The sequence below is a fragment of the Diadema antillarum genome, unplaced genomic scaffold (genome assembly GCF_040938485.1).
Source record: "Diadema antillarum isolate AM-2024a unplaced genomic scaffold, OU_Dant_1.0 scf00000053, whole genome shotgun sequence".
Lineage (NCBI taxonomy): Eukaryota > Metazoa > Echinodermata > Echinoidea > Diadematoida > Diadematidae > Diadema > Diadema antillarum.
The window spans coordinates 3,087,447-3,159,535 of record NW_027270942.1 but is presented as its reverse complement, the minus strand read 5'-3'; the positions used below and the strand labels follow the sequence as shown (position 1 = coordinate 3,159,535).

The 72,089-nt window shown below is 38.0% G+C and overlaps 2 protein-coding genes and 1 pseudogene across 2 annotated transcripts; 2 read left to right on the top strand and 1 right to left on the bottom strand.

The window, feature by feature from the left end:
• The window catches only part of LOC139715697 (multidrug resistance-associated protein 1-like), a 32,576-nt pseudogene extending 16,021 nt beyond the window's left edge, over window positions 1–16,555 (bottom strand).
• A 16,631-nt stretch (window positions 16,556–33,186) lies between these two features.
• Window positions 33,187–54,254, top strand: LOC139715660 (nose resistant to fluoxetine protein 6-like). The gene is made up of 14 exons (XM_071627217.1): window positions 33,187–33,249; window positions 34,746–34,906; window positions 35,377–35,464; window positions 35,982–36,072; window positions 42,943–43,325; window positions 43,558–43,731; window positions 45,182–45,275; window positions 45,902–46,181; window positions 48,212–48,291; window positions 48,661–48,762; window positions 50,705–50,843; window positions 51,789–51,987; window positions 52,776–52,918; window positions 53,801–54,254. Coding segments are annotated over exons 1-14 (2,046 nt in total). The 5' UTR covers window positions 33,187–33,248; the 3' UTR covers window positions 53,912–54,254.
• Window positions 54,255–61,703: 7,449 nt separating this feature from the next.
• On the top strand, window positions 61,704–69,290 carry LOC139715659 (uncharacterized). Its single transcript, XM_071627216.1, has 4 exons — window positions 61,704–61,815; window positions 62,567–62,731; window positions 65,011–65,944; window positions 68,745–69,290. The coding sequence occupies exons 3-4, from the start codon at window positions 65,037–65,039 to the stop codon at window positions 68,980–68,982; spliced, it is 1,146 nt and encodes a 381-aa protein (XP_071483317.1). The 5' UTR covers window positions 61,704–61,815; window positions 62,567–62,731; window positions 65,011–65,036; the 3' UTR covers window positions 68,983–69,290.
• The last annotated feature ends 2,799 nt before the right edge of the window (window positions 69,291–72,089 follow it).

The window sequence follows — 72,089 nt, the reverse complement described above, 5'->3', positions numbered from 1 at the left end:
ACAAAGTGATACTGTGAGCTTCTTCTGAACGAGATCTGTTTACAAGACCCCTTGGCTGACTCACCCAAGAATCTGTGGATTGACAAACAGGAAGCAGTCGTGGATAAACTTGAGGAGCACGGCGACCAGGAACTTATCCCCAAAGTTCTTGGAGACGGCCCTGAGCAGGTTCGCCTCGGGGCTGATGCTTTCCCCTTCCAGGAAGTCTACCTCGGGGGAGGGGACCGCCGGCATGTACCCATTCTTCCCTGCAGGGCCCCGGGGGTCCGTGGGCGAGGTGTAGACCCTCGTCTGGGTGGCGCCAGGAGATCCCTGCTTGGTCAACTCCGTCATGGCGAACTTCTGACCGTGGCTGGACGACTGCTGGTTGAGACTGGCCTGTGAGTGGGCCCTTGAGGTCATTTGATTGGCTCTGTACAAAAAGGATCATGATGATGACCACAAACATAATATGAAGGAGATCAAATGAGAGAAGGATGAATGAAGGAGGAAGTGGGGAAAGGAGGAGGAATAAGGGGAAGAGCAAGCATTCTTGTCACTGTCATATCATCTCACCAACAAAAAGTATCTAAACACAGCTAACCAACTCTACTTGACTAATTCACTTTTTTCCTTACAGGAACTTCCTTAATACAGGAAGGTGAATTCAATTCAAATCAAATCAAATCATCTTTTTCAAAAAAGAATTTTAAGTTGTTGGTTTTTTTTTATATAGAGAGATGTATTTTTGGATCATTTTCATGAAAAATACAAAATGTTGCTAATGACCTAAGCCCATGTTTAGATCCGATATGCCATACCTCACACATGCTGTACTAGGCACAATGATAACTTATGCATACCTAACAGCAATCGCAACAGCGGGCGCCAAACAGAGTCATGGATTCCCAAACTTACCTGTGAATTTCTGCAAACCACCTCTTCAGGAAGTCCACGACAACCGTCGAGGCTTTGTCCCTGTCCAGGAGGGACCACAGATCCTGTGTTTCAAGGCTCTTTTTGTAACCGGTCACAACCATTCTGTGTGTGTGTCAGTGGGGACGGAAAGAAAAGGAACACTTAAAACCATCACTCTTTCATGCTCTTTTGAAGCACAAAGCATGTCTAACGATAAGTCGTAACTAGAAATGGAAATTGTGCACATATTATCGCTGCATGTATTAGACATTTGATTGATTGACCGAGAGCATAGGATTGTTTGAGATAAACAAGTTTGCATTTAGGCATTTAAACTTGTGTGGATGAGTTTAAGTCATTTCTGGTGATCTAAAAAAAGAATAGACAAGAAAAAGACCCCAAACCCCTTAAAACAGAACAAATCTAAAGAGAAATGTTTACATCCCCAGGGATACTGATGTTTTATGTACAAGTATTCACATACACACTTTATATCTCATTCTGGGTCTTATCCATTAGTTCATTATTTATTCACATATCATTATACACACACTTTTTTTTTTGGGGGGGGGGGGGTTGTGGTTATCTTTAATTGGTGCTTGTTCCCAAGAACACCACATCAAAATCATCCACTTAATGCTTCTGCATTGTACCAAAACAGTCCTTCCTCATACAAATAGGTAAAAGAATTAAAAGAAATGGTCCCGTCTCAAAGAATAAGGCTAATTACTGTAAAACCAGACATGCATCTTAATTTTGCAAAATCCAAGATTTGCAAAATCAAAATGCACATGAGAGTTCTTGTCTACACTGTGCGCATTGAATGTCACTGGCAATTTGCAATGCAACAAAGGCTGCTGGCTCCAATTTGTGAAAAATTTTAATATGGCGCCAAGGTTTCTTGCTTTACAGGAATCTTTTTCTACATACCTGGAGAACCACCAGAATGTGACTTTTGACAAGAAGGAGGCTGAAGCTTCAGGAGATACTTTCTACATAGAAAGACAAGAAAGGAAGAAAGAAAAGAAATGAGAAGAATATGTTTGACTACAAAGAAGTCAAATTGTTTGTTCTGATGCCAGGGAATCTGTGTAGAAAATCAAGATATAGGTATGACTACATTTAAATAGAAAGTGGCTGACACACTTGTAAGTGAGCACACCAAGCACATACTACAGTGCTTACATAGCACACATCACCACCGTAGTATCTCTATGTGCCTTAAGGGACAGGGTTGAAAATGGAAATAGGAAATGTACTGTATGCACTGCAGATGTTGCAGTTTGCAAAACCAAAACTCATTCATAATACTTGCGTATACACATTCACACATGTGTACGGTGGTCCATAATATGTGCTAAATTTGGTAAAGAACTACTCTCCTGTTTGTGTTCCCACTGCTAAATATTACAACTGTCCTCTCCAAAGAGTGGAAGATGAAAAGAATACAAACTTATCCAATCTGACTGTATCTGTTTCTCCTTCTTAGTTTATGACCACTGAAAATGTTTTTCAATATTTGTCATATTCGACAGCTGAAATTAATAACATACATGTATATTAAATACTGGACAAGAGGTGAATCGATGGCCTAACTGTATGTAAAAACACAAACACAAACATAAACACACACACGCACACACACACAAAAGATAGCAGACATCACACCTAAAGATCTCAGAAGCATCACATAGTCTAGCCTGACACTTATGTTTTCTCCAATTTGGATGCATATTCTGATGAAAGCAAAATTGTTTACCCTTTCCGTGCCACTACGGACTCTAAAGAGCGTGTTCAAGGCTACGGGGCTTACTTTTTCTGTGCATATTGGACGCTCAAAGCATACAACAGGTTAAAGCACAGGCATACACAGCACATTACTAGACCGGGAATTGAACCTTCATTGACAATGTGGTAGTGAAGCCTGTCTCGTCTATGGGGGCTATTTTATTTCATCGCCTTCAGAGCCATACAGCTTAAGTCAGAACTGTTTATGACCACTTATCTATTACAGCCGCTCTCGATTTTTCTTTTTTCCTCTCTCTCTCTCTTGAATAGTTTCCATATAAAAGACTTGATTGCATCCACTCACAATGTACCTTTTCATTCAATCACTTGCTTATTTATTTGTGTATGTTTGCAACTCTTAATATAATCATTCCAATCATTCAATTGTTGCTACACAGTGTGCTTTAGGTTATCAATCAGACTCTACTCTTGCATTATGTAAATGGAAACTGAACTCACAGCATCTGTGACAACAGGTGAATAGTAGGGCATCTGCTCCGCAAAGCTAACACACACAAGTTGGGCCACGAGGACGAAGAAATACAGGAAGAATGTCACGTAACGGAAGACATCCTCAGAACCCTGTCAATCATAATGAAACATTCCCCGATTCAGTGATCAAATTTTGATATTCGTCAAAACAGCTGGATCATTCAGTTTAATTTCATTTTATTTCACTTTAAACAACACAAAACATTTACACACACACATGGTGACAATGCTGATATCTTTCATGAGGAGATTACAAAGGCAAAGGCAATAATGTATACACATGTGAATACATTGTATAATATTATATTGTTTATGTGTGTGCCATATAAAGCAGGGTTCGACACTAACTTTTTTTTTCTCTGGTGGTCTGTTCAGGCCACTAAAATCATAAAGACAAAGAGATTTTTGTGATGGCCCCAAATAAAAGGGAAAAAAATACATTTTTGAATTTTCGCTGGCGGATCGGGCCACTAAGAGAAAGCCATTTGGAAATTTGATGACCTGACATTAATTTTAAGTGGTTCCAAGCCACTGCCAGGCCACCGCTGATGTTGAACGCTCAATTATCAACACTATTACTTTTTTTGTAAGTGGTGGGGGAAGCAAGATAGCATATGAACTTACTTCTTGCGTGACAATATTCAGGTACTACAGAAATAAAATCTTATAAATGGCTCCATCACTGCTTTAAAAAAATATATACATTATTATAAACTACATGTACTTGTAAAACACTCAAATTTCAAATGAAAATATCACACTCTGCACACTCACACTGACCCTGGCATTGATGACCTTTGAGTGGAACTCCCCTACGGAGCAAAAAATACTGATGAGGTAGAAGAGGAAGAGGACACCAGAGGACTGCTGGCCTTTCCTCCTCTCGATGTGGATGATGACAAAGGCTAAAATCTGGCAGGAGGAAGAGGAAGAGGTTGACAGACAAAATAACGAACTGTTACTTCCAAAAAGTATTTAAAAATCAAATCATCAAGGAGAGTAATGAATGTCCTTATACTGGAAACCTCTCTTGGTTATGTTGCAAGCATACATCAAAGAGATTCATTTTTCTGAACTGACTTTTTTTTTGTAATATGGATACACATATTGTCGCTGGGGTGACAAACCCCAGCGAATTTTGGTAAAAATCACTTTTTTTTTATTGATTGTCAGATAATCAGGTAAGTAATGTCCTGTCCAAATCCTCTATAACTGTCTTACCCCAATGAAGTCCCCATGGAATGTCAAAGGAAAGGCGAACCAATTTGTTTTATAGTGCTTTGGCTGCCATGTTTTTCGCTCTCCTGAACTTTTGTCAAATCAAACTTACAACAAAAAGAGAAAAGCAATTACAGAGTAAAGACTTTTAGTAGCAAATATACGTTTGACCATCAGAGATACCCAGATAAAATTATGACCAAAGTTCAAAATGTAAAATAGCTGGAGGTCATCCGTCAATAAACTTTGATAAATTGTCACACATATGAACACGTATAGACCTATTTGGCTTTTTAATATGTGTGCTCAGGAGAGTCATTTTTCTTTCGTTACATCAAAATTTCGTTATAACCGAGCAAATAAACAATAAAAAGACATAGAGCTGATAATGTTGGAGCCTAACTTTTTACTTTGTTGTAACCATGTTCGTTATATCGGAAGTGCACTGTAGTAACCTTTGTCGGCCATAACTGTAGGGCTTCCAATATAACAAGGGAAAAAAAAGGTTTCAATGGGTTATGCAATGAGTTGGGTGCATTGCTACATCAGTGCATAAATTAACTATTGTTAGACTTACTGAAGCCCCCCAGTTGTGGCTGCAAGAGATATTGAAACATAAAAGACAGTGCCCAAACCAAATAGATCTATGAGATCTCAAAGTCCATTACAGCCAGGTACTGTACATCTACATGTATGTAAACAGCAATCCTAAAATTCTGATGTAGTGTATGTTTTTGCTCTACGTAAATATGCATTTTAAATTCTATTGATCTCTGCATCAAGGATTTCACACCAGTTTTGAATACTACATACTAAATACTTCTTATTTTCAGTCAAAAACCTAGCTTAGACTAACTGAACTACATAATATAAGGATAGGATATGAATGTTTTGATTGTTTTCTTTCATGCTTCTATGAAGATCTAACCTGTTGAGGACGGGCTGATTTTGCTACAACATGCATTCCCCATACACAACTGCCATAGTAAACTCGGGACTCGTCTTCAATGGGTTAAGACTAATGAGGTAGAAGCAGACCAGTCATCATCTTCTCCTGTAAAGTTTAACATCTGGCTGGTCTTCTGGCACTAATTATGGCCATCAAACTGAACACTGTTCAACATACAAATAAAATTTTGAATTTCGATATATTGTTTCATATGGCATGCCTATTTTGCCTCATCTTGACAGAGTCAAAACTAAGACATGATTTCATGTTACACTCTACATATACATCTCCACTAAATCATAAGCCTGATGAGTGTATTACAACTGTGCATTGTGACTCCAGTCCTGAATGTGTTCTTAGAGTCCAATGCTCTCAAATATCATTCAGGTATACCTTTTGAAAGGCACAATGTAGTTTCTGTTTCACAATCATGTCCTCATGTCATACACGTATGAATTTCTCACTAGTCTTTCATCAAGCTTGCCACGGAAAAGTCATCTATTTGGACTGGCGACTCAAACTACGAGCAGTCGCAAATAAGAACAGTTGAGTGAATTTGAGTCATATCAGACACTTGATACATGTATGTGTGATGAAGGACATGGCCTTATGAATGTCAGGCTGTTAACTACAGTAAAGGAGGGTTTCCTCTGATTATCTCGTAACAGTTTTCCATTGGTCTCCTGTATATTGCAAAAAAATCCTCGGAAAAACTGCTGTCTGTTGCTTAGTCAAGTATCATTATTTTCCTCTGTTTTTTTTTTTTCTTTTTCTTGAAGGAATTGCACCAGTAGAAAGTATCTATTGAGCGATTCCAATCCAACTTGAATGCTATACATTTCTACATCTGGTCAGATGATATGTAATGTCCTTGAAGAGCATTCAAGAAAAACAAACCACAACAGAACAAATTGTTTTTCAGAGTCAGTTGTTGCTACAAAGTATTTGAGGACAGTGCAAAACAGATACTGTAAATGTATTCATAATCAAGAAAAAAGATGACTTCCTAGCAAATAACCCACAGGCAGCAACGTTAGATGCGAAACTGAAATCACCACATGCATGAAAAAGCTTTTATTTAATTTGCATAATGTCGCCTTTCTCATCACTAATCAGCTGCATTAAAACCAGGGGCGGATCCAGGAATTCTGAAAAGAAGGGGCGCTTTACAAAATTAATGGGGGGGGGGGGGGTGCACATGACCCCCATTTCTAAAATATTTCTTTTGTTTTAACAAAAAATAAAGGAGGGCGCAACGCCCGGTGTGCCCCCACCTTGATCCGCCACTGAAAATGACCACTTTCACTCCAAACAAGTTTTCGTATGGGAAAGAATTTCCTTGACTAGCACACAGAGCACCATCGCCTACTATAACACACATCTAGAGCTACGATGTACATGCATATGAATGTATAAATGTGTACTTCCCTATTAGCAGCAACGTCAAGGTGACATACAGAATGCAGAGATGTGTCTTGCACATACGTACTGGTATGTTGCTGCACAACACACACAGAAGAGATGGAAACATTTTCAGACTGATGATATGAGTATGTTCTGACACTGATGTCTCCCTCTTCACACAGCTTGGGATAGTGTATCAAGAAGGATGATTTACTGCTCATCTAATATAGCCCATGTTTAATAGTAAACTCACATGCAGAGCATCATATACAGTAAATCAATTTTTACACAGTATTGTTTTTAGTATGTTTCTTGGACAGCTACAGTGTATGTTCATATACACTTTATAGGCTTTGGAGATACTGTATTTTTTTTTTTAAAGACTGAGAAAGCTCCTCATTCATTTAACTCTACAAAAAATGAAAGATATACTATGTATTCAATTTTTTGTGCTACTGCAGGTTTGATCATAATATCTATTTTAGGCAAATTGTTTTACTACATAGCATTCTCTGACACAATAGTTTTTTTAAACCAACTTCACCCCTTATTAATACAAACAAGCAAAATATATAAAATGCTCTATCATATGATCCATACTCATATATGTTGAAGTTTTTGTAGCTCATGTGGATTGTAGCTACTGTGGGTGACGATAATGACGACGCGCAGAAATGTGAATGCCACAAAGAACACAGCGATTTATTATTTTTTTCTACTTACGTGTATCGTGACCGTAATAGGTACAGACATGACAAGGCCTTTAACACCATTCTTTAATTTGAGTGCATGCGTACAAATATTTATACACAGAGCTCACCGACATCTGGCAAGCTTTGAGATTTGTGTAGGCGCGGGACTCACCATTGTAATGGCAATCAACGCTGGGCGTGACAAGATAAACGGCGGGGATCTCTCCCTTCGTCCGCACCATGTCTGCGATCCCACGCACACATCCAGTAATGGCAAGAGAATCAGGAGGCTGGCTAGAAACTGTTGAGAAGAGACGGATAGAGTATTCGGATCACTGCACTTCCCTGATGCTTTATAAACACACTTCTGATATGATACTGTAAAACACGATATAGTCGCGGTTTTGAAAACTTTTTGCGAATGCCACTGGCATTCAATGCATTGTAGTGTAGATACTTTTGACGTGCATTTTAATTTTGTGAATCTTGGCTCTCGCGAAAATTCACGAAATGAAAATGCACGTGAACATACTCATTTTACAGCATACTGCCCTGTGGTACACTCAGTGTGATGTATGCCTTTTTTCACAAGCATTAGGTGATCTGCACTACTTTAATACAAAATTCTTTTTCCTTCAGAATAAAAGGAACAACTTGCCTTTGAAGTGTTCTTCACTACTACGCCATTCACACACAATTTTGTTCTTTAATGAAGGGTATAATTTGCGATACTGGAGACTTATGATGTATGAATCACAAATAAGACTAAGAGAGATTGACAGAGAAGTGAGGCATTGGGTATTTGTTCTAACATCATCTTGTCATTGTATGAATTGGCTTCAGTTCAGTGGTACTGGCCCTGCCAGGTAGGCAGTATTAAAGTGATGCAGGTTCAAATCCCAAGACTAGTTCCTTCTTTTTCACTTGTCTTCATGATACTAAAAATGGAATAATAATTTGTAATAACCAACAAACAAATAGCTGTGATTTTTACCTTGTTACTATAATGGCCTGATGGTTTGGAAAAACATCACTGAATACTATATCCTCTGTAAACCCTGGCTGTGATGCATTTTCTTTCAGAAACATTCCAAGCCGAAGTGTTCCACTACAAGTACTTTTCTTGCAATAATTTTCCTACAAGTGTAGTATAGAAATTCACACACCTGAAGTTTGTATAGTTGAAACACAAATAATAAATACATACAGCTTGGGATGAGTTGGTACATGTACATTATGTACCCTGGCCTTTCAAAATGACAGTAATTATCTTGTAATATGAAGAGGCTATTGCCATTCAGGGCCAGTGGTCCTCCCAGAGCATGCATTATGTCACAGAATGGTTTAACCTATAAAAACAACTAATTGCATCTACACAAGAAGGCATAAGAAGTATTAAAGAGAAAATCAACCCAAATAAATGCATGTATGAGCAATATTACAAATGTAGTGAAAAAATGAGTAAATTTCAAGAAAATCAGACAATCCCCTAAAAAGGAAAAAAAAAAATGGAGCTGTGGTATCACATTGCTATAATACATGCCATAAGAAGACTGCTGCAATTTGTGATGTCACTGGTTTACTGCCATAAAAAAATGTGAAAAACAAAATGACCTTTAACATACTAGGGTATTCAAACACGTGTATGCCCAAGGTCAGTTCTGTAGTGTAGTAGCAAGATGAAATATGCTCATCTTGCTGTTATGTAATTAACCAGTTTCCTCCCAGATTTTGCAATCTTCTACGTGGTTAATACAAGTAAATATGATGTAGCACAACCAGCCCCAGTGGGTTTAAGCATGACTGATCCGTTTGTCTGAGACATAATCCCCCAACCAGCCATAGAGAGTGTGACCAATAGAAGCTACAGGCATGTAGCGAGGAGCAAGCTTTTATGCACTGAATGAACCTACAATGTATCTCGCTATCAAGTTACGAGCAGTAAGAAGGCCAACATACAGTATACACCCATTGTGCCTCTGTGCACACCCTGGCGATCAAAATACTGTATTTATTGAGACTTATCTTGTCTGGTGGTGCACAGGAAAAAAAAAAAAAGAAAGAAAGGAAAAAAAAAACCCTGGGCAATTTTTTCTACTGTCGATTTGTACTATCAATGTAGTGTGGAAGTCTGTCATGCAGGTTTTATCATACCCCCCCCCCCCCAGGAAAAACAAAACAAAAACACCCACAACAGACACATCTAGCAGTTAGGAATTTGCACAATGATATATATAGTTTTGTAATAGTATTATATAAAGGAGTGAACAGGCAAGAAAATGAGACAGACTGCTCAGCACTGTAATGCATCCTAGGTAATTCTATTATGTGGACAGTGAATTCATGAGAACTCAAAATGCCTCCCACATGGGAAGGGTATTGATGGACATTTCAAAAGGCAATAATCTTGGGCTAAGTCTGAAAAGGCTGGTGGGTCAAATTTTAGCACTGGCCTGTGCATCTACAGTAATAATGCAGGTACTACATACGATATATTACATTCACATGTGGTCATCTAAAGTCCTTCCACTTCTTGACTTTAAACATTGAATGAAGAACAAAAGGACTGTGTATTCAATATCAAACATATATCATAAATATGATCGTAAAAAGAGTAATTTTGACACTTACACTTTGACATCAAAGGGTGGCTACACTTGAAGGAAAATAATTCCAAGAAGGTACAGTGTACATGTACCTTAAAATGCACTTTAAGAAGCTATGAAGAATTGAATAACAGTTTCTCACTGTAAAAGTCAGATACCCTGTTAATGCACTTCTCTGTCTGCAAATGCCACATCCACATGAATTTCAGTGCACATTGGAAGGGCCTTCAAAAAGGGATACTGTAAAAGTGGATATTTTCAGGCGAGTAATTTTTTGCGCTTGGCCGGGTAAGATGACTTTTTCGTGTTTTCATACAAAGATGACACGATGGCACGCCAAAGAACATACCTGCTTGATGCGATGCAGCCTGGACAGGCGTATGAAGCCCCTGTCGTGGTGAGACAGGTAGAAGAGATAGAAGGGCGCCACCAGACCGAGGAAGGCCAGCGGTATCCATGACAACACTGTCTCCTGGAAGCATGGTGTGATGTCAGGCACGGAGGAGTTCAGCAGGGTGGGATCCTATAGACAATAAACATTTCATAGACACACTATTATGACACCACAAGTCAAACACTGTCAAGCAAATTAGCAAATTCTCAGGGAGCATATAATGGGAAGTTCATTGTAAAAAGGTAACAGCACTTTTGCATGTGATGTACACTCAGCAAACAGATTCTGAGGGCAACCGACTATTGTCACTCTTTACTTCATATCATAAGGCAATATCATCAATCCTGGTTTAATGATTACTTGAGTATCTTGACCTATGACCATGGCATTCTCCATTATCACTAGCGTTGAGTCAGTATCACAAAGGCAAACATTCTACCTATCTATCAATGGTTCCTCACACAGGATCAACATGACCTGAAACTAAAAAAAAAAAGGAGAAACAAATCTTGTGTGCAATGAAAACAAGATGTAAAACTTCAATCACTACTTTTTACATTACAGTGATCCAACTGCTGGGCACAGTCGACTGGAATGCTTATTATTCTCACTTAATCTCTTTAAGTGTCGTAAATACATGGCATGTCACTCTGAAAAAAAGAAAGGCAGCAATTTTAACTAGAGTTCAGCGAACTTTGACCTTTGATTGTGAGGGATATTAGCCATGAGCTAATTAGTGAATCTTTACCAATATTTAGCTTACCTGGCCATTAACCAAAAACTATGTATATAGAAAGTGTGATAACAAGATGTGGGAGGGACAGTGACAGCCCAAAAACATTTAAAGGTCCAGTTTACCTTTAGGGAGCAGTTATTTTAAAAGCATTCAAGATATCACATTTGATGCATATAAGTAGGTCTGTTGTACCACAAAACATCCTATATAAAATTTTCTCAATAAAGCCTAAAATATAAAGAGATAAGAGTGTGTTTCTTAATAAACCGTAGCTGTAGACGGTTTAATCGGGACACATTTCTATTATAACTATTGTTCACATTTTGTATATTTAACAATACTTAAAATCGATTTTACTGATTCAAATTTTTACAGTGGTTATTTTCATCCCTAACTCAACATTATACAACTATTTTAAAGCACTAATGCTGGGTTTTTGTTTCATCTACAAATGGTAAATCATGCCTTTAATGCCTCTGGCACCATTTAGAGCAAAAATCAGATTGTCTGATTTCATTCTCTATAACTCTTCATTTGTTTGTTTGTTTGTTTTTAAGTTTGTCCTGTCAATCACAAAGTCCAACTGCAATGCAGTGTCAGTCCCCCCCCCCATTTTCTTTTTGAGGTGGAGGGGGGGGGGGGGGAGCAGTGCAGAGGTATATAGGTGTAAATAGACATTCTCTGAGCAAACCAAGGAGAATTTTGATAATGGACATTTATTTTTTTTTTACTTTCTTGAAACACCTAGCAGATAAAGACAAAATTAAACCTCTTAATTACTTTGCTAGTTTTTTCTAACATATCTTTAATGGATCACTGCATAAAAGCAAACAAAGAAACAAACAAACTGTAACTTTTATTTCCCAACAAGGGTTTGTCTACAGTGCCTCTCATACTGACAGTTTTATACAATTTGAATTTTCAAACTCCAAACAATTTTGCTGAGAATATTTCTTGATTAAAATGTCGACACAACATCATAAAACTCCAAAATGGTCTCATAATTTTGCAAAATCCCGAAAGTTGTTCAAGATGTGACTCCAGAGTTTTGTCCCTGTATAAATGCTTCACTCAAGATAGCAGACAGGTTAAAAACAGGCACAGTAAGCCTGGGATCAACACAACGGGTCACTTCAGCAAGTACACTGTACGATACGTGCATGATATGCCTGGAGATTTTGAGGCATTATGGTATTTTGATTATCATCAAAGAGTGTGGACACTGCTTTAAAAAAAAAAAGTTTCATCAAAATCAGGCATAGTATGAGAAAATTATTGAATAATTTCCCCTTTTCAATGTTTTCCACAGTATTCTTTTCTTTAGCTGAAAATCCTACATGATATTGTTTATGTCCTCAGGGCTTTTCCAAGCTGTATCCACTGCTCCAATGCATTCACCATGTGATTGTGTACAGTGGATCCAGCATGTTTTGCATACATCGTATTCTTTTATATCTAGACAAAGTACAGGTTAAATCATCTATTCAACAAAAGCTCAGACAGAATGAAAGGAAGATGAGCTTCATTAAACTCTGTTACAAAATTAAGGATTACAAAACTTGACAATGGAGTGCCGCTCCGGTGACCTTCTGCAGTACTCACAGTCAACTCTCCACGCTCCCCTTGTACTCAACTCTACTTCAGGACAGGAAATTATTGGGAAACAATTGGTCGGAGTCGAACTCATCCCGACAATCGATAGGCACAGGAAACAACATGAACCGAACCTCCCATGCCGCATTGAAAACAAAGACTATCAGAAAGGTTATACGTTCATAAGTCTCTTTGAGGTGAACAATTCATCTGATCAAGCAGTGCAAAAAATAGCAATTTAAGATATGACGACAACAGTTAATTGCATCCTCATGCACGCTGAATGAACTATTAAACAGAACAACAAGTACAAGCTGATGTAATGATCATTTTCAATGAAGGCTGCCATTTTTATATTATTATTTTTTCTTTATCCAATGGCTGTACACGGCATATACAGTAAAGACAAAATTATCTTAATTACTTTAATGTTTAATTTGACCCCCACAAACACACACACACACACACATACACACACACAAATGAAATTGTCTGCAATCTCAATCACCATTTGAAGCTCTTTTCTTCATTGCATTACTGTAGGAATTTTATATATTGTATCAATCTACACTAGATGCAAAATCACTCTTTTCATTGGATAAGCTCAGTTTCCCAAAACAACCACTCTTCTTTTGCTTGGATAAGTATCAAGTTTCTTTGTAATTGAAATACACTCTGTCTGCTGAATGTGTGCAAGTGGTCATACTTAAAGCACATACCTGCATGTTAATCAAACATAACCACATAATTGTTTGCTTTGTCAAACAAGCCAGAGTCAGGTGGCATAAATGTCAGGGAATAAAAATCCAAGGCCATAAAATGAACCATTAAAATGAAGTTATTGCTTTTGCTCAAACAAACACAAACTCCCATCTTTACCCTGATATTACAATCATTAAAACTGCAATAGTATCCACGATGCCACAACAACAATTGTGACTTTTTGGTCAAAATCTTCACATTTACATTTCTTGACAGCCTTTGCATCCCCCCCCCCCCCAAAAAAAAAAAAAAAAAAAATCAACAATAAAGCAAACCCAAACAATTGGCATGGTCAAAAGCATGTCACCCAGAAATACATAGATTATTTTAATCATATTGAGTCTTAATTATTACTATTATTATTTTTTTTTTTACAGCACTAGTTTGCTTTTCTACATTCAAAGGAAGGATACAATGCCATATCTGGTTTAAGATGCACTGATTTGAGTTGGGATTAAAATTTTGAAAAGTGACTTGCTTCATTAACCTCTTATTTGGTAACTTCTTGTAATACTGAATTACAAAGTTAATACTACAGCTGTTGGCAATTGTCTAGTTTCTTCGGGGGGAAGGGTGTATTTGCTTGATTTCTTGACTTCAGTGCAAATACGTACATTCAATTATTTGCATATTTCTCACTCACTTCATGGAATAGCAATTCAATTTGCTTTTAGAAAATAGGAATGTTACATTGTACATATCATGAACACACCTTCTTTAGGATATCATATAAAGTAGGCAAAGAAAAAACAAGAAGACTCCTACTTCGAGAACTTCGAGAATCTAGGCCTAGTTTGTATTTCCTCCTTCTCTATCTTTTCTTGGTTTTTTTATCGAATGATAAACTTGATCATCAAAGCGGGTACACTAGACAGCAGGACTGTTTGAAGTTGTTGATAGTTTCAGCTTGGCAATTACAAAGTCATTGGTAAAAACAATTCTGGAAATCAAAATCTGTACCCTTTAAAGGGATGGCTAATAACTGATCAGTGGGTATCAGTGGAATGCTGGGAATGATTGTTCCAATCCTTGTGGGATTCATTTAAGAGTACATTATATATCTATTGTTGTTTGAAAATTATTTGCTTCAGAATGGTCTCATATTCAAGTTATGTGCAGGTTAATGCCCCGTCACTGACCAGGCACGCTAACCTGGAAACATTAAACTGCACATTACTTGAATATGAGACCATTCTGAAGCAAATAAGTTTCAAACAACAACAGATACATAATGTACTCTTAAATGAATCCCACAAGGATTGGAACAATCATCCCCCAGCATTCCCACTGATTCCCACTGATCACTTACTAGCCATCCCCTTTAATACAGCCTTCAATGCAAGAACTCCCCCCACTGGATGCTTCTATACATGCTGTAACTATCAGAACACAGTTGCACAATGTTGTACACATTTGGCAATCACATGCTGTACAAGTGGTGTCTTGTGTAAAGAGTACCATCTATTTTTTTTTTTTTTTTTTTGGGGGGGGGGGGAGAGATGGTCAACATGTGATAATTGCAGTTATGTCAATAGCATGATCTTTCCCTCGCACCTTTTTAAGGTTAGCTACTGCTCACTGACCCCTTCATCCATAAAATCTGGACTCCCTCTCTCTCTTTTCCTTTCTCTATCGCACACATGCACACAACAACAAAAGCTTGACCTAGTGGCTGTATAATCCACCACTAAACACACTAAGCCCTTAGGTAAGCTGTATGAAAGAATGTCTGAGCACACATGTAACCCAGAGTGTAAAAGAGTATACTGAGAGATATCTGCTTACCAAACTAAGGAGTCGTGAGTAGCACTCGAGTGCTACTACTAGTATTTACATAGCACTTCTGTCACTGTTTTTTTTAACATACAGTTGTACATATAAACATACTGCAGTGATTCAAATCATGGACCTAGCATACGACTTAGGTCCATGTTAAAATAAACCTAATAAAAAATCAACAAACTTTCAAAAACATACTGTCTTTGGCGACACTTTGTGGCAGAGGCATAAAAGATACATTAACATAGCATGCACATGTACACTCGTTACACTCAGACAGATTTAAAAACAAGAGACGAGGGGGGGGGGGGGGTCTCGCTTCTACTGTACCTACTTGCAGACTCTTACCTGAGAACATTGGAAACTTGAAACAGGGGAAGCTTGACATTTTGAGAGCTGGGGGCATGGTATTCCATCACACTGGTAAAAATACCGGCCAAGTACATGGTACTTTATAGAAGGTTGGACTATGCAGTTTGGAAAAAAAAAAAAGAGACTTAGTTAAAGCTCCACTACTTCTCACTTTCCATTCTCGAGAAGAATTATTGTTGAATATTCCTTAATTTTGGAGGCTTGGGCCTCTTGGGGGATAAGGCCCCCAAGGAAAAGCATGGTGCCCATTCAAACACTGAGATCCTATTCCTATCCCCCTCCCTAGAAATTTGCCATGTTTGGGGAAAGTCCATTATGTTGTTTTCAGCAAGAAGATGAAAATGTACAATTTAGGTCTGCATTTGGATCCCTCCCCCTCACCCGACTCCTTCCCCATGGGATTCTTATCTGACGTTGGGACATCCTATGGTCATCACTGGTCAGCCCTTCGTCTAAATGAAGGGCTGACCACACATGTCCCAACGTCAGATAAGAAGCCCACCATGATTGTGAAGAGACAGATACTATCGGAATCAGTCTATTCCAACAGGAACTCCTTTCAATGATTGGGTGAAAAGTCCTTTCCTACCCATAATTCTGAGCCACAGAATTTCTGCCATGATGTGTCTCCTGATCCTGTGTCTTCCATCTCAACAAGTTCCACTGACACTGTCTCTTCCTCCCAGTCCAGGTCCAAGATCTGCTATCGCTTTCTTTATTTTCACAGCTCAAAGCAGACGATGCAATCTGAGCCAAGATGACAATCAGCGCCAATTACAAGGTTGAGCTGATTAACGCAGCAAGTTGTGGCACAATTTTACTTCTTACACCTCATCTGCGGGACTACATTAGTAGATCTAAATTTTATCACTATCATGGTTGACATGGAGCACTATCGTGACTATGCAGTACATGTACCACTATCTCAACTCTGTGGCACGGCATCTGTACCATCCCGGGATGGGATAGTTCCAAGCCCAAGGAGCTGCTCGAAGGGATTAATACTTCAAAGGTTCAAGGTTCTTCAAGGCACCCTAGCTACTACTTGCAGACGACGCACTCTAACTTTGTTAGATCTACTGTAATATATATACCTTACGTGCAGCAAGGGTTCTACAACTATCGAAATCCACACTAACTGTTACAGTTGCATCATTCTTATTAGCCCTCGACAAGTGATGGACTGATGACAGCGACGTGATAAATCGTTTAACGTGGTTACAGATTTGCTCAAGCGTCCGTTCCAGAAATTAGACATAGGGTCTACACCACAATATTCCGTCGTTCAATAGTAAAACAGAACCACTGTCGATGTATAACCGTGTTCTAAATTTCTAGTGTGGGTGGGAGAAGCGCGAACGACGTTGACCCGAACTGGAGTCGAAATCGAGGATCGGGAACGGACAGCCTACGACTACCATACCAACGAGAGACCTCGCCCGAGCGAGCGGCTAGCGGTGGGATGTCCCAGTTCCCAAGAGAATGGCCATGAGGAGAAACGTACATGCAGCTGCTGGTTGGCCGCCGAATCATCCGAGTTGCTGTTGTAGAGAGACTGACTAGCAGCATAGGAATAAGTAGCCGTAAACTTGAAGGTCACATCAAGAGCTGTAAGGCCTTCTGCATTTGTCTGCCGCCTGAACGATAGATAGTTGCGTCGAAAGACGCTAATTAGCTCTAACAAAACTGCAACTGCGGCTCTCCCTCCTGCAAAACCAAAGGATGTTTACAAAACGTTTGTACACGTACAGTAGCTATGTACGTAAGTAACGACAGAGAGTTGTACACACAAAATATTAGCGCCTGGAAGTTTTCGTAATGCAAACGAACAACGGCATGCAATGAATGGCGAGCGTCAGTTACGTGAGCCCAAGAGGCGGCGCCCTTGAATCTTGCCCAGCTGCAGTGATAGTCCAGTGGTCAGTGCCCCATCCAGGGTCCGAAATAAGCAAAAACAACGTGAATAATGTCTGTGCTGTGTCTGACGAGTTATCTTTGTGATTAAAAAAAAGAGAAAAGAAAGAAAATAAATCTTTGTTATAAATGTCGCTTTTTTCTGTTTTCATCCAAATGTGATATATCTCGTTTCTAACATCAAAAGTTTAATGAAAATTCGTATGGATATCATGATATTAGTTATAATAAAATTGCAAATCATAGGCCTACGTTTCATAGTACACTGTACTTTTAGTTCACGTACGGTATGAGATAGTGAAAGGAAAATAAGAGGGTTTATTATACAGTGTACTACCTAGAACACTCGTATCTACATCCATTGTTACAAGCGCGAGAGTGAATCATGATTTTATGCAGTTAGAGACAACTGATAATTTCAGGTCATTGGTGTTGACATTTTGTTCATCCCCGTCATTTCAAAGCGTCACCTCCGTTAGTCTTTTTAGAATGCTGCATTACAGCAAAAAAGGTAATCCCAAAGAATGAAAGAAATGCTATTTTGCAGGGATTTATAGAAAAGGAAGTCTTCCCTTAGTGTGTACATACACTTTTACAACCCATATCCGCGCCAATCAAACGCCTTTATTTATGTATCATCTATTTACACTTTTTTCACATTCATGCATTATTTACAATGATAATACAATTAATTATTTATGTCTGTGGACAGATTCAGATTTGTTATGATTTCAGTTATTTTACACAGCCGCCATCAAGGCCAAGAAAGCTGAAAGCTTGGCAAAATAATAAGTGCGGGAAAGCCATGTGCTCGATCAAACATAATAATAGAGTGTGAAAGGTGTGTTTTCAGTTGTTAAACCCTAGGCCGTCGCATCTTAGTAGTGTGTAGGTGAGAGAAAGGATGAGACGATAGACGTAGCTTGAATCCTCACAGTTTGGTTTTTATTCTCAAGCTTTCGGGCCCTGCCCTTTATCAAGAGATGTGATGTACAATTCACATTTGGGCTGATGTAAGCCGGCAATCAGTTGGCAACCGGTTGGGGGAAACATTTAGTGATGATGGGTGGAGGTATAGGCGTGCTGAAGTTAGGTGTGTTGTATGTAGACATACACACCTACGCTTATATACCTCATCATGCCTTGTGCTCATACTTCACATCCAAATTCAATGAAATCAAATTTGTAACAGTTAGTGAAAACGTCTTGAAAAGTCAAACAGCACTATTCTCTCAACTTTCGAAAGCTGGCGCTCTATCGGTATCAAACCACCGGCCACACAGTACACCATTGAGTGTCAAACAGCAGCATTTTGATAGTTGAAAATACCTCACTTGTAGCTCTATCAACCAATCACAAAAGGATACACGTTTTGAACCAAAATAAAACTATCTATAATTATGTAATATAAATGATGTGATATGATATTAAGTATGTTTTTTCTGTCTTGCTCCTGATCACGTATTATTAATATGAATTCGAATTACCTGTGTTTTCCATAATGCAATAACTTATTGCAATGATGATAATTTTATTTCATTTCACATTCAATTTCACATTTCTCATAACACGACATTAGCAAGTGCAAAGTTGGGACACATAATGAGCAGTTGGCCTACATGGAATTTCGTTTCTGACAAGATAAACAGAACAAGAGGGGCGTTATAGACCAAAGAACTTATAATGAGTGGGGGGGGGGGGGGAGGAGTTATTGTCTTTGACATAGACTCAGTCGTTTGAATACATATGAGTTGGCCTAGTTATCATAAAGTTCACAGTCCGTTATTCCGAAGGTTCGTTAATCCGAAAAGGAAACAAGGTTCGTTATTCTGAAGAATCGTTAAACCAAAAATGAAAAAAAAAGGTTCGTTATTCCCAAGGTTCGTTATACCAAGAAGATAATTGTGCAGGATTCCGAAAGTTCGTTTGCGCGCACTCTTTCTTTTTCATTGTCGGATTACCGAACTCGGAACAACGAACAACATCATCTATGATACACAATAAATAACGTACTGCATTCAAGGCAGGTACGTCGCTATGCGATGACATAACAGGGAAGAGTGATATATTAAGGTGCCTGTGTCTTGTTTGATATACTTTAAAAAAATATAAGATTTCAAGGACTTCAACAATTATGAAAGGTTGTTTGCTCTTGGTCCCTTTACGTCACATTAACTTCCCTAAAGTGCAATTCCAATCGCCATGTTAAGATTGACTTTGTCGTATAGGTCCATCTGTCCAATGCAATGGTTGATTTTGAGCTATGTATGAAGCAAAAGCGAGCAAACAAAATGGTATCAGTTCCATTGAAAGGCTGTGGAAATCATCAGAGTTCTACCTTTATCCGAATAGTGAATTTGGTCTTATATGCACGTATTGTTATCCGAAGGATGTGAACCTGCCACTGATACTTTTGGATTGGTAAGTGCATAGAAAAGTTGCTTTTGTTACTATATAAACCATTTCCCTAAAAAGTCATACCCAACTGCGACTCATCAAAAATGATTACAGAGATAAGACATTTTCTATTTGCCGTACTAGTACAATCTTAGTGAAAAGACTTTGAAGGTTATGATATCAAATCCTTATCTAATTTCATTATGGAAGGTATCTGCTACATCATTGTTTCATAAATAGTACATGAAGTTTCAAAATGCCATAACGGCCTGAAGTTTTACAGGTCCGATTTTTCTAAAACATCACAACCACTTTTTTGTCTGATTTACCGCCAACTGACATCGTCGTGGTTTTGCACGTTTAGCAAATTGATAGATGCCTTAACGAATTAATAGTTTGATTTGGTGAACGGATATGTTGACACAGTTGCTCATAATGTAGAGTGTAACCGTTAGCTTTCAGGCTCAGTGTCAGAATGATGTAAGACCCAGTGACCCTGAATGAGGGCGCTATCACCATTTGGAAATGAACATCATGCACTCCGTCGCCAGGTCAAGTTTTGAAATATATTAAATTCATTTCATTTTTATATAATGATGTATACTATGGAACCACAAGTGCTCTAATTTTCGGGAATTCCGTCATCATCTTTATCTCTTCGATAAAAAGAACGAACAGCTCGTGACATTGTAGAAATAAGAATGAAAAATAAAGTTTACGTGTAGCGTATTATATACATATTACTTTCGAATATGTAATTTAGTTTATTCAATTTGTGTCCATGTTCTTGTTGATATTGTCCTTGTTTTGGTTATATGTACTCTTGTCCTCGTATTATTTATTTTATTATTTATTTTATTTATCATTTATAAAACGGGAGAATGATAAACTCTTCCAGGCACCAACTTTCCATTTATCTGGTTCTTTAGATGCACGTGGAGCCCTATCTCTGAAGACTTGAACAATTAGTGTAATAAAAGATACAGATTTCTTTGTTTTCGACTATACGTAAGCATATATAGTTGTCTTGAGTTAATTACATCGAGAGGGTAAATCCTTAATTGAGAATGACGGTCTCGTGAACAAAGAAACAAATTTATACTATAGATTTAGTGACTTCAATTCAATTTCAATTTCAATTTCAATTCAATTCAATTATTTCATTCTCCTTTTTCTTCCAACAAAACATAACACGAGGTAAATCGGAAAATCCATCATTTGTAAATACAGTACAAAGTGCGAAGGATAAACTATAGTCAACAAACTAATAGAAATTCATACGGGAAAATACAAAGTTATATTTTGAGGAGAAAAAAAAAGAGAACCGAGAGGTCCACTAAAAGCTTCCTCACTGCGTGGCTGCGGCGAACCTTTTAAAATGCAAAATAAAGAGTTTGATCGTAAAGCGAGGTTAAGCGTCATTTCACAAGTTAAACATTAAACAAGTATTAGATAAAGTAAATCAAAACCTTTTCAATGATAACTCACTTGTTGAATATTATATGCACATCGCAACCAAAACAATGTTGACTCATACAGATTAATATTTTCTTTAATGTTATGTACTTTTGATAATGACATTGATATTGTATTGCTGTATATCTCATTATGTCTATCATGTCTATGTAGGCATAATGTCATGTGTGCTTTGTATAAATGTATCGATGTAACATGTATGCATGCAAACAAAACAAATTTCCAGAAACGGACAATAAAACTGAAATGAATTGAATTGAATTGAATGATAAACAGAAGATGATGAGTGGGTCGATGAGAATTGGATGCGCAGTTTAACTTTGGAACTTTTAAAATAAACGAAACCATCCAATTCTCACTGGTCCATATGATTATTATATAGGCCTAGTGCCGTATGTATCATTCGTTTTATATACACTGTTAGAACGCTGTGTAAAATTTCGTTGTTTAAAATATTGTTGTTTAAAATTCTAAACAATGTTGTTTAAATATAGAAAATCGGAGCTTGATTGCCTTAAACAGCGGTTGTTTAAAAACAATTCGGAATGATTGTCCAAACAATTAAACATCGTTGTTTAGAAATTGATGGGCAAAAGTCATGTGATAGTCATGAACCAATCAGCGGGCCTGCATGTATATCCTTCGTCGCAATCGATCGTGCCGCCGCCGGGCGGTGCCACCGCGCCTCACACACACACACGTACATCACACGTTTATGTACGTATAGCCTATACAGTAGCGCGGCTATTCATCATGATGGACGGCGGTGACGATGACTGCAATGCAGCTAGGACCAGTATGGAGTCACGAACATTTTCAGCAAATGGGGTCTAGCTATAGAAGAACTTTGCCAGTCATTCCAAGGTATTTATTTATTTAACTGATAGTTACATCGCTTCATGCCCATCTGTAATTTGCATGATGTATGAAGCTAGTCACGGCTCACGCTTTGGGTTCTTGGCCGGGCTGCGCTACGCCTCGCCTTCATGCATGTAACGTTAGATCTAACAAACTGTTAATGTTAACGTTAACGTTAAGTTAGGTCGTCTGTACCGGTACGTATGGGTACATACATTATGTTTTTCAACCAACTCGTGCTTGAATAAATACTTGCATAATTCAATCCTTACATACATTTTCAAAACTTCACATCAAAAATACGAATTTCTTTTACAAAAACTAATCATCTAAATCAGCGCTCGGAATATTCCCATTGTTGACACAGTACAGTAGCCTATTCGTTTTACAGTACAGTTGTAACAGGCACCGTATCACATCATGCACAATTATAGGCGCAGTGTCCGAGTTCAATGATGTAGAAATCTAACAAGTTAGTTAGGCATAGCCAGGGTCTAACGTGACGGTTAGGGTCTAGCTATAGGCAATGCTAGGGCCTAGTCAAGGGCTAGGGCCTGATAGCCTATATTTTAGACTGCTAGTGCTAACTAAGTTCATAATTACACAATGACCTGTCTCGATCATTTCCTACCTCATAATTTAGAACTTATGCCATGGTCGGCTGTATGATAGCCCTTGCTACTACATCGACCACCCTTTTTAAAACCGACCGTGTGTTAATTGGCGCACTGAATGCTTTATTAGTACGCACTTCACTGCACGCAAAGCACATAAAAATGGATTGACTTTGACTGTTGATGAGGATGGTGTAGGAAGACGCGAAAATTCACCGTTCATTAACAAAGTTAATGGTTTTAATCAAGGACAAAATTTCGAATGAATATTTTTCACCGAATCGTAATGTAATGTCTATAGTATGGAAGTTTCTAAAAAAGCTTCGTACAACATGGTGCTCAATACAACTTGGTTTGCGTGCATTGTCAATGCAAAAACAGCGGTCGATCTCAATAAGGAGCGTTACCGCGGGGAGCTGAAACGAAGCCCGCAAGTTCGACGGCGATATTTTTGCACTGAAACTTCGAATCAAAAAGGGAACAAAGGCATTTACTGATAGCCTAGCTCTGGATTTTCTCAATCACGTAGGTCAAGTTTTTTGCATGAATTTCAGTGTTAAATATTCTAATATCAAGCAAATAAACATTAGGACTAAAGTGCAAGTTAAGTTCTGCTACTTTTGCTGGAGCAATTCATTCTGTTCTGAGCATCATTGCCATCAATGATGCTCGATGAATTAAGGTCTACGTAAGCTTCCAGTAGAAAAAAAGGCCTAGAACCCCTATAGAAAATGAAGATAAATTAAAGACAGAAAACAGATTGTGGTGTTTTTAACGCACAATATAGTCTATAGATGCACCACACGTACCACCTTAGTAGAGTTCTATTTGTTTTGTGTAGGTAGGTGGTTTGGAACCAATTTTTGGCACTTTTGTCACTTTTGAATAAGTTTCTATGCAAAGATTAGGAGCTTTCTTCTCAGTCTGTCAAGATTTCCATGCCAAACGAAGCACATTGTGCAAATTCACACAAACTGGTGAGAAAAATGTTTATAGAATGAACATTTTTGCAGAAGCTAATGATCATGCATAATTATCACTCCATCATTTATGTTTTTGTTATTAACTTTAGTATTATATTTTTTTTCCATTTGGTTTATAGCATTCTTTCTGGGCCACCCTTAATATGATTACAAATGCAATCTTGTTCGCTAATTTGTACAGATCAAGCAAGACTTCAGCCAGGAGATTATGGCTGAAGACAGGATGTTTGCAGCATGGCCATGTATGCTGACAAAGTACTCTAGTATGGGGAATCAAGATGTCCATCGTAGCAAACGCTGCTTATTCGTCACACGGGTGACACCGATGGCCTTTCCCAAGGTACATTTTAAATAGTATTGCTCTGTGTAGAGATCATCTACAGCCCCAGTACCACCCTTTCCTTTTTTGCATTTGAGTTGAGGTGAATTTATTAACATCATTAACAAAATACTTACAGTATGTACATGACTATATAAAAAAAAATTGTTCGATCGAGAAATTCATTCAATGCTTGTTAATTAATTTCTAAGACTTTCGCAAAAACCTGCAAAAACTGAAGTGGATCTGTAATTTCAAAGCCAATATCAAAGAGATCATCCAGGCTCTTGATGACGCTGCTTTGTCCATCATTCAACTTGCATGTCATGTTCCCGTATTTGGTTTTGTTGCCGATTCGACATTCCCCTTTTCTTCTCCACTGCCTGATCAACTCACATGATAATCAAGCTTTTGTCATTATAGGATAACATTAACAGAGAAGTCTTTTATGAACTATTGAAGTTTTTGCATTCTTTTTCCTACTACTTGGAATAAAAATCACTGGACCTTGAACATCCCTTGCTCTTGCTAATCTAATTAAGATATATGCATATCAACTGATCTTGCTTTATGCAATGCCAGAATATGACATGAACCTCCTGCAAAAGCCCAAATGTCATTCATATTGCAATAGTCTTTGTTAAGCACTTAACAGTAGAGCAAGATTATTCTTATTAAGGCACTGGCTGTCAACACCGTTCAACTTTCTTTCATCCAAGTTCATGGTAACTCTGATTGCTGTTTTGTAGAATAGCATGATGATTATTACAGCATTATAATTCTAATGCTTGGCCTTACAAGTTTGGCTCTACTCATCCACAATTACTTGCCGTCTTGGTAGTAAATGCCGTTGCCAGAATCAGTCCCTCATTCAAAATGTGTAGTATTTTCTACAATACCCTCCAAACAACTTTAAAACAGCCCTCCCCCCCCCCCCCCCCCCCCACAGTTAGTAATCCTGGTTGCAATCAAGTACAATATAAGTACCTAAGCTAGCATCTGAATATGAGCTGATACTTGTCAGCATTTCTCTTTATCAGCCTTAATTGTGTTATTTTTAAAGGGTATATTTGTACTTATCATTCAAAATACTCCCCCTGTGTCATACATTTTCGCTGAATATGAGCTGATACTTGTCAGCATTTCTCTTTATCAGCCTTAATTGTGTTATTTTTAAAGGGTATATTTGTACTTATCATTCAAAATACTCCCCCTGTGTCATACATTTTGCTCCACAGGGGAAAAAGAGACGCTTGCATTCAGCATGCTGCCGCTAGTTTGCCGAGGCTGGACTGCTGGGGTGTGGGGCAAGTGCTCCTTTCAGGAGTCGTTGGAGTTATTCTACGACTTTCAACCTGTAAGTACCTTACTGTTCGGAGGCTTATCTTCTAAAACAAGTGATGTGTTGCCCTCTTATTAAAATGATGAGATGGACTTTGACATTGCAATACAAAATATAAAAATCATCAAGCTGTGGTCCATAGTTACAGAAATTCTTAGTTTATGCTGTTTTATTTGTTAGTTTAGTCCATTGATTCTACATATTTATGCAAATTTACTATGTTGCTAATGTATGCTGTGAATCACAATAATTTTTTGTAATGAAAAAAAAAATCTTATATTACATGTACATAGTCAACATACATATTTACTTTATTTTGTGCCTGACTGCTCAATCACACACTTGTCCAATATCAATATGTCCTTTTCATTTCGATAAAAAGGGGAAAACATTCGCATGAAATGCAAAATTGGTCCCAAATGTCGCCAACAAGGAATATTCCATTCATCAATAAATATTGCACTTGACCTATGGTATCATTATATTCAGCAAGATGCTGGAAATATATTACATACCACTCGTATACATCCAATGTGATACAGGGTGTCTCCCCCCCCCCCCCCCCCCCCATACCAAAAAGAAAAAAAGACCTCGCATACTCCTTAATGTTCCTACAATGTAAGTGGACAAAATTGTTATACTACTAGTATTGGAAAGAGTAACTTACCCAAAATAATGAAATGCAATTCAGAAGTAGTTTTTGTTTGATAATACTTTTTGCCTGGGCTTGCCAGCAATAAAATTAATTGCCTTTCAGAAGTTCCCATAGGCCACACAGTTGAAAATTCATTCAGCCAGGTCATGGTTAGCCCTTGCAAGAATAGAAAATGTAATACATGGATGTTATATACTACATAAAATACCCAATTTAGGGTATATGTTTGCAAGTGAAATGTTGCAGAATTTGGCCAGGCACTTTATTATGAACTCTACCTTGAACATTGGAGAGGTGTGGGAAATATATCTGTTCTGATGGACTTCATTATACCAATGCCTCAACCCAACACTTCTGCGTAGATTATTTCGAGATTTTATCGAGATGTTATTATGCATGTTTCTTTTCCACTTCCATTTCATTTTACAGGAGGGCACAGACCTGGCTTTCTACATTGGACAAATTGACAGGAAGCAGAGACCACAGCCCTTCATCTTGCTGATGGGAGGATCCTGGAAGAAGCCACTGCAAACCTTTGTCATTAGGAAGTTTTCGCTACACGACGCGAAGACCGAGAATACGAGGAAGCGATCACTTGTGACAGTCCCCGTACTCTTGACTCCCGTCCCCATATCTATGCAGTTTCGCTTTCCTGTACAGGACAGAGGCGTGGGGACAAGATTGCTGATTGGTTGGCTGACTGGCTGGCTCACTCCTGCCAAGCATCGGGACCGAACGCTATTTTGGCCAAGTACCGTACTCGTTTTCCCCCGGACGGGACGTTCCTCGGATTTGATCATGTGCAGAAGCAAATTTCGCACACGACACGCTTAACTCCCGGCCGCGATGTGCTTGCGAAAACTCCCTATTGTAGAGAGACAGGGATTCTTGTTTCCAACTTTGACAAAGGCTGTGGACTGTGCATTCAAAGTGCATTATGTCCTAGATGTAGAGTACCAGGCTCAATGTTTTGCTGCCTGGCAGTGCTTGGAGACAGTTGTGTACAAAATGCCTGGTAAAGTGACGTCCAGTTCTGTGAGAGAGATCAGGACACACCTGAACTCTTCAAATCAGGAAGATTAGATGCGTAGAATGAGATTTTCGTGGTCATCAGAACTTTACTTGACAAAGTTGATTAATAACCCCTGACTTACTATTGCAGATGTTCCCCAAAAGCATTGCAACTGAAATGATTCAAAATGTTGTTACATCAAATTGAACATTGTTAAAAATGATCTAGTTAATAGAGAAGCTGTGTAGTGCAATACCTTCAGTAATATTTTCTTAGTGGGGCAACAAAGTACAGTATTGGGACAGAAAAGCAAATCCTTAGAGGGCCATTCCCTTATGCTTCGCTTATGAGATTTCCAAGCGCATGTAATAGTGACAAACACTTCAAGAACAAAGTCAGTGGTTCTAAGAAAATCAGATAATTATTCCAGGAAATAAGACTCATTCAAGATTTATCTTGTCTTGTCAGGGTATGATCACTATAAAACTGGATAATGTGTCTGTAAGGTGTGCATTGGACTGTAAAAGCATTCTGAAAAATTACATTCTCTGTGTACTGTTCATTCAGTTAGCCCTTTTGGACCCATCTGAGGGCAACTGATGGTCCCCATGCACCCACACAATATGAGAAATGAACCAACAAAATATTAAATGTGGCACAGGTACAGTTGTATACATAATCTCAAGCTGAACACATCCATGTTATGCATAATAATTAATTCTTTACTTATTGCATGTTTCAAATTCAATTTGCCATTGCAGTTTAGTTGAAATATTGTGAAATGTGATTTTTACGGCGTTAAGCACCCCATTTGTATGTAAGTGGAATCAAAATGTACATTTGACAATACACTAAGCTTTAGATGAGTCGAGGTCAATTCAGCTGGGAAATCACTTAACTCAAGCATAACAATAGCTCGTGATTTTTCCTCTGCAGTCAAACTGCATATTTTTACTAAATCTGCGCAATTCGACACATTTTTCTCGGTTCTCGAGAACTTCGACTTATCAAAGGTTAACTGTATGAGAAGAATTGCTACTCTGTATATATTCTGAAAATGGATGAGACAATTCTTGATTGGCTCAATTTGTTATTTGTTATTTGCAACAAGTTTGCACATCGATGGACAGGTTGACCGATTGAAGGTTTTCTAATGATACGCTGTCAGTGATATAGACAGTGAGAATGTGCTGAAATATATAATTGGCCAAAAACATAAACATTTGTGTTATTGTGCTTATATACAAGTGAGTTGTACAGTAATATGGGATTAAGAACTGTTTAAATTCTAAACATGAATATCTAATATTTGCTTTAAACAACCCAGTTGTATAAAATTACTTTTAAACAACCCGGTTGTATAAAATGACTTTTAAACAACAGTTGTTTAGAGTTTTAAACACCTTTTTTTAAACAACTCAGTTGTATAAAATTACGTTTAAACAACAGTTGTTTAGACTTTTAAACAACTTTTTTTAAACAACCCAGTTGTATAAAATGACTTTTAAACAACAGTTGTTTAAATTTTTAAACAACTTTTTTAAACAACCCAGTTGTTTAAATTTCTTTTAAACAACAGTTGTTTAGAATTTTTAAACAACAAAGGGTTAAAAGTTTAAACAACTACGTGTTGTTTAATTTTTAAACAACAGTTGAGCGATTCACCGGTTAACTTGTGGTTGTTTAAAATTTTAAACAACCTTGTTGATTTTTTTCTAACAGTGTATAAGACCAGTAAATTCAAGAAATTCAACTTTTTTACATGGATCAGCAAAAATCAATACACGATAATTTGACCAATCAGATTGCAGAGATTCTAAAGCCAATTTTATAACAAGGATTATTCTTGGAGTTATGATGGTTCATGGTCCATAACTTAGGTAGCTAGGCGGAGGGGAGTGTGTCCCTAATTGTCATTTTTTATTTGTACATTTGCACGTGAGCGCATTATAGGTGTGTGAAATGTAAATAACGTGCGTGATTCATAAAACAAAGTAGGCAAACGAAAAAGTAATTATGTATTCAGGCGCTCCGCGATTGCCTGTAAAACTCTTTGGTATTGTAGTTCACTGTATTCAATCTTGTGATAAAAGTTAAGTTAATAGAAGTAACACACAACGCAATTAATACATTAAAAGGAATGCCTAAAAATATACTGTACTCCCCAATCTTCGATGCAAGAGCCTGTGTGTGAGTGAGTGTGTGTGTGTGTGTGTGTGTGTGTGTGTGTGTGTGTGTGTGTGTGTGTGTGTGCAGGAGGGCATTTCATAAAACATTTCGTCCGACAGGTTTGTCGGACAAATTTGCTCTCAGCCAATCAGATGCAAGGATTTCAGTGGCATATAACAGTTTGTCAGAAGAAATATCTGACAAAACGCTTCATGAAATGCCCCCTGGTGTGTCTTTTTGTCATATTTGTGATGATCTCGTGATCTCCACACATTTTTGACCCAGATGGAATATTGCAAATTGGATGCAATAGCGGGTAGACAACCATCGTACTTGAGTATTTTTCCAATAGGGAAAGTTTAATTCTCAAAAGGAACGGTCCAGATTCTACTATACAACATAATATTTTGCTGGACTACACAGGAGAAGGACAGAATTTAAGTCATTGCCAGTCATCGTCGTAAGAAAATAAAAATAGCCATGATATAACATGCGTTATTACCTGCTGGAAATGGCCCCAAAGAACGCTCTGAATTGTAATTGCATGTCTGTCAATCTATATCAATATTTTTTTTCCCCTTTGAAAGTGCGTACTTTGTTCTGTTGGCATAGCCGAGCGCAGTGGCGGATCCAGGGAGGACCGCACCGGGCGGACGCCAACCCCCCCCCCCCCCCCCCCTCTTTATTTTTCGTTTTGTTGAAACAAAAGTAATAAAAAGAAGAAAAATGGGGAGGGTTGCGTGCGCCCCTCTTTAATTTTTTAAACGCGCCTCTCTTTATGGAATTCCTGGATCCGCCCCTGAAGCGACCCAACCAGTTCATTCCGTAGTTGCGTTGGTACGTAGGGTGGTAGGTGTTAGCATAACACTGGTGTATACAGGTCTACTTGTATGTTTCCATAATAAAAGACTAATAAAATCGCTCGAGAACTCAGACGTCTACTTCTTATATTGTTATAAACGTGTACATTTGAGCTTGGAACTCATTTTAAGAATCTATTCTATTTTGTTTTTCCTGGGAGACCACGTGAGGTGGATGTTTCTACAGAATGCCATCATCAGCCCAACTCATCGCCGTGGTGTTGTGGATTGCACTAAGTCCCTGTCACGCACAGCAAGAACTAGGTAACTTATTCCTTTATCCTTCTGATAAAGAAAAGAATCAAAATAGATTATCATAGATAAGAAAACATGATGTGAAAATGTGATGTCTTCTTACGTAATGATGTATCATCAAGACAGAGAAAGATTTTGGTTTATTTTTGTGAATATTTTATTTCATGATTACTCCCGAGACGTCAAAAGCGAGATGGGAACTGATCTTTAATTTTCGATTGTAATTACACCAGTTAAGATGAGTCGAAAGACAGACACCCACACAAAGTGTAACAATATAGGAACTTTCCCAGTTCCATTCAAATGTAAATTAGAATGCCAGTGGCTTAACCCTCTGCGAGCTATCCATTAATTTCATGTCCATAAGATTATGTACAATTGAATTTAGTCAAGCAATTGAATACTGTAAGATATATAGTTTCTTAAATACATACTATATATATATATATATATATATATATATATATATGTATAGATTATTTCATTTTCAGCTTTCACCCCAAAAGTTAGGGAGGCATGTGCACACACCCATTGTTCTGTAAGGAAAGAAATCAAGTGTAGAGTTTGTTAAATGATGTGTGCAAGATATATTACATTCTTTGCAATTTCCGTTATAATGAGAAAAAGGAAACTAAGAGGGTTATTGAAGTCAGTAATTCATTATTGTTGTAGGCTTAAAAATTTGGTTCATTGGCACATTAAAGGGTCAATTCGCTGCTTCTCATGCCAGTGAAAGTTATTCACATGAATTTCTGGGATGTGAAATTTGATATTCACTCTAAAAAGAAAAATAAACTTCAAATAAGTAGATTTTAAAGAGATTAGAATATTGAAATAAATATTTGAGCAGCTTCAGTTTTTACATGCGCCTCGTGTGTTCTATAATATGTACACTATATAGTAACCTCGTTCATGTGAAATTTAATGAGAAATAGTAAGGCAGGCTTCCATCTTAAGCCAAAAGAGAATATATATTGACACGAATCACAATTAACTGAGGGACGTTATTTAGTAACCCTTTGACAATCAGTGATTTAAATAAATCAAACTTAGTTCATGTGCAATATCATTCATTTTCATCTGCCAACGATTAGACTGTACTATAAACAAACTAAAACAGAATATCTTAACTCTAGTGTGTTTACTTAATGAAAAAAAAAGTTTATGAAATTAAGCAAAGATCACTAACTAATGAGTACAATATTGGACAAGTACAATAAAAAAAGGTCATGTGTGAATTTCAGTAGGACGTTTTATGTGGTGAGATCTCTTCAAGTAGTCTTTGTATACAATTTTCTTGAATTCGCGTAATGAAATTAAATTCCCTTCGGAGGACTGATTACTCTCAACGAAAGATTTTTTGAAGTATGAAAAATGTTCCAATAGTTGTGTTTTACGTGTGCAGGCAAAATAAAACGAGTGCAAGAATCGTGTAACTGAAGGCGTCATATCCCATCAGAACAACGAAATCATGACAGAGACACGATGTTCAAAAGCAACTTATTTTTTTTTCCATTGGCATATAGTTCTCTTAGTTTCCTATCTGTCATTATAACAGAAATTTCTTCAAAAGAGTGTCATAATATATTTTGTACACATCATTCAACAAACTACTCAATATCTTTCCTTACCGAACAATGGGTGTGTACCGCATTAACTTTTAGGTTGAAAGCTGAAAATGAAGTAGTTTTTTTTTAATAACATATTTAAGAAAAACTATATATTTTACAGCATTTTGCTTGACTGAATTCACTTGCTTGCCAAACAGGTGGGTCCGTTTCACCCCTGTTCCGCTCTGGGTTATATTTGCATGTAAAAAGCAGTGTAAAGGAGCAATATTTCTTTGTATATTTGCTTTCACCTTTTCTTGACCCGTCTTGTCCATGGCTAACTTTTCTGCATTCCTTTTCCCTCTCCCTCTCTTTACCATATATGGCATTTATACACAGCGTTGGGGGCTATTTACGCCGTTCTAACCGATCCTTCTGTTGGACCGGTTGTAATCGATCAGATGGTGAACAATACTAAGGTGAGAATGGATACCAGAGAGGCCATTATTCTATTTTCTTTTCCTACATCATTTGGTGATATTCTCTTCATCTGATTTTATTCAAGTCAAATTGAGTATATTATTGCATTGCACTTTAATCTCCTTATACAACTAATTACAAACAATGATTGTGACTGCATTCCGCTCGTTTTAGTCATTAGACGTTTTGATTTTTTTTTTAAATTCTGTTTTCGGGGTGAGTTAATACACATCTTGTATACTTTCCCAATATAGTGTCGAGCAGAGTTTGCTGATATCAATGTGCTACCAGCTTTGTTTGTATTCAGATTCATCGTAAGCCAGTAGCACAAGAGATTGAAATATGTCATTTCTTTATGGGTGAGATCTTAAATCACGTGACCATTACTGAGAACACGACATTGCACGAAATGACACAGAAAACAAGATGCGCAGGAATATAACAGGAATGAAAGAAAAAGCAACAAAAGAAGAACAGAGCATAAACGACTTGTTTTCTTTCCAGAACGAAGGGAATAGGAGAGGGTCTACCCATGTTTGCGATCTACCGTGTCGCATATAAGCCATGTGTCATAAGATTGAAAATGCAAAATCCCTCCTTTTTTCAGGACCCGACGCAATGTCTGACTGATCTACAACAGTATTCGACAGATTTGGCTATTGGAGCAACTTACGCCCGCAAAAGTAAGCACAAGCAACGTATTGTCGTGGGAGATTCTTCGTCTGTAATAACGAAAATGATAAAGAGAAATGAACGTGTGTATTCGGGTGCACGTCACGAGGCCGACACCCACCAGTCATATAGCCCACGAGTCATGCAGCCCATGAGTTCGACACTAAGCTTACAAGGCCCACGAGACCGACAAATTAAGTCCCGTGTTGTATCTGTCGAACTCTCGGGTTGTTTTTACCTGTGTCGAACTCGTGGGCTTTATTTGTCCTGTGTCGAACCCATGACTACGGTGAGTTGTATGACTCAAGAACCTGTTTTCAATGTCGAACTCGTGGGATGTATGACTCGTGCATGGGTGTCGGTCTAGTGGGATGATCCCGTATATCATTCTACGAGCTACCCTTCTTTGACAGAAAAAAAAAACTAACAACAGCAGCAGTGAGAGCCCTATATGCACATTCATAAACTTCATGTGTGTGTGTGTGTGTGTGTGTGTGTGTGTGTGTGTGTGTGTGTGTGTGTGTGTGTGTGTGTGAGAGAGTGAAGTGCGTAACTGACTATACACGATCGACGTCAATGTATACACACAAGCCAATGGAGATAATCCATTTAGCACTTGAACCCTACTCATGTTAACCTTATAAGCATATTGTAACAATCATCCATTTTCATATACAGTATAATATTTTCGATGTGTTTCGACTTGTAAATTTCACTGCACTCAACGCAGTTAGAGGAAAAGCCAACGAGAAACAACAACAGCAACGCATAAACACATCTATTCAAATGATGTTCTTTAGGCCCCTATTTGAATTTCATTCAACATCAGACTCTTTTTCTCAATGAAATTAGTTTGAACAAGAATAAGCAGCTGTTTTTCTAACTTGTGCTGCTGAATGACATTCTTTTTTTTTTTAAACACACGGTGCTATATAATTATTTTTATTTCATTGTTAGTTTGTTTTTCGCAAATCAGACCATGTATATGAAAGTGATATAAAACTCGGCATAAATCTCAGAAAAAGTGATCTTGATGAACTAATCAATATCTGCTTCATTACCCTGACACTTGTGCTGCTGAATCATATTTTTAAAAGGTATAAATATAAGATTTTTGTTTTTTCCTTTTTTTTCTTCAAATCAGACCATGGATACAAAAATGATATAAAGTTCAGCACAAATCTCAGGAAAAAAAAGGTACATTGATCAACCTGATCAAACTAATCAATATCTGTTTCATGGCACACACCGCTCACTTGAGAATACAGCATTTCGCTAAAAACCCGCCATGAACAAAAATCTCATATTAGTCCACTCGACACACTTGCACAAACACACACACACACGCACACACACACACACACACACACACACACACACACACACACACACACACACAAAGAGCATGATTCCTCTTTGCTGGGGGGGGGGGGGAGGGTAATTTTCTAACGTTTCACACCACCCCGTACACTTGACTCTTGTTCAACACTTTCACCGCTTAATTCAGTGGTCACGTCTTTCGGTGATATGCCCGGTGTCGAGGTCGAATTCATCTGGACCGCCGTGGAGTACGGCATGATCGAGCAGTGCTTGGACGTTAATAAAGGCGACGCCAGTGGTTCCCCGTTTGACGCCCGCTACTGCATGGCTATGACGGAAGTCGGAGAGGTATGAGCTGATAAACTTTGTGACCTTTTGGCTTTTGAAGAACTCTGTAGACAACTAGACCTTTAATGTTATATTATCGTTTTAAATCACTGCAATTGTGATTCTTTGTCTTTGTGCGTTTGACATTTGTATTCAATTTGTTATTGATTAAATGCGGAAAAAAATCGAATCAAATCGTTCAAATCATATCAAATCAAATCAAATCAAATCAAATCAAATATCATCTAATCTGTGATTTACAGACATGCAATGGATGAGGACATAGATTATCAAGAGTGCATGGATGTCGCAGTCATTACCTTTTGTTATAGGGAACATGAGTTTTAAAGGGAACCATGCAGGTGTGAGCATGGTTAGCAACAATAGTGTTCACAGATCGGGTCAGGTGAGGTTATTTTAGAACCAGCTTCCATGGCGATGAATAACACTAACATCATACCTTGGTACTCTATATCTTTGGCGTGTTGTAGGACCCGGACTCGATGTTACAAATCCAAGTCGGAACGTGCTGGCCGTCTTCGTGCTCGGGGGAGGAGGTCAACGTGATCGCCGATGAGAGTAAATAACTCTTTACTTGATTATGCCCTTATTTTCATTTGTTTTAAGTCTTAATTTGATTTCGGTATAATATTTCTACGAGAACGAGGTAAGTAAATGAACAGGGGTATACATGTAATAGAATTGCTGATATATTTTCGGTATCAAAGCTGTTTAAATGGTAAGATCACGGTTTTAGTGTCGTAGAACATGGTGTCTTACAGCTTACTTTTTGGGTTTAACATCTTATCATTATCGCGTAACCTTATTTCCTTACTATTGTCACCAGAATTGATTTTATTAATTCAGCATGCTCATTGAAGTTGTTTGTCATCAACAGTCTTGACGAAGTAGCTTTGATTTGGAGGATAGTATTTTTTATTCTAAAATTAAAACCGAAACAGCTTGTACACAGTACAGATCAAACAGAAAAGGCCAACTATCTTAACAACCAGCTCGGATATCACTGTGCAAAGCCTATAAGTATCACATGAGGGTCCATCGTTGTAATTGTCACCTTTTTCTCCCGAACCCGCAGTGTCTATAACTGTGTTCAATGTCACGGATCCGAAACTAAATTTCAACTGCTTTGCGCCGGAGCCCTGGGGTGCTGATGCCATAGCAGTCCTGTAAGTCAGCCAAAGTACTTGCTGTAGGTACCTATATTCCACTCTTTCTCTCTTTTTGCTATGCCAACTGCCAGACGTCATTATCTAAAATGTCATAAGAAATCGAGCACACTGCAAAATGTTAGCGAATTTGGCATAGAGTTTTACATCTGGTCAAAATTTTAGAGAGTGATATTTTTACTAACGTTATAACCTCAAAGACTGAAAAGGATTTTAAAAAGCCGCTTTGTCGTTTAATAATGTTCACAAAATGAGGATATAGATGTATACCAGCACAGTTATGAATACAGGACTTTTCAGTGTAGTTTATTGTTTTATTTTGTTTTCGATCGATATTAGCTGTTCAGTCCAGATCTGTTTTTCCCATAATGTTTAATTAAACTCACCAGCAGCAACTAAAATTCATACCGAAATCTAGAAATGAAGAAAATAATCATTGTACTAGTCTGGTAGGAATGGGGGGTCCCCATGCACCCCCCGAACACATTTTTTTAACTTACTTTTTTGTAACCCTTAGGGTGTCTAGTTAATGATTTTTTTTGTTCCCAAGAAAAAATCGTGTCCCATGGAGGTCATTGGCGGCCATCTTGGCAGCCATCTTGGATTTTCAGGGAAAATCATTATCTTCCATAACTTTTGAACTACACAGCATAAAATTATAAATAAAGCATTTCTGCAGGGTAAACGTGACACGAGGAATCGATTGCAATGGTTATTTACGTGATTAAAGCAAGTCTGAAACAAGAAAAGCCTAAAAACATGCAAATTTCGGTGTCATTTTCACCGAAAACTACCCAAATAGTTTAACTTTTGAATTACATAACATACAGGGACAAATAAAACAGTAATTCAGAGTTAATACGGCATGAGGAATAGTTTGAGAGAGTTATTTACATGATTAAAGCAAGTTACATGCAAGAAAAGTCCAAACATGCGAGGAAAACCAGTGTCGTTTACTCTAGAAATATTCCCAAGTAGTCTATATACATATATACATGACAATCTCATACCTCCTAAGAGTAAACTTACCTCTTTTTCTTAACAGTCTGGTAGGAAAGGGGGGGGGGGGGTCCCGTGGTGCACCCTCCTTTTTATATCCCTTAGGGTGTCTATTTGATTTTTTTTTTGTCTCCAAGTGAAAATCGTGTCACATGGGGGTCATTGGCAGCCATCTTGGATTAGCGAGGAAAATCATTAGTTTCTATAACTTTTGAAGTTTCCAACATACAAGGAAAAATAAAACATTTTTCAGGGTAAATGGGACATGAGGAATCGATTGAGATAGTTATTTACATGATTAAAAAATGCTTGATACAAGAAAAGTCCAAAATATGAAAAATTCTGTATCGGTTACACTGAAAAGTACCCAAATAGTTCAACTTTTGAACTATACACAACATACAGGGGACAAATAAAACATTTCTTCAGACGAAACACAGCATGAGGAATCAATTGAGATTGTCATTTACATGATGAAAGCAAATTTGATACAAGAAATGTCCCAAAAAAATGAAAAATTAAGTGCTGTTACTCTGGAAATGGCCCAAATATTTCATGCTACATACATGACAAATTGCATACCTCACAAAAGTGACTAACAACTCTGTCTTTAGATCATTGCCCAAATGGGCCTTTTTTGTTTTGTATCAAAAACATTAGATAGAATCTGAAGAGAAAATTAATTTCAAGCATTGTCACCCCTCACTTGGTGAAAGAGAATAAGAATGTAAGCACTGTGGCAATTCATAGGCAAATACCCTTAAAAAGAGGTGACACATTGCATGATAATAATGTTGATCACAACACTTAAAAGTGACTACTGGACAAAGATAAAACTTGAACTGAAATTTAACACTCTTTGTGCGCGTTCAATTTCGTTTCATTTTACATTTAAAACGAGTTTGAGTTGGGATATATTCAAGGAAACAATCACTGTGTCAAAATGTCGAGCCGATTTAAAAAATTTAGATGCCAAAATGGTTTCATTTATTCTCAGGTTAAAAAAAGCAGTTCATTCAAACGTATTTGTTTAAAGTTTATTGTCCGAAAACAAAAAGAGAAACATTTCATTTGACAGCCGGAAATCTAGCCTGTGAATAGGGACTGTATATCAATGTGGATTGCTGCTACTTTAATTTAGAAATATTTGCATATGAATCGCTCTTGTGCTTACATCCTGTATGCATTCAATTCAAGTTCACATTGATTGGAATTAAGTTTCCTTTCGAATTCTGTTAAAAGTTGTCTGGTATAAGACGCAATATTCAAGCTATTATCAAAAGACATAATGATATTTTGAAAGGGTTAGTCACATGCCGATTAGTGATTGGCTGAACACAGTCACGTGATGGAAGTGCATTCGTTATGTTCGCCCAAGGGCGAACATTCTTGTAATGTTCTCCCATGGGAAAACATTTCCACGTGACAAATGACAGAATTAATGCCTAGGACCGCACCGCACTTATAACCTCCCTCAATAGCATTTCAAACCCTTCGGGTGGAACATTGGGTATGTTCCCTCCGCCGCCAGTCATCATCTATATATTTCAACGTTTGTGACATGTGTATATGCTTTTCATGAAGTATGGAATTAACGTATATTGAAAAAATATAAAGTAACACAATATGACTTCACTTTTCTTAAAAAGTATTCTGAATGCTCATCCTGTGTAACTGTACAAACCACAGAAGCGGTTATGCGATATATCAGGTTTTCATATCACACTTCTTTAATTTCTATACCGGTAGTCATCATCAAAACGATCATTGTAATCAATGTCTGGCTCCTCTTCTTCATCCTCCTTCATTTCCTCAGTAATTTTCTGAAGCAAGTCAATGAGGGAAGTCGGAAAGATAGGGCCACTTGACCACACTGGCTCCATCATAACTTGCCATCCAGAATCAAAGGAGTCATATACAGAGCACCAGAAGATTGGTTGGTCAGCTCTCTTTAAGATGGCAAGGCGATGGGTCACACATTTAATGTGTAGGATAAGGTTGTCTCTGCAAGGTGGGAGCATGAAGAAATCTACATTGGAGTTTGTCGTCATTTGTTCGCCCCCTCCCATCATCTGCTTTGGATGATGCTGCTGTAAGTAGACTTCTCCACCTCTTATGGTCATACATTAGGCATGTGAATGCTCCAATGTCTTCTGTCACCTCTTATTGGCTCTACAGACCACCCATCTCCAAGGTTTAAGTGGGGGACAAAAAACATTGGCACATTTCAAAGTCATGTTGTAAGATTTCAGCAGTGTTCATTATAATGTAATATTGAACAATTTACCACATTTCAGTAAAATATTGCAGAGATTATAATGTCATACTACTCTCTCCTGAATGCTGTATGGTACATGGGGTGGCTTTGTAGATTCTTTAGGGGTCCGACTTTGCCCCTGCTCTTGAAGGCACTTGTTACATCTTCCCCTGTAAACACATGTAAGTATTGTGGTACAGTAGCCAGCTCCCTTTGATTCTGTATGCCAGTTCAACGACGTTTAATCACAATCTGGCAATGCTCGACAGTCCATTTATCAAGGAGGATAGTGAGGGTGACGGAGTAAGCATAGTGCAAGAAGATCAAGAAAATGTCTGTGTCTGGTATCCTTACTACAGCTGCTTTGTACCCAAGCTTAATAGTGGAATACTCGAGGTAGAGCGCTACCCTGGTGTCCTTCTCCTGGTTAGACGGCAGTTCATGGATAGAGCTTATTGTCTCCTGGGATGAATAATTAGGTGAACAAAAAGAATGTAACAGGAATCACTTAAGCTTCAGAGAATGTGATTTCTGTTACATTCCTTTTGTTTACACAATGATATGTTCCAAGAGACAATGGCGCGATATTCATGAGTGACTGTCTAACCAGTATAAGGAGACGGACACCAGGGTCGTGCTCTACCTCAAGTGCTCTGCTAAACTTGGGTACAAGGTAGCTTTGGTGAGGAATCTAGACACACATTTTCTTGATCCCCTTGGTCCTTGCTTAATCCATTCTACAATGTAGTATCTTTCTTAATAAACGGACTGTCACGTATTGCCAGGTTGTCATTGTCAATTAACTTGCATTTTTATAGAATCAACGAGAGCTCATATCCTGTATACCAAAATACCTTGACTGTATGTGTTTACCGGGGAAGATGTAACAATTAAAGTGCCTTAATGGGTTGGGGAAAGTTGGACCCCTAAAGAATCTACAAAAGTCACCCCACATACCACATAGCATTCAGGTGAGAGTTGTTTGATTTCATGATTTCAGAAGTATTTAACTGAAATCTAATAAGTTGCTCAGTATTATATCATAATAAACACTACTAAAATCTTAGACTATGACTTTACAATATGCCAAGTTGAGTGTTTTTTCCTCACAAATCTTGGTGATGGGTGGTCTGTGGAGCCAGAGGTGACAGATGACATTGAAGCATTCACATGCCTAAAATGTATAGCGAGGCCCGGGAGAAGTCTATCATAATGGCGTTCGCAGCATCATGCTGAAACAGATGGTGGGAGAGGGTGAGCAACTGATGACCAAATCCAAGGTGGATTTCTCCTTGCTCCCACCTAGCAGAGGCAACCTTATTTCACACTTTCAATGTGTGAACCATGGGTACCACCTTGCCGTCTTCAAGCGATCTGACTAGCCAATCTTCTGGTGCGCTACCTCTTTAATCCTGGACAAAGGTGGCATAAGACAGCCTTCGGTATCATGGATCCGGTGTGGTCAAGTGGCCCTATCCTTCCCACTTCCCTCATTGACTTGCTTCAGAAAGTTACTCCGTAGACGGAGGGGGATGAAGAGGAGGAGCCAGACATTGATTACAATGATCGTTTTGATGATGACTGGAAATTACCAGAAGTGTAAAACCAAAAGCTAACATATTATCGCTTACCGAATCTGTGGTTTGTATAATTGCATAGGATGAGAATTAAGAATATGTTAGACAAATTAAAGTCATAGAGAGAGAGTGGATTTCTGGCTGTCAAGTGATTTTCATATTTTTATTTTCAGACAGAAAGGCTTTAAACAAATACGTTTGAATGAATCATTTTTAACTTATTCTTAAGTAAGTTTAATGATAACAATCTGACACCTAAATTGGTGAAACCGACAGAGCATTTTGGTACAGTGATTTCCTTTATAGAAATACACTTACTCAAACTCTTCAAATACAAAATTATATGAAATAGAATATGCACACAAAAAGTGTTCAATTACATTTTAGCTTTGAATTTTGTCGATTAGTCACTTTCACATGTTGTTATCAAAATGTGTATGTTCACCTCTTTCGATCTGCTTTTTTACGGGTATCTGCATATGAATTGCCATCGTGCTTACATTTTTCATTTGATTTCAACAAGTGAGGCGTCAAAATGCTTGGAGTTGCATGTTGCATATTTTTTTTTTTTTTTGGATATACAAAACACCATATTTGAGCTATGATCTAAAGACAAAGTGCCAAGTCACTTTTGTGAAGTAGTTTGTCATGTATGTATACGGATTTTGGGTACTCTTCATACGGTGTAAATGACATCAAATTTTTCGTATTTTGGACTTTTTGTATCAAACTTGCTTTAATCATATAAATTACCATCTCAATCGATTGCTCATGACACAGTTACCCTGAAGGAAATGTTATATTTATCCCTGTATGTTGTGAAATTCAAAAGTTACAGAATTTACTGATTTTCCTCTCAAATCAAAAATGGCCGCCAATGACTCCCCTCCACCCCGACACGATTTTTACTTGGAAACCAAAAAAAAAAAAAAAAAAAAAAAAAGAATCATCAAATAGACACCATAAGGGATACAAAAATTTAGGGTGCATGAGGATCCCCCATTCCTAGACTTTAGTGGTTAGTCAATCATATGAGGTATATAATTGTCATGTATATATGGACTATTTGGGCAGAGCAAACAACACTGTTTTTTATTCGCATGTTTGGATTTTTCATGTATCATAATTGTTTTAATCATGTAAATAACAATGTCAATCGATTCCTCATGCCAAATTTACCCTGGAGAAGTTATTTATTTGTCCTTGTATGTTGGAAAGTTCAAAAGTTATAGAAATTAATGATTTTCCTCGCAAATCCAAGATGGCTGCCAATGACCCCCATGTGACACGATTTTCACTTGGAGACAAAAAGAATCAAATAGACACCCTAAGGGATACAAAAAGGAGGGTGCATGGGATCCCCCCCTTTCCTACCAGACTGTTAAGAAAAAGAGGTTAGTTTACTCTTAGGAGATATGAGATTGTCATGTATATATGTATATAGACTACTTGGGAATATTTTTGGTTTTCCTCATATGTTTGGACTTTTCTTGTATGTAACTTGCTTTAATCATGTAAATAACTCTCTCAAACGATTCCTCATGCCATATTAACTCTGAATTACTGTTTTATTTGTCCCTGTATGTTGTGTAATTCAAAAGTTAAACTATTTTTTTCGGTGAAAATGACACCGAAATTTGCATATTTTTAGGCTTTTCTTGTTTCAGACTTGCTTTGATCGCGTAAATAACCATTGCAATCGATTCCTCGTGTCACGTTTACCCTGAAGAAATGCTTTATTTATAATTTTGTGCTGTGTAGTTCAAAAGTTATGGAAGATAATGATTTTCCCTGAAAATCCAAGATGGCTGCCAAGATGGCCGCCAATGACCCCCATGGGACACGATTTTTTCTTGGGAACAAAAAAAAAAATCATTAACTAGACACCCTAAGGGTTACAAAAAAAGTAAGTTAAAAAAATGTGTTCGGGAGTGCATGGGGACCCCCCATTCCTACCAGACTATACCGTGCATTATAAAATTTATCGTATATAGCTTGTGAGTGAAAGCTGCTTCGATCAAATATCTCTCTATCCAGGACTGTGTTCAGTTTGATTGCCGCCCTTGTCGTGATCGGTACGATCTACGATCTATACCTGCGCGAGCACTTCATGAACGATCGTTCACCGACTCAATCGATCCCCATCGATGATCGCGTCCAGTCGTCTTTCACCAACGGCGGTACTCAGAACCTCGCATTCACGACCGCCTGCCCGACGACACCGCTGGAGGACACCCAAGCAGAAAAGTATCGCTCCTTTGGCGACGTCGACCCGCCGGTCCAAGATCCCGTCGTCGTGGAAACGTCCCTGGGAACCGCCTGGAAGTCAGAACCAAATGAGAACGCTCGGAGTTCTGAGCAACTCCACGCTGGGGGAGACAGTGCGGGACAGGACCGGGAGGGGAGGAGCAAAACATTTGGTAATTAATTGGCCTGTAGTTTCCAAGGAGGGCATGAAAAGAACATGAGTCATTAAACACACCCGAAGATTCTTTGCTTTATAATGACATAACGATTGACGTCACACAGTTAGGTTTGCAATGACTTATCTTTGCTTGGACATAATTGAACATTTTTTCATGCATTCCATATATTCATGCACCTATCATTTCTTCTATAAATGGTGGGAATGTGATCGATTCATGCCTGTAGAAACCATCGATGGAATCCTCATGGCTTACTCCGCGGCTTCGAACCTCAAGTTTCTCCTCAGCGCCAAGCGCTCCAAATCGGATATCGGCGCGCTGTACGGTCTGCGCACACTCAGTATGTTCTGGGTCATTCTCCTGCACTGCAATCTCTTCCTCTACGGCGCCCAAAAGATCGGTCAGACTCGTTCTCTCTCTTTTTCTCTCTTTCAATTTTCGGTTGTTGCTAATCTCGGTTCAGTTTTCAATCCTCATTCCCCTGGATTTCTCATTCCTCTTCGTGCATGATTATCCCGCTCTTTTATTATTTGTTTGTTTGTTTGTTTGTTTGTTTTTATTGTCTCACATTCCATGTTTTCAAAAACAAATCATAAATATAACAAGAAATTGAATGAGTGAATTTCGTATCCAACGAATAAGACAATTAAGACGTGAAATATGAAGAATCTATGTAGAGCCTCTCTACATAGACACTCTGTCACTCTGCCTCTCTACATAAACACTCTGTCCCTCGGATAGGACATAAAATGGAGGTCCCGTGTATGAGAGAGTCACAGCTCATGCACGTAAAAGATCCCGCTTCATTCATTCATCGCAAAGAGCAGGGTGTCTAACCCGGTGAAGTGGTCCCACCCCATGTACATCCAACTGGACCCCATGGAAGACCAGCTTAGTGTAGCTGAATATGGGCTATCCAGCCATCTTCACAGATGGAAAATGAACAACAACAACAACAGCCATTGCTTGTAAGGCGTATTCCCAGATTTGTCTCCTCTTATTCCTCATCTCCTCTTAATTAGTTCTTCTCCCTTTATTATTTCACCGCTCTGTTTTTTTCCCAGTTCAATGACATTACTTCAGCAGACGATGTACAAAAGTACAGATAACAATGAGATCATTTTGAAAATACCGGGGGAGCATCTCTAGCAGTACAACACTTGTGGCGAGTGTGCCATCTGCAAATCAATATCCTCTCTAATCATGATAATAATGCAGTAATATTATGAAATTTTGATAGATGAAGATACAAAGCAGAGATAAGGGACAGGGACGATGAAAAGGACAGAGACAAATAGATAGTTAATTGTATCATGTGAACATTTACACTAACAGGGACGTGAACATGAATGTATTATAACAATAACAAGAGCTCTTATGGGACAAAACAGACTCACCACGAGGTAGTTTCACGCAAGTGTTCGATTTTCTTCTCACTCGTGCTCAATGGGACATGACCCCTTTTACCGCCTTTTTGCTCTAAAAATGTCGATGAATGTAAAATGACGAAGTATGAATTATACGACGATGGTAATGATAAAATGTCAATAGTAATACGAATACGAGCGACACATTACACTCATCTCTACCATGAAATTCTTCAGAGCAATCAAATGATATGATGTCCCCTCTATACGTGTTCTCTTTATCACAAAGAATCTGCATGTTCTTGGCCATCTTGACCATCTTGGCCATCGTTTTCTCAGATTTAATGAAGTAAATTAGCTTTCGTAGATTTTCGTATGCTTCATGGAGATTAGGCATCGAAAGTATATCCATGTATAGTTATGATAACGCTAGATCTATTCTTAATGGACAATACTTTATATTTTGTTTTTTCTTGGCCTCAGATAACTACTATTATGCGATTACGAACTCACTCAGCTTTCCTATGATGGCTATTAGGCATTCTACCCTCTCCGTGGACACTTTCTTCGTGATAGGGTAAGACATTTGAAGCCTCGAAGAAATGCATAGAATTATTATCATTTTTATTATTGTCATATCATTAGTATCATTATTATTATTGTAATTATCATTATTATTTTTATGATGATTTTCGCTATATCAGTAATAATAATAATGATAATAATAATAATAATAATAATATTATTATTATTATTATTATTATTATTATCATTATCATTGTTATTTATGATGATGCCATACAGTATCATACCAGCGATATAGGTATTGAAATAGTTCAAGGTGTTAAAAAAGGCCTCTGAAGACAAATGGCATCATTAGTTCCGAGCAGAAGTTAATTGCAATATTCGCCCTCCAGATAGGTAATTCGCGGACCCGGTGACCCATTATAGGCTTTAGACTTATCAAAAGATTGCCTTAGCTGAATTGAGCGGATTAGGAAAATTCGGACTTGTTTCCATCTTGTAGGTTTACACCAAGCTCTCGGATAAGCCATAAGTCCTCGGTTGGAATGCAGTGAGTTCAGCCTTCAAAAAGTGTTTTACATAACTTTAAAGAATTTTTCGAATTTTATATGCGTGCATCCTCCTAGATCATGACTCATCTTGCATATCATGCACCCTTTCAATCTCCTCTCTCGTTAGGGGACTCCTTGTCACGTACGTCACGCTAAAGAAACTCACCAAAACCAAGGGCAAAATGAACTGGGCGATGTACGTTTTCCACCGCTACTGGCGCCTGACCCCGGCCCTTCTGGGCGCCATGGCTCTCTGGGTATCACTGGGAATTCACATGGCCGGCCAGGGTCCTCTACTCGACTTCTTTTACAACCAGTTCATACGCGATAACTGCCGAGAAACCTGGTGGACGTACCCTCTCTACATCAACAACTTATACCCTTTCCCCGGAGACAACAGCTACTCGGTACTTTCCCCGTTACAATGTATCGTATGTCCTCCCCCCCCCCCCCCCCCCAAAAAAAAAAAAAAAAAAAAAAAAAAAAAAAAAAATAAAAAAAAAAAATAAAATAAAATAAAATAAAATAAAATAAAATAAAATAAAATAAAATAAAATAAAATAAAAATAAATAAATAAAATAAAAAATGAAAAATAAAATAATGAATAAATAAATGAATAGATAAATAAATAAATAAATGAAATAAAGTGAAATAAAAATAAAATAAAATAAAACAGGAGCTCCGCAATGATATCTTTAAAAATAGTATATCAATCTAAATACAAATTCAGGGTATGAAACTATAACTCATTGCCCACATCTTACAGAAAACCCTATTTGATTTGCTTCAGTGGTCAAAGAGAAATGAGGAATTTTGTAGAGGATGTCAGGAATCTCTTCCCTCTAGGTTTTGCAGTCGTCTATTGTATTCACACACAAGAGCATCAAGTGCTAAATTTGGAAGAATCAGACTCATGACGTGCTTTACAACAATCCACATTTCTCCGTGACCACTTAACCAAATTCAATAGGATTTTCTGCAAAATAGAGCTACGATGTTATATTTTAAGACCTTCAAGTAGCATTTAGACAGTTTAATTACATTGGGTGTTATCTATGCGAAAATCGGATTGTAATTTTTTTTTGTGGACACACTGTACATGAAAACCTATTATGCATATAGGCCTATAATCCTAACTAAATCCTAACCCCCTCCCCCAAAAAAGAGAGATAATTTGAAATAAAAATGATAATCAACCTTCTTACGATCAATCATTAAGTAATCAATATACGTCTTTGAATACAAAGTCATGCTTGGTTGTCTTTCCGCGGATTCATAAAAAAGGAACATGAAACCTAGAAATACATGTTGACTTATTTTCAACATCATTTCCATTTTTCTAGCATAATGAAAGAGCACTAGATTTTCCTCTTTCAGAAAAGAAGGCGACAAATATTACCCCTTGACATGTTTCAGTAAAAAGTCCACGAAATCTGCACCTTTCATATGGAATTATATTTTGTGGAATTTTCTTTATATGTTTTCTTTAAATCGTAGTACATTACTAGTATGTGATGCCATGATCTAGTAGTCTTCTGATCCAGCAGTCTCGTCACCAAATTAAAAAAAAAAAAAAATCGTAACGTTTGAACGGATTGTCCGATTTTCCTCAAACTTTCATTGATGTGTTCTACCAATATTGCTGCAGTCGCTCAATCCGTAAGTATATTTGGGATTAATTCCCCTTTAATGTGCCCATAACAATGAGCAGCTTGCCTGAAAAACAAAAACAAAAAACAAACAAATTAGACATACATTTTTGGCAAATTCATTTTTTTAAAAATTTTATTATTATTATTATCATCATCATCATCATAGTTATTATCATCGTCATTATTATTATTGTTATTGTTGTCGTTGTTGTTGTTATTATTATTATTATTTGCATTGGCAGGTTCTTTGAAGTCTATCTTTTTTGTTGTTTATTGAAATTTGTCTTAGCTCTGTGACTGTAAAGCCCCAAGACCAAGTTTGTTATATCCAGGCTTCGACACCATTTTATTTTTCTCTCTCTCGGGGCTTGCTCGGGCCTCTAAAATATTTCAATGTGATATTTTGGTGGCCAGAAATAAGAAATTAACGTAACAATCCACTACTTATCTAAAAGTTTGCCTGAATGGGCCACCAAAATATAACCCTTTTGGAAATTTTAGAGGCCCAAAATAAATTTTTGGTGTCGCCCGTTCATTGGACCACCACTGAAGTCGAACCCTGTTAATATAACACACAAATATGATTACATACAAAATACATAAAGTTATCTGTTGCTTCAGCGTGTCTCTTTTTGAAACGTTGCCAAACACAATTTCAAATCTAAAAGTAGCACATGAGTGATAGGGCTATAAGTAAGATGTGAGGTGATTACATGGTGTCTCACGTCAATATCTCTTCTTTTTCTAACTCGATTTTTGTTAATGCTATTTTCCTTTTCCCCAGTGTTTCGGCTGGGCGTGGTACCTGGCATGCGACATGCAGTTCTACTTGCTGAGCCCCTTTATAATCATTCTCCTCTACCGGTACGTATTGATCGCATCATACAGTTTTTTGTGTGTTTTTTTTTTGGTACATTTCATCATTTTCACCAAATTCGTCAAAAAAGTTCGTTCGTAACCTTTCGCCGCCCAGTGATATACCCCCCTCAAAGCAATTCAATATGTTCAACTTTTCTTTGCGACAAGTAGCGACAAGAAAAGCTGTTTCCGACAATGAAAACTGCTATCATATTTGATCGCAACTGCTTAGGAACTTGCTTGCAACTGTTTACGAACCCTGTCATGGCAAAACCTAAAATTTACTAGTATAGGAGACATTACCTCCTTTAATTTTCATTCGCTTTGGATTGTTTATCATATCGGAGTGAATGGGTTTCTTATGCTTCTGTTCAGACGGCCAAAGCTTGGGGTCACCGCCATAGTTGCCGTCACCGCGGTGTCTATTGGATCCATGATTGGCATCAAATGGTACTATGGCATCAATCCCGTGGGAGAGTGAGTAAAATAGAAACACTTTTGGTTCTGGAGCTAGCTTTTATCTTTTGACCAAAACCAAAAAGAGAGATATGGATTGAGTGAAAGCAGCAACATTGGTAGAACACATCAGTGAAAGTTTGAGGAAAATCGGACAATCGATGCAAAAGTTATGAATTTTTAACGTTTCGGTATTGAAACCACTGGATAGGAGACTACATGAGTTTATGACATCATGTGTGGACAACAATATAAAGAAAATTCAACATGCTTTCACTTTTCTTGAGTAATAAAAGAGCACTTGACTAACCGCTTTCAGAAAGCAGGAGAAATAATTACTGCCCTTAACATAAGTCAGTATCAAGTGGATTTAATGTGTAATTTTCATGAAAAATGTTTTTTTTTTTTTGTGTGTGTGTGTGGAGTTCTATTTGTATTTTTTATATTGTTGGCCACACATGACGTCATAGACTCTATAGTCTCCTTCTCCAGTGATTACAACACTAAAACTTTAAAAAATGTATAACTTTTGCATCGATTGTCCTATTCTCCTCAAACTTTCACTTATGTGTTCTACTAATGTTGTTGCTTTCATTCAGTCCATATATCTCTTTGGGTCTGGGTTTCCTTTAAGGACTTTGACACCCTCCCCCATTCCCCAACTCCCGACGAGGAGGAAAGATACCTCATTAAACAAATTCAGATCTTATTGTCTTAAGGATGCTACCTGCCAAATTTGGTGAAAATCTGTCAATGGGTTCTCCAGAAAATGAAAATGGTTAATGTTCATGCACAGTCTTGACAGAAAGTTTTTTTCTGCCATTTATACGTTTGTTTGTTTATTTGTTGTTATATCCCGTCATAAAAAGGCATGCAAATGAAATAACTTTACAATTATACAGAGTTTACAGAAATGCAATGATATACAGTACATGCATATGCAAATAAGAGAAAATTAATATCACTGAAAGGTAAAAGTATGAGTTTACAGACAGAGAACCAAAACAATAATAACAAAGACAGAGTAATAGATAGGGTAAAACGGCTGGAAAACCCATATTCAGAGACACTATTGTAGAGTCACTTGCCTTCCATGGGGATCAGAAGAAAAAAAAAAGATAGAAAAAGAGGGGGAAGGGGAGGGTAGTATCGTCTTGTGATGATAATACTTGTAATTTTCAACATTATCTTCTTATTCTATTTAAAGGTCCATATACAAATCATTCATAAAAACACCATCATTGAGTCTTAGTCATTTTAATTATTATATATATTTCAAATATGTACGTAATACATTGTTGAAGTAAAATGATTTGTATATTTGCGAGATGTTTTTGCACATTTCTCGGATTTTGCACGTTTCTCGTCTGCACAGGGTTGCAAGAATTAATGATCATGTAGTCTGGTCTTGTGGTCTGGAAATTAGACCAATGAACGCATTGCCTTTATATGAAAATTGCGAATTTCCTATGATAAACTCCAAATAAATTCAATACCCCCCCCCCCCAAAAAAAAAGAAAAAAAAAAGATAGACTTGAGGTAGAGAAGGAGGTCGGGGTGGGGGGGGGGGGTAAAATAGCATAGTTATGGCAATGAGTGAGAAAACCGCAATTCATACTAAGGACGAGGAATGCTGTAGCGGCAATGAAGGTTAAAGTTATGCTAATCAAGAAAATGAAAATGTTAAAAGTTATCATTATATTAATTGGATGTTCATTACTAAATCATGATATTCATGTATGCACAATACACACATAATAGTATGTAATAATTATGTTATTGTTAATAACATGTAGATAGGTGGATAGATCCATTATACTTTGTTCTTGTTACTTGTAATATGAATACGGTAAATATAATATGCATGATGTTATAATTGCTGAATGTCATGAATGTGATCCTTCCAAAATGTTTATTCACTCTTATCACATTACTCCTATTTATCATTTCATCTTTATACTAGCAAGTATAACGACCGGCCTATCCCTGATACTGACATCACCTACACCAAACCATACACGCGAATTCACTCCTACACTGTTGGGATGTGTGTCGGCTACATCATGTTCTATACCAGGGACCGCAAGGTGTCAATGCCATGGGTGGGTATACGGATTCATGCTGGCTAGCCTCAAAGAGAAAGTCTACCCCAAAATGTATAAACTTCCGAAAAAAGAGAAAATTATTACTTAAAGAATGATACAAAATGACAAAAACCGAATGACAAATAAGGAAGATATGACATTTCAGAATTTCATTTTTTTTTCGAAAAACATTTCTCGACCAGTCCTTATGAATATTCAACTTTAGTGAGTTGATGATGTCATAGATACCTTCACAATTTTTCATGTATATCATAATCTTATATGAAATTTATTTGCTATTTGAATTAATCATTTGTATGTCTCAACTGTCAGATTCAAATTATACTGGGCTCAGCTAGTTCATTCAACTGACTTTGTATTTCATTTATTAAAAAAAAGAAGAAGATATGAAATAAAATCAATCAAATCAAATTCGGAATTTTTGTTATTTTTAGCTAATGCAAATAGAAGCATGTTCCCATATCAAGACATATCAGAGCTAACATCTTTTCTTTTTTATTTTGGGTGTTTTTAAGGCAAGTTTTACATTCATACGGCTAAAGTATGATATTTATTTGTCATTTCTGTATACGAAATCAATACGAAATTGTGAGAGCATGACATCGCCAACTTTGCCGCTCTGAATATTCATATTAGTACTGGTCAATAAATGTTAAAAAAGGACATTTTAAATATCATATCTTTCGAATTTCTTATGCAATTTTTGGTCATCTTATATCGTTCTGTAGGAAACGTGTTTCTCTTTCGTTTTGCCAATGGGTAGATTTCCTCTTTAATAATGAAAGTACATGTATATAAGATAATGATCGTCCAGTCTCTTTCTATCCTTACTTATTAATTTCAACATACCACAAAGTTTCTTGACTTTCTGATCCCTTTTTACTTTACACTAGGCACATTCGTTTCAAATTTACATTACTTTCTTCATTTTTCTTTCATCAGTGGATCTATCTTCCCGGTTGGATCGTGGCCTTTGCTCTCATGTTTGCCTGCGTCTACGGCCTCTACTGGGCCCTAAACCCGACCGACCCCGACTTCGTGTTCGAGCAGTACAAGGCGGTTTTGTGGGAGGGGCTCACTCGTTTCACATGGTCCATCGCCATTGGCTGGATCTGCTTCGCATGCGTCAACGACTGCGGAGGTGAATTTTCGAAGTTTCATTGTCAGTTATGTACATGTTTAAACTTATTTCGTTTGATATTCTACCCTCCTAAAACTTTAGTTAACCCTTTCTGTGCCTGTGAGGCAAAAATGTGTCGATTTCACACACACACACACACACACACACACACACACACACACACACATGCACACACCTATATATGGACATGTAATGAATGTGACATACAAAGGGTTAAAATCCGTTTGCAGCTGAATGACTGCTCTCAAAGGGAGTCCAAAACAAGGACTTAGTATGTGCCTCCTTTGTTCCCATCCTCCACTTTTTTTTTACATTAGTTTATTGTGCTATGCGTTGACACATTTTTTTAATCAGCGATTTTCCGAACTGAAGTATTATCGTTATCAATGATTACCACTATTACCTTCCATATTATTATAGGAAACAAAAATGACTGAAAATACAACAGCTTGCATGAAAAACAAAGTGAAGTTAGATATATCCAAGTTCGGCTTATTACAATAATTTGTATAATGATTAACAAAAGGAAAGGGAAAACAGAATTAGTGATGAAAAAGCCAATACTTTGAGAGTAAAATAAGAACAAAGTTGATGCGGATGAGGAAAAAAGAAACAATAATGGTCCTAGATATTGCACATTAATTGTCTTGATTTTCCTATTCACGTATAAAAGCGGATATGATCTCCAACATGAGGTTGATACAATTTATGTTAACACACAGATACATTCGAACAAACACAAATACAAACACATGCTGTTTATCTATTTTTTTTTTCGTTTGACTTAGGCGTCGTCAACACGTTTCTGACGTGGAATTTCTGGATCCCAATGGGTCGTCTGACGTACTGCACATATCTCATCCATCCCCTTGTCATCTACAACGTCCTCTTAAGTGGCAAGGCGCTATTTCATTGGGGAAACTTGTCATGGGTAAGTTTGGGTTTTTTTTTTTCAACCATATCTTGATTAGAAGCTGCAAATATTTTGTCAGCATCGCAAAGTCCGCATTTTTTCTCTCATTGCTATATTCATTCGTAAATATCATATTTTGTCCAATACTTTATGATTTGTACTTCTTACAAAATGTTGTGTTCGGTATCATACCTCTTTTTGGCTGAAAATAAAGTCTTGAAACAAAGAAGCTGTTCATTTATTTGTGGAAATCACTGGTCATGTTCATCCTGACATCAGCAGGGGAAAAAAGAAATGCAAGAACCCACTTGAACAAAATATAGAAAAATACGTTAGATCTAAAGTACTGATGCTTTCGAGTGCATTGTGTATTGACTTAATTTTATAAGATGACTACAGGTCATCTGATGACAAGCCCTATTATTTCTGTAAGTTGGAATTTGTTGAGAACCTTTTTAGACTTTTACATTTAAAATAACTTGTTTCTAGTTGCGTGTGTTTATTGGACTAGATCATGTTATTAGCCAATAATTGGTTGGTAGGGAATTCATTGAACGTTTATTATACACAGAGGCAGGATGCAAACCTGTGAACGCTGTGTGCAGGTTAGGTCATTTTTGCTGCATTCAACAAGAGCGAATGTGCTGGGAGAAAACAAAAACAAAACAAAAACAACAAGTAGCTATCATCCTGATTAGATTGACAATCCCTTAAAGTTGTAAAATACGCTGCTTCTATCGGGTCATGCATGGTTCTAGACAGATTGACGTCGTATACATCTCACCTGTAAATTGATCAAATTGCTTGACAGAGGTTGTCGGCATGTCCTGCAAAAACTGCTAGTGTGTATTTTTTCTTGTATATTGGTTTTTGCAATGATATTGACCTGTACTCCTACAGAGCTACTTCTACGTGGGCACCCTAGTGTTCTGTTACATGGCTGGACTCATTCTCTCGCTGCTCATGGAAATGCCACCAATGGGACTGGAGAAGGTCATGTTCAAGAAGTAGGTGGATATACCACATTTAAGCTTGGTGGAGTCCATCCCGGGGCCATCCACGCTCTCACTCTAACGGATGTGTTAGCACCTACGCTGCAACTTTTGCATACTAGTAGATCTTTCCAAAATACATTTCTGAAACGGGATGTATGTTACGAGACCGACACCCATGAGTCATACAGTCCACGAGTCATAACAACCCATTGGTCATTGTACATTCTACGACTTACACAGCCTACGAGTCACACAGCCCATGAGAGTTCGACATTATAAGCAAACAAGGCCCACGATCGAGACCGACACATTAAGCTCCCTGTTGTAATATCTTGTGGGCTGTTTTACCGAGTGTCGAATTCAAGTGCCTTATTTCCTATAGCGTCGAACTCATGGGCTGTATGACTGATGGACCTTTTTTTTTCAATGTCGAACTCGTGGGTGTCGGTTTCGTGGGAAAACCCCTTGTAGGGTAGTCCCCATGTATAGACATGTTCATGATTACTTGAAAATGACCAGAGTGATATAAACATAAACAGAATCTGAAAGGTAAAACCTCTGCAGTAAAAAGAGAGATAGAACAAGAAAGTTGTGGAGTTACAAAGGCTTACGTCATGTTTTCGCCATACGGTGATGGCTGATATTGGCCACAGTTACTATTTAAGGTGGGAAATGTTTACATAACGTACGATTATTGGACAGTTTGTACATGATTTAACTAGATGTTTATTGCACTCTCTTGTTTGATTTAGTAGTGTTTCTGAGTATCTCCTTATGTGAATATCATGAAAAAAATGCGTTCACCTTGACATAAAGTTGATCAAGAAGTAAATATCTACTTTGGTAGTCGCTCTGGGCAATAGCCTATTGTTTATTGAATATTACTTTTTTTTTTAACTCTCTTCCAGTTCTGTGTTAAACTGTACCCTACGTAATATTGTATATACATTTTCGGAAATGCCTATGGTTCCTTTCTAATGTTGATGGTATGTTACTTTTAGAGTACTCTCTGATCTATCTCTGTCTACGATGCTTCTCAGGGAACCAACATTTATTTTGAACTCTAACCATGCATATTAAGTGATGTGATGTGATGTCATCTGCACAACAGTTTGACTTCATCAGCACACACATTTGACATGGAATGACCATAAAATGGGGTACATCTTTCACTTACGTCAGTCCTTGTGGAGTTGTAAAATTGTTGTAATTGCGAAGACATAAATTCCACTTGAAAAGGGGGATGTATAGCTGCTGAGATCTTTAACAAGCCCTATGAAATAGTGACTTTCATACTATAACGATATCGTATGGTATTCTTACGTCGGAACCGTGAATGGTAGAGGTGATCATATCATTGACTTCGTGTAATTTGCATGTGATTGCCACGGATATTCCTATTTGGTGAAAAACAGTAGAGCTTGAAACATTTCATATTATACTAAAGGTTATTTTCTTTTCTTTGTCTGATTATTAAGTTGCCATGAACATGAAATCTGGTACCTTTCATCTCAAAGTGCTTACGCATATAAAATGTGTTTATCATTTCCAAAGACTTGTTTAACTGTAGTATATCATAGTGTATTATACACCTTTGCGAGTTATATAGGATTCCGTAGGTTTTAAAAGCTGTTTGTTCTTCCATCATAATTATCATATTGTGATGTGGAAAATAACAGAGAGAAAGTCAAAGGTTCGGTGTTAACCGGAGTTAACTTTAAATAATGATGACACAATCTTGGTTATTGATTAACAGGATATAATAATCAAAAAAACGAGTAACCAGTGCTAGCTCACAGCATAATTGTCCAACAGATATCAAAATGTCTTCCCTGTTAATAGAGCTAAACATTAATCATAAGAACAAAGTTAATCTGAGTTTCATTCAAAGTTACACTGTCTTCGTGAGATATTTTGTGAAGATTATAGAACTAAAGTATTGGATAATCATTAAGGTGATTAATACCAATCGCTGGTCATTTTGCCTGACCATTTGAAAAAAACGACCGTATGTCTATTATTGTCTTGTGTACTTGAGTGCATGTGTACATGCGTGTGTGTGTGTGTGTGTGTGGCGCAAACAGATTACCACTATCTCTTTGGTGTGGCATGTGTGTGTGCGCGCGAGCGCGTTTTAATAATTACGGTGATATCAAAGAGATTTTATGATCTCTTTCGATGGAATACATTGTATTATGTGCATGTCTGTGTGCTGTCTATGCTTGCACATGGCTACACAAACCACAGACTCAAGTTCTTTTATTACACCTGGGGCCCGTTTCATAAAACTTGTCATCAGTGACAACTGCCACATTTCTATGACCAATTTGCTCTCAGCCAATCAGATGCAAGGATTTCAGTAGCTTGTCACATCTATGACAACTTGTCATTGATGACAAGTTTTATGAAACGGGCCCCAGGTAATACTGTCTTTGAGATTTGTGACAGGAACACAGATTTTCTCGTCTTCGGACTAGAAGCCAACACGTATAATTCCTTCAAGAAATGATACTTTCAATGAGGTGACTATTCGTGTGTGGCTGGAATAATGATGGATGTATGGAGATGTCAGTCTAAATAGATCTGAAAAATTTCCAGTCCCATCCCCCACCAAACATGTAGCAACATTACAGACCAATCAAAGTATCTAATGCAAAATACAAATCGTAACCTCCCAACAAATAGATATTCACCCTAAACAATATAGAAATAAGATAATGAATGAAACGCTTCCTTGCCCCTGGCAAACAGGGACCACTTGAATATTAAGAAAAACTGACAACAATAAAAGAATAAAGAAGAATAAAAAATAACAAAAAATCCTTCACAAAGTTCAAAAGAAAAAAAAATCCTTGTAACGGACCTGATATTGCACCTAAGCCCTATAAGAAAATGTTGGACTAAGTGTAAGTGGCGGTTGAATGAAGTTTTGCATTTGGGCGGGTATTATCATATTTGAATTTGGTCTTTAAATGTGCAAAGACGGTATTGGTATATAAAAAGATAAAAGGATCAAAGAGAGAAACTCCTTGTATTCCTCCATGGTAATTCTAAAATGGGTGAGTGGCAGGTGGGTATAGGAGTGCCTTGGAAAGCACAAGACGAGGCGATATAAGCAGGAAAGGGATTCGGCGCAAGATATTCACAGGTTAAACCTATTAACTGACTTTAAGTCTTGTGTGGCGTTGAAAGAAAGTAGAATTGCGACCGATTGCAAATATCTGATTTTATCCCATACAACTCATGGACATACGAAACTAATGTTGAAGATGATTTACTTGTAATGATACTGACGATAACATAACATCAATACAACCACTATTACTGCATGTTATGTACTTCTACTACTAAAGCCAATTATGAAAATGATATGATGAAAAAATACAGTGCACTCCCGTCATAATGACGTCCTCGGGACCGGCAGTTTTCTTTCGTTATATCGAAATGTCAACTAATGTTGAAGATGATTTACTTGTAATGATACTGACGATAACATAATATCAATACAACCACTATTACTGCATGTTATGTACTTCTACTACCAAAGCCAATTATGAAAATGATATGATGAAAAAATACAGTGCACTCCCGTCATAATGACGTCCTCGGGACCGGCAGTTTTCTTTCGTTATATCGAAATGTCGTTATAGCCGAACAGTATAGTGTACAAACATATATATGATGATAATTCTAGGACCTCGATTTTGATTTCGCTGTAACGAGAATTTAGTTATGATCACATTCGTTTTAAGGGGGTGCACTGTATTAAATCATTGCATTGCTACCCACATTGTATGACTGGATAATGTATAGAAGTGTTCGTCAAGTTTCGTTGGTCGGCAGTTAGAATATAAACAGTCCACCTTTATTCCATATCCTTATACCAAAAGCTTACTTTCTTCCATTAGTGCACGAAATGATGAATCAACTTCTTTGGGAACAGAATCAGAAGCACCCATACCACCACGATACAAAGGTTAAAGGGTGTGTACAGTTCTGGTCGAGGTGAAGATTTAGCTTTTAATGTTTTACGAGATATTCAGAAACCACTCTATGAGATGTCAAGGAGCGTGCAGTTCAAAGGGGTATCAATAGTTTATTCGATGAAAATCGGTTTTGAAATGGCTGAGATATCAAAAAACAAGGTGAAACAAAGAGATTCTAATAAAGTTGGGGCATGTCGCCTTTTATTATTAGCACTTTTTTGGATATCTCAGCCATTTGAAAACCAATTTTCATCAAATAAACGTTGAATCCTTCTTAAAATTACATGCTCTTTCATATTTCATAAGAGGCTTTTCATTATCTCACTTTGCAATGTTCAAAACATGAATCCCTACCTCATCCACTACTGTACAGTCCCTTTAAGAGATACTGATATTTGTGTGTAACACACGACCCAAGAACGCGAGTTTGCGAAAAAAAAAGCCATAAGTTACATGCAACTGTGCGTGTGCATCTGTGTGTGTATCTATATGCGCGTGTGTGAATCTTGATTTTTCTCTCCTTGAGCCTCCACCCCCTCCTACTCCCTGTCTTTCTCTAGCTGAGAAAGAGAAATCGTGAGACTAGTACTGTATTAGTGTGTGGGTATGTATGTGTGAGTGTGGCAGATTGTGTGCTTTGACACTAGTGACCTGTTCAACCGTAGCCCACGCAGGTAATCTGAAATCTAACCCTGAATTCTGGTTTTTGAACAAGAACGCGATTTCTTCCTTCCGCCCCCGTCATCAAGACCCGTTTGATGTGGGCTCGTCAAACTCCTGTATACCAAAGCGCAAAGGGAAAAGATCTCGGTGTTGATATGAATGGCTGCGTAGAGAAGAAATTGAATTCGAGTCTCCGTTCTTGATCGACGGAGCATATAGAGCCCCCCCCCCCCCCCCCGTTTTTCTTCCTTTGTCGCTTCGCCTCAGATCAAACACAAAAAGTCGACGCTCAGTTCTCTCCATTCGCACCTATAAGCCGCAAAGAAACAGTTGAGCCTAGCCTTTTTGTTTTGGTAGTCGACACACTGGGAGCAATTATACTCGATTTTCGTGGATTTACCGAAAGAATCCGTATAGTGCCCTTTCCTACTAAGGAGGTACTAAGTGCACCTAAGTGCTTATTTGGACGCTGTATTGTCAAATGAAGAGGTTTCTGTTTCGATACTTACTGCGGACATAGCGATACAGTTGTACAACTACAATCATAGAGCACGCGCCCTCAAAAGGACCAAAAATAGGTGACTGTTTACTGTGCCGAATGCAGTATAAAAGTCAGCCGCGCTCTTTTGAAAGGAGAACTGTCATGACCTTGCCATAGTCCGTCAGTGGAGGGACCAAATCGTATACCTTCTGAGAGGGTATATACATGGAACCACCACTCCCATGTATGGAATCTCCCCAACTTTCAACTCTCGAATTCACTCGCGTAAGTATGTTCGTGAACGGTGGGTCTCGTGTGGTGGAAAAGGAGCCAGTGTTATTGTGTGATGGTACCTAGTCTTCATACGTTCATGAGAGTGCATTATCGTAATCTCCATTCATGGAGGGCTTTTGAGATCAATAGTCCTTTGATGGGCTACGTTTTATGTCTCCTTCTCAGACCAGACCGCACGTGACTTCTCATGCTGGGAAACGTTCTATATGCTATTTCTGTATCGATACATTGTGTGTACGTGTTGATATGTGGTTTCGGTGTTTCCAACGCAGGTTCGATCGAATTTTGCTATGGTAAAGTGAAGAATTATAAGTGAATGATAGACTGGTTTAGGGACATCATCAATATCACCTGCGAAATTTGTGGATCATGGCTGAGAGGGAATCAGTTACACTGCCCTATGCATCGATCCCTCTGCCAGTCATGCGAATACATTATGTACGAGGATCGTGCTATGTATGGTAAAACGTATAATAGAAATTTCTACAATGGTCCAGCGTGAAGTGCTGAATATTGTATGGAATGTATGAACAACCCAGTTATTTTCTCTCTTACACAGTGACAACGTAAAAGAATAATGTTACGAATATACTCCGCGATGCGTGGTGTTAAAAACACAACTAGAATTACACTGTGTAGTCGTGCATCAACATTTGGTATATAGACAGAACCCCATTTTTAAAGTAATTTGATCGTATTCGCTGCGTGGATCCAGTGAGATTTCGTTTCACCTCCTTGGTGGACCGTACCTGAACAGTGATATTGATTTGTCACCAACACAGGCTCTCAAAGAATTGAATCCACCATTTCAAAGAAAGAAAGGGCCTACATTTTTGCCAAAATATTGAATAGCATGTCAGTGGAACGCGAAGGTATGTGCTTTACAGGTTTCGACAAACCGCAGGAATTCGTGTTTTGTTTCTTGCCTATTTTTTTTTTTCACCTTTTTATGCAGACCCGGGAACAGCTACAATAGAGCAACCTTGGTGTACTATAGTATCCCACTCCCTGTCAAATATGTTTTGTTTACCTTAATACTTTTTTCATACACATTTGACTTCCCAAGCAAAGTTATATTAATTATTTGTATAAATATCAATTGCAATTGATGCAATATTGTGTCCAGACATAAGCTGATACTTTATGGTGTTGACGATGATGATTTACACACTAAAGTTGATAATCGCATTTGGGTGACTGATGATTGAAGGCAGTACTTTTGGTTTCAACGATGAACCCCATGCACACCGCCCCTCCATATACCTGGTCTTTTCTATACCACCCCATTAAAGGACAAGTCCACCTTCGTGTACATGTGGATTGAATGAATGCAGCAATATTAGTTGAACACATCAGTGAGAGTTTGAGGAAAATCGGACAATCCGTTAAAAAGTTATAAATTTTTGAAGTTTCTGCTCAGTCACGGCTGAAAGAGAAGACTACCATAGCTTATGATGTCACATGCGTACAACAACATAAGGAAGATAAAAAGAGAATTTCACAAAACTTTATTTTTTTATTAAAGTGCACGTTTCTTTGACTTGTTACTGGTGTATGTAAAGGGTAATATTATTCCCCTTGCCTTCGGAAAGAAAGAAGTCGAGTGTTCCTTTGTTATGCAAGAAAAGAGAAAATATGTTGAATTTTCTTTACACTTTCTTCATAACGTTGTACATCACAAGCTATAGTAGTCTTCTCATCCAGTCAAGACTGAGCAGAAACTTCAAAAATTCATAACTTTTGAACGGATTGTCCGATTTTCCTCAAACTTTCACTGATGTGTTCTACAAATATTGCTGAACTCACTAAACTCACCTGTCTATTGAGGTGAACTTGTCCTTTAACTCCGTCATGACGATTAGCAACCAGTTTGATCTCAGTCCCGTTGACAGTTTAATATGGTGATCTTGAGAGGCTTAATAGTGCTGGATGATTCCGATAACCCCCTCCCCCCTCCTTTGACAGGTAGCAAGCTGTGATCCAACTCTATTTCTATCAAGTCTCACGAACAGACAAATATTTCATCTATGCTAGACATATCAAACATGCATGGTATACACAAAGTAGATTATGTGTGTATATATATATATATATATATATATATATATATATATATATATATCATTATATGTGTATATGCACGTATAATTTATATTCCTATATATTTGCTATGCAAGTTCATTTCTTCTCTCCTTCTCTCTCTCTCTAAATGCCTGTATATCTTGTCCCTCTGTATACCGATGAACACCATTCTCCTCAGACCTCGTATGCACTTTAAGCAAATTATCATAACAGACTAGTACCGCGGTGTTTGGGAGAAAAGTAAATGCAGTGGAATGTCTGTAAGTACCTGCCTATATACTTTACGTGTCAAAGGAAATAGATCTTGTTGATCGCATGAAAGGTGACTGACTTGGAAGGTTGTAACGCGTTATTCTTCTCTTGTCGATATGAAGGTGCGCAGCGGAACCGCATTTTCACCCGGCGAACGTGGAGGTGATGACAATGAAATACTGTAGCAGTCAGTCACACCCATCGAACAAATGGTGTGCTCACCCTATGCATGCTTGACTTTTTCTCATGCACACTTTAGTGCACAGTGGTGCCTTCCCATCGACGTGCGGTAGACTTTAGGCCGACACGCGTGTAACAGCATTTTTCGAGTGTCTTGCACAATCTCTGCCTATATTTTCGTGTCCTTTAGTCGATAGTGGCAACAAAGTTGTTTTTCTTGCCACCAGACTGGAGAGAAAGGGCGACCAGGTATTATTGATGGACAGTGTCAGTTTTTTTTTTTTTCCACAGACGTCAGTGTGTGCTGGGCAGTTTGTGCCAATGTGGATTCAAGCATTTGAACGCCCCCCCCCCCTTCCAGAAGGAAAAAAATTAAAAGATTTTGTTGTATCCTTACAATGATTGCAATTGTGCTGTATTGATAACTACACCATACTACTTCTATGTATTGAAAGCTAACGAGTGTTGATTTAAAGTTCTGATAAATATACCAGTAATAACATGATTATTTTAAAGGCAATTTCTTGTTATTACATGTAGATTTATATGACAACTGCTTCCTTGCACACAAATGCAGATAAGTATGAACATGTTTGTTTTGCCGAAGAGATCTTCTTGTTTGAGAGGTATGTCTTGCAGCCCGATTCATTTGAAGTGAACCGCATATTATATTACGATATTATCCGTCAAAAAATATGTATTTAATATTTTAGTGTTCACTGTATCTCAACAGGTAACAGAACTGATTGACATCACGCGCGGCAAGAACCTGCCACGCCCCCTTATCCTCTCCGACGCACCCTGGGAGTCATCATGCATCGAGTGATAATGCGTAGTGGAAAGCACACACTTCAGCAGCCTTAAAAAATGGCGCCGCTTTTGTCTTAATCGTGGCAAGGTCAGACCATCGTTGGTGTTGTTGTTGTTATTGTTGTCTATGTTGTTTTTGGAACAAAATAATTACTTTGCGTTTGTGTATTTGGTAGAATGTAAAAGCTCTCCCAATCAGTGGCGTATCTAGGGAAAACGGCGCCCGGGGCAAGCGCGAAAATTGCGCCCCTAATTTCTGACAGTGTTCAACCCAAACCCCATCCTGGTAGGGACTTAAAAAAAAACAGTCCGCATGATATGCTTTTTCAAGCACTTTAAAGGGGTCTTTTGAGGGTGATTTAAATGTAATATATTTAGATAAATTTTGGCGAGCGAGCGCAGCGAGCGAACCGAAAATTTTTGTATATTTCCGCGTCATCATCACGTTTTGTTCTTATCTTCTTTTTTTGACAAATTTTGGCGAGCGAGCGCAGCGAGCGAGCCGAAAATTTCTGTATTTCAGCTTACAAAACATGAAATTCTTGTCATTTTACGCTTATTTAATCTTACAATTCTAATCAAGATATAGTGACGGCCTTATAGATAACGATTTATACCAACAAACTGAGGACTTGAAAAAATACTCCAAATTAGTACGCACGAGTGAGCAAAAATTTGTATATTTCAGCGCTATTATCACGTTTTTCTCTTATCCTTTTTTTAATATAAATTGTGACGAGCGAGCGCAGCGAGCGAGCCGAAAATTTCTGTATTTCAGCTTACAAAACATGGAATTCTTGTCATTTTTTGCTTATTAAATCTTACAATTCTAATGAAGATATAGTGACTGCCTTATAGATAACGATTTATACCAACAAACTGAGAACTTGAAAAAAATACTCTAAATTAGTACGCGCGAGTGAGCCGAAATTTATATATTTCCGCGCTATTATCACGTTTTGTTATTATCTTGTTTGATTTGGTTTTTTGCGCCCCCCCCCCCCTATGTTCGACACCTTTGGCGCCCTCGTTTGATCCAATGTGCGATCGCTTCAGAACGAAAGAAGTAAAATTGCAGCCGTTGCTTTGTGTAACATTTTACCTTCTAACGATGGCATGTGTGAACACAATATACATTGTCATTTTGTCCGCGTTATCATCACGTTTTGTTCTTATCTTCTTTTTTATATATATAATTTGGCGAGCGAGCGCAGCGAGCGAGCCGAAATTTCAGCGTACAAAACATGGAATTCTTGTGTGAACACAATAAGCATTGTCATTTTTTATTTTTATCTTGTTTGATTTGGTTTTCTCTTCCCCCCCCCCCCCTCCCTTCCCGGTCCGGGCGAGGGTTTTTTTTTTTCCTTTTTTTCTTCTTTTCTTCTTTTTCTTCTTCGTTTTTTTTTCTCGTTTTTTCGTTTTCGGCGCCCCCAAGGAGTGGCGCCCGGGGCACGTGCCCCCCTTGCCCCCCCCCCCCCTAGATACGCCACTGCTCCCAATCAAAGGGACAGCATAATGGTTTGACTCTACTAAGAGAGAAACAGCTGTTAACGCACATCAAGCAAAGAGTCTGTTCACGGTTTAGGAGATCAACTCCCATTGACGCAGTAAATACTTACATTCAAAGATACTCTCAAATGTAAGACGTCACCAGATAATTCTCTCACGCTATACCAATTGCAAACTTGTTAACAAAAGAGACTTATAAGTCGTGTTCAACATAAATCTCAGTCCAGTTTGGATGGGTTGTGTTTCAGAGATTTTTAACCACGAGACTTGATTGTGAGCGAAATTTAATAGTTAGTGGCGACAGTTTTGAATCAATACAGATCTGCAAATTCTGCAAGAGTGCATTGCTTGCGTTATGTTCTGGTCGTAAAATGTAAGGACCAAATATCTAAGAATATCGGAGGAAATGAAACTGACTACACAGTTTATTTACGAACTAGCTACTTGACACAAAGAATGATATGCAAGCACATACGAAAGTCATACGTCCATCTTTTTAAGGAAGAGGCTGACGTTGTCAAACGCAATATGTGCCAAATGAAGACACACATTTTAGCCGCAAATGATAGATCATTGTAAAGTGTTCCTTGAGCGCTGTTTAAAATATGAAATACCATCAAACAATAATCAGCATTTCAGTTGAACAAATGCGATCAATGTCGTTACTTAACAAGACTAGTATCGATGTGCTAGTGTAATATAGTGATCTGCTCAGTACTGAGGCATCTGACGCAAAATATTAATACTTTGATGAAAACATTCCTTCTAACTTATAATTCTGAAAGCTACTAGTTTTAAAGGTATCGTTAAGTCTGATATCAACGTAAATCAATAAAGGTACTCTGATCTTTATTTCAGGAAACTATCTGTCCCACGCATTGAAGATGGCCGAGAAACCGAGAGAGGCGCAAGGGCGGTGGACGCGGGGAAACGATCGTTCGCGACGCGATGAGATCCGTTACCACCCACCCAGTAACAGCGGCTCGTCGGCGGTCGTCTACCGCCAGAAGAAACCCGGCAGTGGTCGACGGAAGAAGGTGAAGAAGCGATGGAGTGTGCGACCAGACGTCAGCCTGGTCGTGGTGCCCCGGAAGAAGCAATGTCAGATGATCTGTTCAGTCGTGATGATCCTCCTGGGCGGATTCTTGACCCTTGCTGGACTGATAGTACTTGTCATCCTGGCACACATATCCAAGATCGTGTGGGGCGTCGGTATAGGTGTGCTGGTGCTAGGAGTCATAGTGCTCGTAGTAGGTTTGGTATACCTTCTGTGCGTTTGCTGTTTCAAGACGTCGACGAAATATAAAGAGTACATGGCGGAGTTTAGGGGCGGGGATGTGTGCGAGATCGGTGCCGTAGCAGACGACACGCCGGGCGGTGGGTCGACAGTCACGTCAGACACAACTTTACAAACCCGCGTCGGCACTAACTCCGCCTCAGCGGGCGGGGACACTGGTGACGTAGACTTCAGCCGGCCGGAGGAGGGGCCTTCTACAACGTACGTCACGGCCAACGAAGATACGCCCACAGTCTCGAAGGGAGGAGACGCGAGCCCCGATTGGCATACGCCGATGGGCTATCGACCACTGAGAGTCAACACAATCACAGATTTCAGTGCAAACGCGGACACTAGCCCCTCCCACGAAGAAGAAACTTCTGGATACGTTGCCGATCAGCGGAGCGGTTTGCTCGGCGGCAATCCTGCCATGGCGATGTCGGAATCGGAAGATTCTGAGAGATGGAAAGACGACTTCGCCCAGCTAGAAGAGGCCCTCCAAGAAATGATCAGGAAGTAAGCTAGATAGGAATTTAAGTTATCGTGTGCAATTAGGACGATTCATGTATAAACTCACCAACCATTCTCTCCCCCTTGTGTTTGATTCCGTGCTTTTAAAGAATGAAACTGTTCATGCATATCCAACCCGTCAATCCCATGAATATCATTTGCCTTTGACTAGGACGGTTTTTGCAAAATCTTTATTCTCCTTTTCTGGACCAAAATTCTGGAATTCTCTGGATAATAAAATGATAGAAGCTTTAAGTTTTTATACATTTTCTTTAAAGTTAAAGAATCATCTAAAAACTTCGTACGCAGCATAATTCATTTTTCTCTTTTAACTTTTGATTTTCAAAGTTGTTGTTGCTTCGTTATTCTCACTACTCTTTCTTCATCAGCGAGCCCGTGCTTCTGTGCCTCCAGTGCCATGGTTATGACCCACCATTTTCCTCTCCTCTCCCCTCCTCCCCCCTTGTCCACCTCGGACTTACTACCTTCTTCACTACTATATCTTTCTATCCTCTCATCAATTTTTATGCCTCCGCAAATGAAGTGGCCGGAGGCATTATGTTTTCGGGTCGTCCGTCCGTCCGTACGTACGTCTGTCCGTCCGTCCGTACGTCCGTCCCGTTTTGTTTTTGTCGATATCTCAAGAACCGTGAGGTGGTTTTGCATCAAACTTGGTATGAGGGTATATCCTGAGGGGATAATACTTTGATTGGATTTTAGGGTCACGGGGTCAAAGGTCAAAGGTCACGGGTTATTTTGTGAAAAAAAGGTTGAAATTTTTTTTTCCATATCTCGCAAATGGTTCAAGGTATCTTCATGGAACTTAGTATATATGCATGTGCCGATGGGCAGTGATTATCTAGGGAAGTTGGGGGTCATGGGTCAAAGGTCAAGGTCAAGTCCTCAAAATATCACTGCTTTCCTTATACTTATGCAATGCCTGAAGGATTTTTTTAAACTTGATGTATGCATGTATAACCCAATATATATTCTGTGGGAAGTTTCTTGCCAAAAGGTCAAAGGTCAAAAGGTCAAAGGTCAAGTGAAAGTGCTAAATTGCACTTTTTCCTCCATATCTCAAAAGTAACTCAAGGTATTATCATGAAACTTACATATTTATGCATGTTCTACCTAACAGTGATTCTCTTTGGAACTGTGAGGTCAAAGGTCAAAGGCCAGGATTAGATAATACTATTTTACCATTTGATACTGAAATTATACTTTTTCTCAATACCTTGAAAATTACTCAATGCATAAACTTATGAAAGGGTCAAAAGTCAAGTAAAAATCATCATATCCCCCAAATACCTGGCTGCACTCTGACGTTTTAATCATTCATCCAATTGAACCTAGTTCTAGGAAAGTGAACATTCAGCACATTTGTGGCAAGCCTGTCATTTTAATATTTTGCCAATTGTGTGAAACTTTCATCACACATTGTCAAGACATTGTACTATAGACCTATTAGGAGAACCATGCATTATGGCAGAGGCATACACCAGTCGCCGTAGCGACATTTCCAGTTTTCCTTACAAGAGAGCCGCCATGTGTTTGTTAATGTGCGTCCGTATGTGTGCATGTATGTGTGTATTACTCTGTCTGTCTTTTTTTTTTTGCTACCGCTTAGGGAAATTTGTTGTTGTTGTTGTTGTTGTTGTTTTTTGCAATTTTTTTTCTCTATGAGGGGACTGCATTCTACAAGCTCTGCTTTTTAGCAGTCCCCTCCATTTCCAACAATATCGTTTATGCATTTACCACAGGGACGTAACAGTTATTTGTATCTCTGTTGATAATTTACCTATATATTTTTCTTACAATGTTATTCTGTTCATCGCATTGTGGTACTGATTTCATGACGTCTGTGTATATGAGCGTTTCTTTGTATTTCTTATTTGTTTGTTGGAAGTGAAATAAAATCAAGAATGAAGCATTCTCAGTGATAGCTGATATAATAGGGCAACCCAAATTGTTGACTTTGGATTGGTATTATTAACATTTCTACGGAAGTTGGAGTCCGTTGCTGGCTTTTTTTTTTCAAACATTGGTTAATGCTGTTGAAACTGATTGACAAATTGGTTAATGCTGTTTTTGGTATAATGGGTGTATTGTGTAATCTTTGTTCCTTATTCACGCGTAAGGATAAGAAAAAAGATCAATTAAATAAAAAATATGTTCTAAATTAATGCAATTGATCATGTTGTTATTACGTCATCAACGGCGAAAATTGTATATACATGGTACAATTTGTTCAGAACATTTTTATAGTCTTATAAAACTATAAATACAAATACCACTTCAAGTCATATCAAATTCATTCACAAAATGTATGTATAATATATATTACGCATATTATCATAACATAACCTCAAAATAAGTGGTAATTTGGTCAAGAATAGATCTTGAATCACTTACCACTGTGTGACTTTGCAATATGCTTTATGAGTCTGTGAATGAATATGAAATGACTTGCAGTAAGCTGATACTGTTTAGATCTGTTATACTAAATTTGTCATGTAAAATCATGATGATTATATTACTGTGTGAATGTATATTATGGCTCTCCATATGCATCTATTATCTGTGGATATGGACAAATTTTATTTGCTAGTACCATATGTCTATCACATCGATATATTGGCAAACCCAAGTTGGCTGAAAGCTGTAGAAAATAAATGACTGGAGAGTCTAGTGCAGTAGCACCTATCTGCGTCTTCCGCCTAGCCATGCTGCTGCTACCTGAGAGTTGTTAAGTACACCGACTTCTTTTATTCAGGCTTTCAACGCTGTCGATTTATTTCCATTTCAGCAAATCTGACGATCAAGAGATCATGCGAGTAATGGAACAGCGACCACCGATGGATACTTCCACGCCGGTGACTAGCGCTCAGCGAACATTCAATGTCCCCATCTCGGTCCAGGGTTCGCGGACACACGTGGCGACCCCGCCCAACCCGACTCCGCCTTCCTACGATCACGTGATCAAAAACTACCGCTCCTACTCCCGCTCTACTTCACCCACTCGCCTCGGTGGGCCGGACTATTAGTATACATCACCCGTTGCCTGGAAACCTGTGAAAGCAGCACATGGCTGCCTTGTGTTACTTGAACGAATTATGTGTAAATTTTAGGTTTTCTTGTGATGAGGACTTTACTTTTTTCTTCTGGTGCCCTGATCTGGGCTGGCATCGTACTGTCTTATGCCTCCTATATTCTTGGAAGATTTATTCATCTTTTTTCCTTATCTTTAGGAGCAATTTCTCTTGTAGACTGCTTAACCATAATTTACTAGATCATCTCAACTAATAAACATGCTACGTTGACTATGTTGCGCTGTATTCACGATATTGGCCACCATGTGACTGACATCTTTTTTTTATTTAGTACTTTTTGTGAAGGAAAGCAAGTGCTTAATTAGTAAATAATGACATTTGTATTTATTTCCCGCTCAGTTTAAGAGTGACAGCCTTCTATAAACAATTCTACGCAATTACCTTGTGATCATGGTGGGCGCTTTCCTAGGTCTTTGTGGAATTCTAGCTATCGCCAATGACGTAAAAAACTCCTGCGCACGCTGAAGAGCTCTGTCACAGGTGCACTGTGGGATTCCTCGGTCCCTTGTTCGCTTCCGGTTGTCTCACGCGAGTTGCAGTTCCCATACGATTCAATGGAGTTCTTTGTCTGCTTTTCCGTTGTTAGCCTTTTTTTCTTGGCTATAATTCAGCTTAAAAGAGTTGAAAGTGTCTAAGCTTTACTGATTTGCGGTCACTAGAGTCATGGTTCACTACTGCAAGGCTTCAATGTGCTGGTCACATGATGGAAAGCGAAGAAATCTTCATGTAAAGACAGAGCGTAATGTAAGTGCGTATGTGCAGTCAAAACCGTGGCAAGTTTGTCCCGTGAGCTATCCCATAATACATCTCAAACGCTGTTCTGCGCACGACACCTACGTATTGACGATACCCTCAATTAAGAATGTCATATGTGAACTGACATTGCCACTTCCAAACATTTATTACTGTATTAACGTTAAACAAAAGTATAAAATTGCACCTAAAATGTTTTGAGGTTATTAATCATCCTTGAAAAACGTATCGCCGTTTTAAACAAATGCATTAGGCCTATAGGCTAACGTGAGGCCCCAAGTATGATATGGTGTCAATTTGATCGCAAACCGCATAGTTTACAAGAATATTAGAAAATAGATTAATCATTGCGCAATCGATTTGCAGCACTGTGAAATGACGTAGAAAGTACTTTTTTGCCTTTTTTTTAAGCTATCGTCCATTGTTTGACTCACATTTGGTCACACTGGACATCGATACGAGAGCATAACAATAATATGTTTAGACTTTCATTTCTGTAAACATTTTGCTACTTTGAAGGGCATATATGTATTTAATGTTTAGAAAGTATATTTTCGGATGAATAACCTTTAAAAAAAAGATTTCAAGGGCAATCTGGAGCTGCACACTAGTAGATCTACTTTTTAGCAGCGGAATTTTACTTCGAGACACAATGAATGAGACATTTTCTACACACTGCTGATATCTTGCAGACTCTTGAAATTCAAATAAATTCTATGAGAACGTTGTATTCGTTGGGTGTACCATGCAGTGGCCATGTTGAGGTACATGAGGTATAAACTAACACCGATATGGATGTGTGGGACACGCAAGCATTCCTGTTTTAACGTTACTCATGCTATTACAAAGTCATAACGATGACAGTGATAGAAGGAACAATTATTATGGGCTTTAATATATCATAGGCTAGTCAATAGTGGAACAAAAAGTTACTTACTTTCATATCAAGATATGTTCTTTGGAACAAAATTGGAACAATCAACCAAATCCCCCACACATGCTGATTGTTTTGGCATTTCCAATCATTATGAAATGCGTATATTGAGATCTTTATTTCGCTGCAAACTTTATAATTTCTACTTACATTGACGAGCTTAAACCGCACTATTCCATGATTGTGTGCGCTAAACCACAGATTTGGTCGAGATGTTCAGTCGTGACTGAATCCAGTCCATCTTTGTGAATATCAGGTTCAACTCTTTGAAATATTTTTCCTTCTTATTTCCGTGGTGACATGTTATATGACAGCGGTGACTTGCCAGCTTTTATATGTGCTTTCTTAGAAATTTTCTAGCTGAATTGTTGTTGAAAAGACGTACTCCATAGGTGTCTATAAACGTCAACGTGATCAAAACCTGAATCGCGTTCTGTTTTAGAGCATCAGCATTTTGCGTGAAATTGATTTTGCTCGTTTGTCTGTTGTCTTTTTGTTTTTATGTAATGAATAGAGCGTCATGGTGTAATATTGGGTCTCTTCAGCAATGTGAGATGACGTGAAAAACCTTTTGACGCACAGCCCCCGCTCCTCCACTGTAATCTAGACAAAGAGCTTGTGGTGGTGAGGAGAAAAATCTCTTTGAATCTAGAATAAACGCCATAATTATTGTGATATAGATAAGATAACAGTACGTATTCACAGATCGTGTCACTCATTAGGTATTATTGCACAATATTTTGTATAGAATTAATAACCATTATCCCTTTTTTGACGATCTTTTTCAAGTAGGTAATCAGTGACAATGGTGAGCTTGTCTGATATACACCCCAGACTTGCCAGATCTGTGGCAACAACATTACTGATCTGTGCCAAACCGATTTTATCATTATGCGTATAGATAGAAAATATAAGCTGCTCATCACAAGACATATTAGTCAATTTCAAGTTTGAATTTTCGTCTTCTGACATGATTATAATTGTGATTTTTTTTTTTTTTTTACCCTACCAGGCACGGCAACAATAATGTTTTATGTGTGGTTACTATGAACCATGCATTCTCATAAAAGCACAATTTTACTAATTCCCTTTTATGACGTAGACGCTGTGAAAATATGCAATATACACTGTACATGTATTGTAATTTAAAACTATGTTCATTATGTTTCCTTTGGAAGAAAATATACTAAAGATAATGCTCATGATGTGTCTTTTTTATCGAACTTTTTTTTTTAAACTATGGAGCATTTGCAACTCATTGCATGTGGCTCGCCTCGTTTTCTCACACTTGTCACCAATGGGAATGGCCATTACGCTATATAGTACCGAGTTAATTACTTATATATTATTATAA

Bases quoted from the DNA above. Each gene is read 5' to 3' on its own strand.
- LOC139715660 (XM_071627217.1), top strand. The intron at 34,907-35,376 runs GTATGAGCTGAT...GGCGTGTTGTAG, and splicing joins CTATGACGGAAGTCGGAGAG to GACCCGGACTCGATGTTACA. The intron at 52,919-53,800 runs GTAAGTTTGGGT...GTACTCCTACAG, and splicing joins ATTGGGGAAACTTGTCATGG to AGCTACTTCTACGTGGGCAC.
- LOC139715659 (XM_071627216.1), top strand. From the start codon at position 65,037: ATGGCCGAGAAACCGAGAGAGGCGCAAGGGCGGTGGACGCGGGGAAAC. The intron at 65,945-68,744 runs GTAAGCTAGATA...TTTCCATTTCAG, and splicing joins CTCCAAGAAATGATCAGGAA to CAAATCTGACGATCAAGAGA.